Raw genomic sequence first — 71,747 nt, 5'->3', positions numbered from 1 at the left:
TTCCTTGTCCCTCCTTTTGCTATTGATGTATCTGTAGAAAGACTGATATGCAGTTGACATGACATGAAGTTTAAAGAAGTTCAGATGTCTCACACTGTGTATTACCCAATGTGGCATTTCTCCACCCAGCACTGAGCAGTAGTGAGAAATCAGCATGAACTGCAAGGATGGATGCCCAAGGCAGGAGAAACCCTCTTTGCTGGAGCACTCACACTGCAGTCTCACTGCTGTTCCTCTCAGTTCAAGAAACCACGAGTCACAGATAGCAGAAGAGCCCTGCATGCAGCAGCCGCCAGGAACATGCAGCACCCAGGCTGATCCCTGGAGTGGAACCAGAGGAAATATTAATAATATAATAGTTATAAACTTAAACATGCTTAAGGTCCCAGTGTTAGAGAGAGGTTTGGTCCGCTCCAGTTGCTATGCCAGCAGTCAGGCTGCAGCTGAGGAGTGAGAAGTGCTGTGTTAGCGAGCTGGGGACCTACGGGACACTTTTGGAGAGCAGAAAGGGTTCATAACACCTGGCCCCTCTTTGCTTCAGGGAGGGATCCCTAAGAAGTGTTTGTAGCTCAAGTACTTCTCACTAAGAAATCTCAGTATCAAGCAGGTCATCCACATTCTTCCTGTAGCAACTACTTTACCTTTTAGGAAGAGAAACTGCTTTTACCACCTGTATTATAGCACAGAACATTATTCAGTCACCACAAAGGAGGGTAAAATGCAGTTTATTTCTCCACTGTCTTTATTCAACCTTATTTTCTCCATCTCTTACCACATCTGGGATCTCTTCTCTGCTATAGTAGCTCACAAGACACCTACAAGCTTTGAGCACAAGGTGGAGGATTTCCGTTGTGGGGCAGGTGGGTCCTCCAAAGCATGTGGCTGAATGGCATAAAAAACTCACCCAAAACACTGCTTTAACAACCTGCAAAGGCTGTGGTACCCCAGCAATACCATCCTGAGCTGCAGCAGAGACGGGTGTATCCTCTCACCTGCACAATGGCATCCCATCGCTTCTGCCAGGAAAGAGGCTGTTCCCAGGGTAAGTTACAATTATTAGCAGATCAAGGTGTCAGAGCATGAGAGCAACTGGATTGTCTAGCTTGTAGCAAGGTGTGACTGGGAATGCATTTTACTGTGTTAAAAAATTTGTTATTAACAAAAAAAATTATCCTTCAGAGTGTTAACACTACTCAATCCCATGAAAGAAAAATTACGCTCTCCTCATTTGCCCAATGTATCACATTGAAGGTGCTTTTCCCTTCAGAAATGCTGCAGGGATATTTTGAACCCTGTATACAATGATTTTTCTTCACTTTGTTAGCTGTGTTCTCAGCTCAGTTTCCACTAGTGATTTTAACAAAAGCAGCATTTTAGCAGGCAAAGGGGACCTGTGATACCCTGTGAGGAGGCAGAAGAGTTGAGAAGATGGCCTCCTATCCTCCCTCATCCTCTGACAGCTGGCACATAGGCCTGGAAGATGAATCCCATCTTTTCCCTTGGACTGGTCCCTTTTGGGATCTATTTGCCTGAATCAGGCACAGAGGCTCTTCAGGGCAGATTTCCTGCCAGTAGCAGCTGCACCTCTCTGCATGTGATTTCCTATCCCCATCCCAAATACTTGCTTTCCCCAGGCATCAGAGCTGCACAAAGGGAAGCATATGAGTTTGGAGGCTGAGGACAGCCCTGTGTTTGAGCACACAGGAGATTACCCTAGCCACTTGGAGACCTTGCAACAAGGCTGGGCAGGATGTCCCTGTGCTTTATCAGCTCCTGCTGAGCCCAGAGCTGAAAAACAAAATGCAAAAAAACACCTTAGCACCTCTGTTAAAATCAAGCTGCATATCAACAGCAAGGGGTGTTTGAGTTTAGCTTGTGCACTAACATTATACAGAATATTTTTACACTCAAAACAAACTCCTACAGGTGTTGCACAGAAATTTCAGTCACCATAGGTCCTGTGTGAGTAATAAATTACAAGACATGTGAAGGTGGCTCCTATCTTCCCTCTTACCGCCTTGATCATTAGAGAAGGACATCCCCTCATCTTGCTGAGGGCTTCCTGCTTATCTGGGCACCACCACCAATGGATGTCGTGCTAAGCCCAGGCCTCACTTATTCATAGGTAAGAATTTAAAATACACTGGCATCACTGTTGGTATGTTTCATTCTGAGTAGATCACCTCACATCTGGTTTAATAGATAGTCATAATGATTTAACTACAGTGGCATATCTCCTTGACTCATTTTGGGAGCTGAATTTAACCAAATCTTCCGTAACTGGTCAGATTCACACAAATCAAACTCTCTCTCCTTTACTGAAGATTTTCAAGGACTCATGTTAGGAAAACTTTCCTGTCTCACCATTCAGGAGGCATTCTGGAAGTCACACTCCCACCACCAGAGACTTTAACTCCTGTGACTGAAGCCCCTTCACAGCAGGCTGTCCAGTGAGCTGATGGGTCCTCATTTAACTCTCTGCACACCCTACATTCACATAGTCAGACTAGGTTTCCTTACCAGCTTGACCCCAGGTTTCCTATTGCAGAATCTCAGACCTTTGGTTCCTTTAAGTAATTTTATCATGGTGTAGCACCATCTCAAAAACCTTATAATGGTGCCTCTGAGGAGGGACCCTGAACAAAGGAACCCCTGGACTTTTATAATAACTCTGAGTCTGGGATCTTCTAGCTGAGTCCTCGGCTCCTGCTGTGTCTCCAAGTGTCTGGTCACCTGGCTGGTGCCACAGGTGGCTGGGCCTTTTGGAATTCAAAGGATTGGCAGCTCACAGCTTCCGCCCTCAGGCTCAGGCTCCTGCCCCCCATAGCTCAACTTGCAGCTGATGCATGCTGAGCTGAATGTACTCCTAAACCCTCAGTATCTGAGGTCTAGTCTGGGGACTGGTAGGGAAAACTGGGACACCCCAGCCAGAATTGGGATTGGATTCTGCAAAATGCCTTGAAGACAGGGAATGGAGGGGTCAAGCAGTAATTCTAACCTTATTTGTCTTTTCAGAGAGTGAACATAAGAAAAGTAAGGCTGGGCTTCCATGCAGCCCCTTCTGGCCCTGCAGGATCCTGATGGTCTCCAGGGCACCTCCCTGATTAATCTCCCAGCTGTCTCTAAGGTAAATTGGGATTAAACCATGCAGTTTTCCAACTAAACTTGTCATTCCTAAGGAACTTGAATGGATTTCAGATTCCAAACTCCCTTCTGATAATCCTTGCATAAAATGACAGTATTTAAACAATGCAAGGTAAACATATGAAGATAAATGAATTCAGTCTTGGCTCGTGGGGTAATTAACTACTCAGTTGTCCAATGCAGTTTTATCAACTTTTGAATGCAGCTTGATGCCAAAGTTCAAAAATAATGTTTTCCATTTTCTTAGGGATTTTTATGTTCTTGAAAGCCATACAGATATGGCAATTTCGCAGAAGTTTCATGCAGATATGCAAGAGTACTATAGTTTACATTAAAGTAATCCATAAGATAAGAATTACAGCATAATAAGGTCAGAGCCATAGGTGTGTAGACAGAATAGTGTTTAGTTATTTGTTTTTCAACCATCAAATCGGGTGAAACAGCAAGCAAATGTTTCTGTCCATAAGTTGTCACAATGAAATCAGGAGCAACAAACTTTAAACTTTGCAAGTCCAGCTCATATTATTTCTAAGTTTTGGTGAACCACAGTGACAATTTGTCACAGAGTCACAGATTAGAAAGAGACATTAGCTAGAAGCCTAAGGTGGGAAAAGGTTATTACCCTCTGCAGAGTATTGATTCAGTGGTGGTTCATCCTGATGAAAGGAAAACAAGAATATAGTCTACATGTACTACCTCTCCTGAGTTCCTGATGTTTAGTACTCTGCATAGTCACAAATTTTGACTACCAGATTCATCGTTTAAAGGTCTTTCTAAAGTTTCCCTTGAGGATCAGAGCTGAAGCAGTATCAGGTGTTCTGTGGCAGATATGCCCTTGGGAGCCCCAAGTTTTTGTAATTGCTGTATGAAAGCCATCTCTGACCAAGAGAGCTGTCTGGTTTTGCCCATGTACTTGCTACAGAGCCCTGGAGGGATGCTGGCCCAGGCTGCAAACCTGCCTGGGATGCCAGCCTGGCCAGTGGGAAGCACCTGACACAGGGGCTGCAGAGAGCTGCATGTCATAGAGCAGCAGGAGGGAGGTAGGGAGCCCTGCAGGTCTGAAATGCCCTGAAATGGGGAAGCAGGAGAACAGGAGAAGGGAAGAATGCTCCTCATTCATCACTTTGGAGTAACTGCAAATAAACACACTGCGTGAGTGCCCCTGGGGATGGGCTCTCCTCTGCAGAGCTTTTCAGCTCCACCAGACAGACAAGTAGAAAAGACATCTGTCAGAGAGGGGAATTCCACTGGCTTGAAAATTTGTGGCTGCGATTTGGACCCTCGTCATGCCCATGTACTGTGTCACTGCGAGAGGAATTCAGTTACCATGGGTTACCCTATCAGTACGGGGACCAAGTGCCTCCCCTCCCAACAGCTCTATAAAAAGAGTCACTCCAAGACATCCCAGCGGCTCCTGCTTACCAGCTCAGACCGGGAGAAACTTGGCCACGGAGAGAGGGAGGGCCACCAGAGGAGGTGTCAGCATGCCGTCTGCTTTCCAGTTTCAGTGCCACCTCGTTCTCATTTTCCTGGCAGCCTCCAAGGGAGAAACCAGATACCTAGAGGTGAGCAATATCGCTGATGACTAAAACACCTTGCTGTGCTTTTAACTGCTGTCTTCTAACTTGTACTCCCGGCTTTCAAGCATTGTGGTTTTCTCTCTCTCCCCTCCTATTCCCACTTCTCCTGCATTAAACCTACACCTGGGTAACATTTAATGCAACAGTTCCGTGTGTCCTGCACTCCCTCTCCATTTGTTTATAGTCAGCATTTTTGCTGAGGATTTAAGAGACTCACTGTGCACTTAGCTGCTGGGCTCACCTCTAAGGTGCCAGGTTTATTTCTCCTCTGCTGCAGGTTGGCAGCTCTCTGACTGAGCTATTCCACAGCTGCACTGTTTCTGGAGAAGGGATATAATGTGCTGTGCCTGTTCTTCATAGGTGCAGGGAGGGGCTTCATTTCACTTTGCCCCATACTCTTTTTGCCCTCCATCTTTCACCAGGTGAGGGATGCTGGTGAAGATGAGCCCTTCCTACTCCTCAGTGAAGATCTGAAGCGAGAGCTGTCTGCAGGACAGATCTACAGGCGGTCACTCCGTGAGTTTCCTTGGTGCTCTGGTAGGGACCAGTGGGGGGTGGGAGAGTCCTGGAGGGACCTCAGGGCTCAGGGAGGGGAAGGGGGCTAATTGGGAGTGACAGAAGTGTAGGAGCTTTTTGCAAGGCCAGGGAAAAGAAGGACAAAGTGTTAAAACCTCAGAAAACCTGTGGTTGAAGCAGAGGGTTGGGGCTCACAGTTAATGGTCCCAAATAATGGGTGTAGGATGGGGATTCTACATCCATGTCCCTGGGCATCCATGTGACATTGCCAAGGGATGGGGTATAAGTAACAGCTTAATAATAAGCAAAGTGATAAGTGAAAAAACTGAAGGAATAGAGTGTTTGTGCACTTGTGCACATATACACACAGAGCTTTCTGCTCAGAGATGCTTTGAAATGCCACCCCCCCTGCATCCCACTGTCACACACTTGTGTTCACACATGCAAGTTACTATTTATCCTCTGATGCTGGGCAGGCTACTAATTATTTCAGCTGGCTCTCCCTGTCCTCACTGCCAGCTAGGTCTCAGTGTAGGGGGTTCCTGCTATCCCTCTCCTTCCCTGAACTGTGGAAGCTGTCACTGAGTCTCCCTCCGGAGCAGGCAGAGGCAGCAGCCCCGTGTCCCTGCTTCTCCAGGGTGCATTGACATGCTGAGTACAGAGGGGCAGTTCACCTTCACCGCAGACCAACCACAGCTGCACTGTGCAACCTTCTTCATTGGGGAGCCCGAGGAGCTCATCATAGTAGAGTACGACTTTGTGAACATTGACTGCCAAGGGGGTGACTTCCTGAAGGTAAGAATCTGCAAGTCTCACTATGCTTCCCCTTCCCTGCTATCATCTGGCTAGTGAGAGTTTTGCTGTGTGCAATGGGCAGGCAAATATGCATACGTGTCTCTGTGTGTGTTTGTGTGTGCAGAACAGGCTTTCATAAAGGAACCATCTCTGGGATGGCTCTTTCTCCTCCCTGAGCCACTCTGAGTATGTGTCCTCTCATCATCACCCCCTAAAGCCAAGTCAGATGCAGGATGAGGATACCTCTCCAAACTGCAGCACCAGCTCTTCTGAATTTTTCCAGAAGAACCTCTCTGGAGTGTCCATACATGGGGGACTGGCTGAAAAGTTTGATCAGTAGAAGCCAAGCCCACCAGCCCTATTTGGAGGGTTTCTCATTGCACTGTAAATCACAGAAGCCCTGCAGATAATGATGCAGCTCTCTGAACAGCCTTTACTGCTCTGGGACCTCTGCTCACAGGTCACTTAGCACCAGATTATCAGTGAGTGGATCATTGCAGGCTTTCAGTACAATTTCCCTGCTAGAGGTTTTCAGGACGTTTGCTCTGAACAGAAAGAGGCCCGTGACTCAGAGTATCGAAAGACTTTATCAGCACATTTTTTCTGGCATGCAGGAATGTTGTCCAAGATCTGAACTCAGTCTGGGAGAGAAGGAAAGGCTCAATGGTCCCCAGCTGCTTCTCTCACCCTGCACTTGCCCTTTGCTCTGCCGTGGCCAGGTACAGCATAGGCCCCATCTCACCTAGTGGTGAGCTAAGCTCACCCTCCAGCATGGTGAGGAGGAGGAGGAAAGCTGCCCTTAGTCTTTACTTGTCTTCTGCTCTTGGAGAGGTACTGTTGTTCCCCTGCTCGCTTTACCATGGGAAATGCAGCCTATCTCCTCACATGCCTACAGGAAGGCTAACTTCAGCCTCTTGTGGGTCCAAGACTTTTGTACCCAGACCTATGGTCACTCACGGAAGCTAAAAAAATGCCAAGAGATCTTTGACACTTTATTGAGGTTTCCTTTCTTTGGCCATGGTATCCCGAGTTTCTGTGTTTATACAGGTTGCTTCTCTCTGGTGTAATTTGAGCACCTCTACTTCTTTACCTCAGAAATTTATGGTGGTGGCAAATTCAGAGACTGATCCTGATGTTTTTTCATCAGGAAGTCCCACATACTCACATTAGGATTATAATGGCCAGTCTTCGCGAGCGAAGATCTGGGGAAGGTCTTTCCACCTTCCAGCCTGCGCATTGGATTTTTTAGGTGAGACACAGTGTGCGCGGAACTGAGCCCACCCTTTAATCCTAAGGTTCATCTGCCGGGGCCAAGCGAGCTTGGACGGTGGCAGCGAGGTCCTTAGGACGTAGGTGGGTTGCCTTTAAGGGCTAACGAGCCCCACCTGCCCGGGAGTGGCCCTGACCGGGAATCGAACCCGGGTCTCCGCGGTGATAGCGCGGCGCCTTTACCCCCTAGACCACCAGGGGCTCCTACTCACATTAGGATTACTGACTGAAGCAATGGCAGAATCCAGTTCTTAAGTTTTGGAACTGTTGACTGGCACATAGAAGGAGTGCAGCTAGGAGGGAATTGAAACAACAAGACAGGCAACTGTGTAACTACGCTAGAGCTAAGATGTATTTCTATTTCTGACACCTTTCTCTGAGGATGGAGAGGGGAAATTGCTACTGTTTTTGTGAAAGAAAGATTTGTAGAGGTCAGTGGTTAAGGTCCAGCCAAGTATGCAGCATTTGTTGTGCTTTCTAGTGTTAGAAAGACATGAAAGAGCAGATGCAGATAAGAATAATACTTCTGCCAATAATTCCTCTCCAAAGTTCTATTGTACTCTAATACCCCTGGAAGGCCTCTGGGACCATTAATGACAAACTGTCAGACACAGAAATTACAGGTGGAAAATTACAGGCGAGATCAATAGACATAATGTCCAGAGTTTGAGAGGGAGACATATTTCTTGTGGCTTCCAAATCAAGCTCATCAAACACTTTTCATAGTAACAGTGAAATTGCAATTGTAAAAAAAAAAAAAAAATGTAATGACGCTGAAGCAAAAAGAGATAATTCTCTCAAAAAAACCCAAAAAACTCCGAAATTGTCACCTGAAGGAAATTAAGACAGTATTAAAAGTTTTATGTATCCCTTTCCTAAATACCAATTGAAGTATGAACTATTAGTTAAATGCTAGAAAATCAATAAATGCAAAAACTTTTTGTTTTCAAGTGGTGGATTTGAAGAGGCTATCTTCGTGTCAAAATAAAAGTGTCTGTTATACTTAATATTTTTGTTCTCTTCTAACAGAGCAAAAAGCAAAAGCATTGTTTTCAATTATTGAACCCCTGTAGGTATTTGATGGCTGGATTCTCAAAGGAGAGAAATTTCCAAGTTCCTTGGACCATCCCCTCACTACTTCTCAAAGATATGTAGACTTTTGTGAAAGTGGGAACATTCAGCGGAGCATCAGGTCATCACAGAACGTAGCAATGATCTTCTTCAGGATTCATCAGCCAGGCAATGGATTTACTGTCACAATCAAGAAAAACACCAATCTCTTTCGTAAGTCTGCATTTTATACCATCAAAGGGGCTTGCATTTGGTGCTGGAAGCAAAATGAATGTATTGCTTTGCACTGAATTCTCTGTCATTATCTGCACTAACACAGCTCCATTAAGTCCAGCAGAGCCACACCCACCTGCATACCTGCAGACTTGATTCAGGCTCAGTGTGTGTCGCAAGAAAAAGAAAAAAAAGCTTAAGGGATAACACAGGCAAGGCTTCAATATACAGAACCATAAGGCTCTTTCTTTCAAATAAGATCTCTCCCAATCTAATATTGGCATGTTCCAATACATTTGGCTAGAACAAATAGTATTAATTTAGAGAGTTTAGCAATTTCTAGATCTGGGTGTAAAAATATTTGAAAAAGTTCAACAATAAAACCAGTGTATTGAATGTGATATGTGTGATATATGATCACAAGGATTTATTTGCACCTTCCACAAGCCCGTGAGCTGACAAGGCACAAATAATCGTAGAATAATAGAATGGCTTGAGTTGAAAGAGACCTTAAAGATCCTCTTGTTCCAACCATGGCCAGGGATGCCACCCCCTAGACCAGGTTGTCCAGGGCTCCATCCAATCTGGCCCTTAACTCTTTCAGCAGTGCAACACCCACAACTTGTCTGGGCAGCCTATTCCACTGCTTCATTTGCATTGTTTTTGTAAACAGGAGGAGAAAGGACATTTAACAATTACTGCTCAGGCTAGTCTGATTTATTTGCCTCACTATTCAAAGTGCCAAAAAGAAAGAAAGACAAAAGGTGACAGCATGTCTGCCCTGTCCTTAATACAGTTTATTCAGACATGAGCCTGCAAGCTGGGTCCCCAGTCTGGTGGATGTAATTATTGTGAAGTGGCTGGTGTCCTTGACTGTCCTGCTGAAGCAGCTCCAGGCCCCCAGGTCTGTGTCAAGGATCCTTTGGGCTATATATATGGATGATAAGTTACTCCCTTACATGAACTCTTAATTTTGAACCTAAAGACAAAATTACAGTCTCATTTCAATGAGGTATTTTGCAGGGTAAGGAATTCCAGTTAAGAGGAGTAGAACTGGAGTTAAGGGATTGCTGGCAATATCAGGAAATAACCTGTCAAAGCTAAACAAAAGTCCTCCACCTACATGTAGCCCCTACAGGGCAAACTGTATGAGCCCTTGAGAGCATGAGCCCCTGATGTATGGGTATGGGGTGTGAGCTCTCACAATGATTGCTTCACTGTCAAGTTCCACCAGACGGCATGATACAGAGTTAAAAAATGGGAAGTTTTAAGGAACAAATGTTATGCAAGAACCCCAGAAAATGCCATATTCATGTTTTTCGGCATTTGGTTGTAACTCTCAGTAACTAAATCCCCTCTCCTTTTTTGATACTGGAAGTACATAATTTTGCTACACTCAGTGTAACTCTTGTACCTTCTTCTGTGTCCCAGCTTGCAATGTCATTTCTCAGACTCCCTCAGGAAGGTTTACCATGGTCATTCCTCACCAGCACAGAAACTGCAGCTTCTCAATAATCTACCCAGTTGTGATAAAAATATCTGACCTTATCCTGGGACATTTAAATGGTCTAATTTTAAAGGTGAGTTCTTTATTTCCTAAGAAGTTACTACCATGTGCAGTTTTCCTGGGCACAGGAGAGAGAGAGGGGGTGAAGCAGGGATAGCCTGTAGCACTGGCTGCTAAGCATGTGTGCTCCAGACCACCTGCATGCATGCTGAGGGTTCTGGTTTCCCCCAGAGATAACAGTTGGGTCTGTCTCTGTCACTATTGTCTCTGTAATGTTGCAGTGGCAAATTATGCAAAGTACCATTAGTGCATGTAACTATTGCTTGCCTAAAAAAGGGTATGAATTTCATTATAAAGAAAGGAGTGTGTCTGTATTTAAACTAATGAAAGCAGCAACTGCTCTAAAGAGAGAAAGGAGACACAAATTAGAAAGGTATTAGCATGGAGAAAATACAAATGTGCTCAGAACTGACTGTCTGCTCAGCATGCTGAGCATCCTCTGCTCCATCTGCTCTGAACTGGGGTTTGGTCACAGAATTTGGTTCTTGGTGAAGAACAGAGAGGAGAGGACAAGAGCTGTTGGTGATACCCTGTGCCTGGGAGGTCTGAGAATGTGCCAATTCCAAAATATCCAGAAGAATAGAGCAAGACAGTTTCTTTTGCCCTGCCAGTGAGTCTGGCAGCCTAGGTCCTTTATGGGGACTGCCAGTGTATGAGCTGACCAGGCTTTGAGAGATGGCCAAGTGAACTAGTGGAGTTATTCAGGGGAGGACAGAAATGCGACAACTGCAAAGGAAGGTAAAGAAATCAGGCACCTAAATAGCAGCATAGGGGTGACAGCCCAAAGGTGCTCAAGGTGTCCGTGTACTTGTGGGTTCGATATACAGTGAGCTCTTGTTTTTGTGCAAAACTACCCTTTTGGTTAATTCCTACTTTACTTAACCTTTGCCACAGTGGTACATTTTAGAACACTTATTGCTTAGGAATGAGTATGGTATAGTGGAACTGAAGTTCCTGTCTGCGAGCCGAGCATGTGTTCACATGCAGCCCTTAACTGGATTAATTTGATTACATCCAGAATCAGATTGTTTATCTGCACTAAAAGCGGCTGAATTACCACCTTAACTACTTGTCAGTAATTTTGAGAGCCTACTTAGGTCTTTCTTTGGAATTAATAAAGGTTGTCTTACTAATGTCAAATCAAAAGAGTATTGCTCAGGATGAGAAACTGATTTCAAACAGGCTTGAGCAAAGGGGATTTCTAAAACCTACTGCATTCACGTCTAGAGAACTGCAACATTTTGAAGAGAAATGACAAATAACTTTTAACCTTTGCCTTTTTAGAAACCATCAGTAGGCTGTGCAGGAGTGGGAGATTTTGTAGAGCTTCTAGGAGGAGCTGGCTTAGACCCATCCAAGATGTTTCCACTAGCTGACCTCTGTCACTCCTTTCACGGGTCTGGTAAGAACTCCTTCTTCCAATTGCCGCCACATGATAAAAGAATTAACTACAGTAAGACATGCAGACACCTACCCCATCCCAACCCTGCAACCTGGATTTCCTGCTAGACTGGTGAACTTCGCATCTAGCAGAACATGAGAGCTAAAGCTATACAATTCTGTGTTTTGGCTGTGTGTTACCATGACCACTTTGCCCTGCTGTAATGATTATAAGAATGTTAAATTATGCATATTTAAAAAATGCTTCTTCTATGACAAATATGATTGTTAGAATGTCAGCACATAAATAAGTCTGGAAATTTACAACAAAGGAGGGAAGTGTGTTTACATTTAAGGAGCTTTTCTGTCACTTACTCAGCATTTCCAGAGCCTTCTTTTCTGCCACAGGTATAGCACATACCCCAAAAGCCTCAGAGCTCTCATTCTCCACTATGAACCCTGTAGGGACTCTGAACCTGTTTCACTATCATGACAGGTCAGTGACTTCTTTGTCCCCATAAAAATAAGAATTCCCTGTTTCCATGATATTCAATAGCAGACTACAGGTGTGGCAGTGATGTGACAGACCCTGTGGCACACCTGTTGTACCTCAGGAGTATCAGTGGGGGCACCAGGCAAGTGGCATTTCCACAGAGTTGGAGAGCAGGAATGTGCCTGATACTTCACCCCTCTGGTCTCTCTTGCCTTTCATCACATCACAACTCAACAGTCCAGGCACTGTTCAAAGATTGTACTGGAAAGCACTGGTGCTGAGCAAATACTGAGCACTGAGATGAGACTAAAATGTCTTTTGTGAACGAAATGAAATTCCATCTCAAAAGCCCCTGCCTTCTCAATGACACACCAGATTTCTCCAACAATGAAACAGGCTTTGCCAAGCCCCCACTCAAATGGCTTATCTAAAGCAGTGGTTAGTGACACTTGTTTTCACTCAGAGTCCATATGCTGGGCACTGCCATTTGAATTTGTTTTGATGGGATGCTCACATGGCTTTATCACTGTGAAGAACATCCTTATGAACAAACCCACTCAATTCCTCTAACAGGAAACATTTCAATATTGCTAATTTTGGTTATCCCTGGGATAGAGTACTGTTATCTTTACCCATCACTCATGGTGTTTAATAGTAGCACATAGATGTGGAGTGGCATTTGCAGGAGTGAAGGTTACAGTGCTTTATTAAATATCCAAGCATTGTAAAGCAGAACTAAAAAGTACAAAAATTAATCAGCAATATTATGACTGGCAGGTCATTACTACACACAGATTTGTTGTATTTCTAAAACTGCATGCATCAGTGCTTCATAATTCTCAATTTATATATTCTTTTTCCCACGTTCTCTCTCATGTAAGTGTATCTTTATATCTCCCTTATATCTCGCTTCCCTAATTAGCCCAAATGAAGATTGGCTGTGACAACACCGTGCTGCGAATGGTCTCCAGTGGCAAACACATCAACCGTGTGACATTTGAGTATCATCAGCTTGATCTGCAGGAAACAGAAATGAGAAAGGAGAACAGCATTGAGGAATTCTGCTTTCCTAGTATCTGAGAAACCAGGCCACGCATTTTCACATAGCTGATGAAAATAAGGTTCTGGGGAATTAAAATAATGTATTTTTTCCTTTAACCAGCTGGTATGATTGAGCCTTTCTATAAGTATATTTCTTTTTTTCATACAAATCAGTCATTCTCATGACCAAGTAGGAAAAAGCAGCAAATATATTAATCTTTGTTATTATCATTATGTTCTTTCTGCAGTATTTAAGCTCATTAACCGCATTCAAAATCAATAGCAAGAATAGAAGTGTATGTTTCCCATATAAGTATTTTTAGGAAAATAAGCACAAACTGTAGTCTGAGGACATATGAAACCCACAATAAGTATAAACTTCATGCAGCAACTTTATCCTTTTATATCAGATATAAGCAAAAAAAATTAGATGGTGAAATACACTTCCAGTTTTGTAAGAGGAAACCCAGCATTAGTGTGTGTAAAAACTACTGGTTTATTTATGACTATAAATGTACTGTTTATTTCTAATTACATGTTTTTAATAAAGAATTATAGCATGAGACTTCCTTACACAAATCCAAACATAAATAAATACATTCCAAGAGTTGGCAAAGAATTAGTATGTTGTATTTTTTTCTGAAGAGCTCTTTTAACATTCTGATTAAATGACATTCTATGTCATGCACAGTTTTCTGGAAATTAAAATTTTGGACACATGTTGCTGTAAAACCATGGACTATTATAGGCAGAAATTTGGTTTTCCAAGGTTGCTTACACCTCTTCATGGAGAAAATTCCAGCAGTACACTCTTCCATACTTTTTGGTCAGATGTCCTGATGATCCATGGAGGCAGGGATACACAAATATAGATTAATTTTTTCCAGGCCTTTGGTGACCCAGAAGAGGAACGTTAGCCTGATGAGCTCTAGGAAGCACAAGCACAGCAGAGGACCAAAGTTGTCTCAGAGAGAGGCACAAGGAGCAATTGTTATGTTTTCTGGGAGTGATACCTGGCAGTAATGGGAGAAAACTGTTCCTCCTTCAGTGTTCAATTAATGTTCAAACCTAATTAATCCAGCTGCATTCTTGAAACCTCCCACTCTGATTTATGGCTCTTATTCTCACAGTCATTTACCCAACTCGAGCGTCTTGATTATTCAGCAGCTCTGAAGTTGATCCCCCTGACTGAAGTGTGTGAAAACTACAGAATGCTTCAGACTCTCCTTGTCGGTTTTGGGAGCCCAACCTTTTAAAGTGACTTATGAACACAGGGATGTGTTTGGCAGACAGGTCAGACTCAAGTGAGCATATCTACCCTGCTGGGCTGTGTTTATGGAAAAAGTGGGGATTGTGGGAATGTTTCACTTTGTTTCATAGAAATCAGACAAAACTGCTGCTGGCTACCCCAAGACATGGAGCATCCCTGATTCAGGTCTTGAGTGAGGGGTCTTTGGACACTACATCGCTGTTCCAGCCCCATGCAACTCAACTGGGCTTTCTGGGCCCTGCTGGCAGTGCTGGTGTGGCCACCCAGCACCAGAGACACTGAATCTTAGAACCACAGAATCATAGAATGGCTTGAGTTGGTAGAGTCATCTAGTTCTAAACACCCTGCTGTACACAGGGACACCTTTCACTAGACCAGATTTCTCAGAGCTCCACCCTGGATGGAGCTCTTCCATGGATGGGGCATCCACAACTTCTCTGGACAACCTACTCCAGTGCCTCAACACTTAAAGAATTTTTTCCGAACATCTGATGTACGCCTGACCTCTTTCAGTTTGAAGCCGTTCCTCCTTGTCCTGTCACTATATGCTCTTGTAAAGAGTCCTTCTCCACCTTTCTTGTAGGCTTCCTTCAGGTACTAGAAGGGCACAATTAGGTCACCCCTTAGCATTCTCTTCTCCAGGCTGAACAACCACAAATCTCACAGCCTTTTCTCTAACCATTTTGAGGGCCCTCCTCTGAAATCATTCCAACAGGTCAATGTCCTTCCTGTGCTGAGGACTGAGGACCCCAGAGCTGGATGCAGTGCTCCAGGTGGGGTCTCACCAGAGCAGAGTAGAGGGGCAGAATCCGCTCCCTTGCCCTCCTGCCCACACTGCTTTTGATGCAGCCCAGGATACAATTGGCTTTCTGGGCTGTGAGTGCAAATTGCTGGGTCATGTCCAGCCTCTCCTCCACCAGCACCTCCGAGTCCTTCTCAGCAGGGCTGCTCTCCATCTGTTCATCCCCCAGCCTGCACTGATACCAGGACAGCTCTGACCCAGGTGCAGCACCTTTCACTTGGTCTTACTAAACCTCGTAAGATTCCCATGGTCCCTCTCCTAGAGTTTGTCCAGGTCCCTGTGGATGGCATCCCATCCTTCAGGTGTGTCAGCTGCTCCACTCAGGTTGGTGTCATCTGCAAATTTGCGGAGGGTGCACTTGATCCCTTTATCTATGTCAATCAGGTTGGTCAATCAGGGAGAAAAAAAATTAGGGCTCAATTAAATAGTTTTTTTCCAGAGAAAACTTGCAGTGAGAAAGCATCTCTGTCCACAGGTATCTCATTCAGCTCATCCTTTCTGGTGCCTGTCACTGTCAGAGTGGTCCTAACTGCAACTAGCCACCCCAGCCTTTCCTGTGCACCCTTTTGTAAACCAAGGCATGTTTCTGGGTTGCACCATATGGGAACAAGCTCCCATGTCAAAGTGTTCCCATTCACATGCCTACCTTCAAATTGGAAAGAGGTAGAGGTCTTTAAAATGCTACTCCTTGATCATTAAGAAACACAGAGCAGTTGAAACATCAACAACAGATTTCAGGTCCAACAGCTCAGGACTAAGTTGCCAGTGAAGATATACAGAATCTTTTGTTTCATTGTGGGATTTTCCACCTTTCAGCTTTATGTTGTACTTTTTTTTCAATACTAACATGGGTTAAGTACTCCAAAACACCAGGGCCTTACAGAAAAGATTCTTAATGCTCAGAGATTTGAGATTTCACATTCCATAGTATACAGAAGTGAATTCTATTACTAAGAAAGGTTACTGTTATAGACGAAGGAGAATGAAAAACAACACTCTGCATAGCACAGCACTATCTATTGATATGATTCCATGCATAATACTCAAGTACATGGTGGTTTTCTCAGAACTGGGTGTCACTTCATTCCTTTTAATCAACATAAACTTAGGCAGCACCATTCTTCTCTGACGCTTGTCTTGGAAAAAGAAGTGATGTAAAAAGTGTTATGATACCACAACAGTACTACATGGCACAAGAGCACTGCGCTAGATTTACAAAAAAAGCCACAGAACTTGAACTGATGGGTTAGCCAACAGCCAAGTAATGACTAAAAAACTCTTCAGCGTCACAAAAACTACAAAGGATCCTATGATTAACAATTGTTGTTTGCAGTGAAAGGGAGAAATCAACTGTTCTTGCTGCAAAAAAACTCATGGAAGACAGAGGGATACAAGATCAGCTCTTGCATTGTTGTACTGACATGAAATCCAGGGTGGTTGTTCAGAAAAAACAATGTAGTGAGTTGCCCAGAGGAAAGCTGAATTTCCCACTTTAATTAAGAGTTCACAATTAAAAGTCTCCTACTTCAAACCATGCAATAAATCTTCAGCTTATGTTGGGGGAGGGGGTTGCATCTATACCAGGTATAAATGAAATAAAATAATAAAAGCTGCAGAAATTTAATAGAGACTGCTAACTAAGAACTTATTGTTGCAATTATCCAGAAGAGAAGCTAGAAATACTCTGGAGGCAGTGGGGGGAAAAAAAGTAGCTCATCTGTACCGGCAGAAGTGACTCCAGGCATTTGAAACAATTAGTCAGCTGAAAAATGTTTGTCAAGAGTTTTCTGACAATAGAAAGGGAAACACTGTTATGGGACCCACCAACATAGAGCATATGCCTATTGTAAAATAGGACTTGATAGAGTAGCAGATACAGACTTGTTTGAGCTCTTTGGGACTTTTAAGAGAAAAAAAAATACTGCTCAGAAATTAAGGGACATTTTCAGTAAGTAAAGGTGCATTAAAAACCTTTTATAAAAAAGTTGGACCTATGACACTAAATAAGGAGGAGGTAATTCACTCCCCCAAGGGCAGAGAGGCCCTGAGGGACAAATGAGAGAGAGGGGCAATCACCAACTGCATGAAGTGTAACAAAGACAAGTGCTGGATTCTGAACCTGGGACAGGGCAACCCTGGATGTACATACAGACTGGGAAAAGAGAGGCTGGAGAACAGTGCTACAGAAAGGGACCTGGGGACCCTGGTTGACAGCAAGTCAAATCCGAGTCAGCAGTGCCCTGGCAGCCAGGAGGGCCAACCATGTCCTGGGGGGCATCAGGAAAAGCACCACCAGCCAGTCGAGCGAGGTGATTGTGCCGCTCTGCTCTGCACTGGGGCAGCCACACCTTGGATACTGTGCAATTTAAGAAAGATATTGAGCTATTAGAGAGTGTCCAAAGGAGGGCAATGAAAATGGTGAAGGGCCTTAAGGGGAATCTGTATGAGGAGCAGCTGAGGTCACTTGGTCTGTTCAACCTGGAGAAGTAGGGGGAAGACCTCATTGTTGTCTACAGCTTCCTCATGAGGGCAAGTGGAGGGGTAGGCACTGATCTCTTCACTCTGGTGACAAGTGAGAGGATTCAAGGTAACAGCATGAAGCTGAGTCAGCAGAAGCTTAAGTTGGATATCAGAAAAAGTTTCTTCACCCAGAGGGTGGTTGGGCAGTGGAACAGGCTCCCCAGGGAAGTGGTCACGGTACTAAACCTGACAGAGTTCAAGAAGTGTTTGGACAATGCTCTCAGGCACATGATGTGATTATTGGTGTGTCCTGTGCAGAACCAAGACATGGACTTTGATCCTTCTGGGTCCCTTCCAACTCAGAATATTATATAATTCTTTGATTTTATTAATTTCTGTCTTTGGAGGTAAAAACTCAGCAGAACAATTGTAACTGAGAATGGCAGATGATAGTGAGATATTACGATTTCTTGCTTTGTGAAGTGACCATCTGTTCCCAAAATTAGATTCTTCCTTCTTAAACCAGTGACAAAAAAATCATAGATGCATTGGCAGTAATGTGCAACTCTCCATTATAATACACAATAATTTTTTAATTTAGATTTTTTTTCTGCTAAAGTTATATTGATTTTTATCTTTCACAACTGACAATGAAAATAAGCACTCAGAGCAAGACAAGTCTGGTCTTTCTGAATGGCAGCCTAAACAACTTCTAACACATCTTCTAAACATCTGGTTTGCTAGCATTTAGTCTATGAAATCATGCTCTCATTTCTCTGTGGTCAAGTTTTGATCAATATTTAGGAAGGAGTTCCTGGAAGATGAATAGTAAGGAAAGTAGATTTGCAGAACACATCAGGTGCTTAATTTTATAAGCTGCTTCCTACTTACTGGTGCAAATTTTAAGTACATCTCCAGTGCTATCACACTTCCATTCTCTTTACATGCCAAGTAGATTTTATGTTACATATAGGGACTACATTAATTTTTGCTCATAGGATAAAAAAGGTACTGAGCTCCATTATCCAGTGCTGGAATATATGTAGTACCTATTATGTTACAGAAACCAAACTAATTTTTAATGGCTCTAAGAAATTTCACTTGCCATCATGAAAGGCACACTTCTTAGGACCTCCAAGCTGTACTTACTTAGTTCTAAACCCAGCTAAATTATACTTCAAGGAAGTGATTCATTATCATCCTTTTTATTCAGAGACTCATTACTTCTGGTATCTGAGTAACTTTCTTGTTGATAAATTGACACAGTTTTTACTTTTTTTCCCCACTTTGCTTCTTATCTTTAAAGATCAGCAACAACTAATCATAGCAACTATGGATTTTGTACGCACATCATTTCCTATTAAAGGAAATGCAGTGTATTACACGTGAGTCACTACAAAATGAAAAGTTTTCATTATCTGTTCTTTTGAATAAAATTGATATTCATGGTACTGTGCTGCTGCAAATTACCATCAAACCATCAATTACAGTGTTGACTAATAGGGTTTTTTTATAACTTTGCTCCTCAACAGGAAAGCAAGCAGATTTATAACCAAAATTTGCCTTTTATCTATACACTGGTACTCAATGTCCCTCATCAAGATTCATGCAGCATTTTCTAGACCCCAGGTACGTCCTTCAGGTCAAATACATGATGCTTATTTCATGATGTGCATATTGCTCACAGATGGCCCTGGCAGCCAGGAGGGCCAACCGTGTCTTGGGAGGCAACAGGCAGAGCATCCCTGGTCGGACGAGGGAGGGGATTGTCCTGGTCTGCTCTCTACTAGGGCGGCCTCACTTTGAATATCGTGTGTAGTTTTGGGCACCACAGTACAAGAGGGATATAAGGCTGTTTAGAGAGAATTCAGAGGAGGGCCACTGGCATGGTGAAGGGCCTAGAGGGGAAGGCATATGAGTGGCTGATTGCTCCTGCCAGGAGCTGACACTCTGCCAAAGCTGAAGGAGAAACACCTTCTGAATTTTAAGCTCACAGGCACAGTAACCCAGGTCCCATCCTTCCCTCTGGTCCCATCCCTGGTTCTGCCTTGCCTGGGCTCCTGGAGCCCCATAGAAGAGGACCACATCTTTATAGACTCCTGCTTCCCAATGCTCCCAGGAGTCTGAGCAAACTGTTGTCAAGTAAGGATGATCTCAGCTCTTCTCCTGCAGGAGATGTCCAGGTTGAACCTTCTCCTGGAATGTTTCCCACTGCTGGTGATGAGGAGGTGCATGAGGAGGCTCTTCTATGTAGAAGAGAGAAGCAGAAGCTGCTCTACTGTTCCGTCTGGCCATCAGGGCCCACTGGCCACTGCACATACCTTGGATATGTGCAGCTACAGGCAGGCACTGGCATGTATTTAAATAAAACATTACATAAAGCTCAGTTATTTAAACAATCTGAGGCAACAGTAGAGGAGATGACTATCACACAAGAAAAACAAAAATTACAGAATCATCATAATGGCAGATGATGAAAAATCACAATAATTTGTCTGAAGAACAATTATTCTGTCTTCGGAAAACTCAGCTTTAAAATTAACTGACGAATACTGGCAAATACCTACAGTACAGTAAAACTGGCTGAACTCAGACACAAAAGCTTAGTGGTGATGACTCTTGGCATCTTGTTCAGATGTCAGAGCTTCAATTAGGCTGATGGGGGTATTTGCTGAGAGTCTCAGCTGATCCTACCTGGCTACCGCAGTCCAAAACTCCTCCTAGCATTGTGAAGTCACACAAGGTGCCTGGCCCAGACATTCATCTCCCCAGTTTGCAGCTGACCCCTACTGTAAACCAGATTAGGCATCTTCTGATATCAGAAGCAGCTACGTGTGGATTCTGTAGATCCCAAAAAGCCCTTCAGTCTGGATATGGGTGTGTGGGGATGCAATTTAAACTTAGACTGTCTGAAAAGGTTTCAGAAGCTTTTGAATTAGAAAGTCTGTATTTACAAGATACCCTTTTGATGAGTTTTGTGGTCCCAAGAACTACATTGAGCAGATAGCACAAGTGGGTTCAAAGCTACTTTGTTGTAGCTTCTGTGAGGATACTACAAGACATGACAAGATCAGCAATATCTCTAAGTAGCTCTTGGTTTGAATCCCCCTCAAATTTAGGTGCTGTAGTAAACTAAGCATTAAACTGATCACCTTTTGGAGGAGGTCCAAACACAGAGCCAAGTTCCTGGTCTCTCTTAAAAATATTTTGGTATGGAAATCTGGCCTTTTTGCAAGGCAAATGAGATTGATAACATATGCTTCTTACTCTGCAATAATTTAATTTGAGTTACAGTAAACACTCTTTCAGGCCTGATAGACATAACAACTGGAAGCCAAAATTAATTGTTCCAAATGAAGTGATAACCAAATGGGGTCTCTGACTCTTTAATCAGTCAAGCTTCAGCCTCACCTTTGGGAATGTGAAGGCAGTTCCTTATTGTACAGAAGATTCTTTATCTTCATGCTGCTGCATGCTGCAGGGTTGAGCTGAAGCTTTTGGAAGAAGCAATGTTCCTAGTATTACTAGTGAAAGAAAGACTCTTGTTAAAGTACATTGGGTTCCTTTAAGCAGAGGAGGTGATGAAAACCAGAAAAGACCTGCTTAGAGGCAGGAAGAGCTGGATCCTCAAAATAAGAGGCAGAAAAGATGTAAATCTGGGAAGCTTTACAGAGACATCTCTGCATAATAAGGTCCATTCTTAATGCATCTGACACCCACATTTATCATCTCATTACATCAAAATATGTAGCTATCTTTGGAAGGAGATTGGTTTTGGTTGGTACATTTGTCACTGCAGCAGTATCACCCTTACCTTTCCAAATATAATATTTTTAATGTTAGAAATAGATTCTTCACAAAACATGGAAATTGCTGTGTATGTACTATCATAATTTTGTTGGATTGAACACAGATAATGGGGATTACAATAATAAGAAACCTGCTTATAATCAGCCCATCTGAGCTGTCAATCTCTACAGCCAGTGGATGGTACAATTTTCTGGGGAGCTGAGAATGCAGTGGAAGTGCTATCTAGATGAACTAATCTAAAATGAAGAATGAGATAGACTGAATCCTGGGGGGTTTGTCCCAGTGGTTGTGGGTTGTTCTTATACAAAGCCATCTGAATTAAGGAACAGGATCCATCAGAGTTTGTTCCCATCTCTTGGCTGTTTTGGATAGTTGTTCTTGCAGGAGGGAAAAGTTCTGACAAGTGTGTATTTACATACTTTACAGAGGACATATCAAAGTCAAGTAGACTTTAGAGCCTGCATTGCAAAAGGCAAATCAATTGGAAAAGGCCAAGCTGGTTCACCATAACCCAGGGATACGATTATATTACTACACAGATGCAGGAGACCCCATCATTGAAAAGCCATCAGTTCTGCCACTGGCTTTAAAACAACTGTCACAAAAACTGGAGCACGGCTTAACTCTGAATAATTAGATCACACAAATAGATCCCACATATGCTCATGTTTCTTGTAGAATTGATTAATTGCCATGCATAATTAGTTATTGATTACTAGTGGGTTAACTACTAATTCCTATACAACTTACTATTACTACTAATTACTGCTATTCTTCCTATTGGGATATGGTTTCTTTGATGTTTTCTAATTTACACAGTAGTATAGTATGCAATAAGCTTGCAAAACTCAAAACTGGAGTAAAACTAAGTGGGGTCAAATGCCAGTGAGCTGTGTGCTCACTGCTGTCCCCAGCCCCTCAGAACTGTTCTGTCTGAAAAGTAACTCAGTAGATCATCTGAGTGCCTGCTGCATGGTTGCCCCAAGTTGCTCAGGGGCTTAGCAAGTGAAGAGTAGAGTTGCCCATGGACAGAAAGGCCATAAACTGGCTACTCAGAATTATATGGTCCCTCCAATTGTTTTCTAGGTCTAAAACAACCTCTCCATAACAAGAAAATTGGAGAACTGGTGAATAAGGTAGGCACCCTGTCCAACACCATATCCCACTAGACAGCTTCTATTCTGTCATCAGTGAAGCATCAGAGTCTGAAAGCAGGTGGGCACCAGTGGTGTCCTTGGGAGAGGCAATTTGCCCAGCTTCCCTGAAAAGGGAGATGTTGCCTGTCAGAGGGCCTGGAGAAGGTTCTGGTGCACAACTAACAACCATTTCACTGGCTTGTCAACACTGTCATTCTGATGCAGGATGGGAACTGAATGCAGACAGTGATACTGTCACATCATGTGCTGAGCAGCAGCTGTGGGAAGGGGTTTCCCATCTGTAGTGACCACTGGAATAATAATGGGGCTGGGACATGTGCTCTGAGCCAAGACCTTCTCAAGATCAGTCTCATTAAAAGGTCTGCATAACTGGAGTCATCTGCAGTGTCAGGGTTCTCTCGCTGGTCAGAAGAAACAGTGTCTGAGAACTGCAGTTCAAGTGCCTCTGAAGCAAACATCCAAAATGGGTCCGATGACTGACACCAAAAACCTGTTTGTTTGGCTCTGCTGACCAGGGAACCCAAGATTGCCACCTGAGTTACAAGTATCACAGTTTCTCCGTGTGCTCTGGACATAATACTTGATTAATCCACGGAGATGTTTCAAATTCAGGCAGTTGATAAGCATATTTGTGCACAGCCATAATAGATATAACGATTTATTTGTAATGTCTACTATATAAACAGTCACTTTCACTGCTTCAGGGAAAAAGATTTCAGACTGAGATTTTTTGGAAAATACTGCCTGGGTCAAAATCCACAAATGAGTACTGAAATCTTTGAAAAAGGGAGAGGAGATGCTGCCCAACCTGCGTCTGGTATATCATCTACAGGAATGGAGGGTTAATATAGTTTTCTGAGAAGAGAAACTTAAAGAAAGGGCATAGCTTATATGTAGAACAAGAGAACTTGCGTAAATTCAAAACGATGTTCTATTTTTGCCACCGTTAATTAAATGTTATCTTGCGTGCTTCATGCTTACAAATCACTTCAGCGATTGTCAGATCTCAAGTAGCATCCCTTCATTTCTTCTTCTTCAATGAAACCAATTTGAAAGTCTCTTTCAGCAGTTTGCTTTTAATTGGAAAGCACTCCCCAGTGCAAGACTGAACAATATGGTCACTGATGTGCATTGATACTGATAGAGTATTATTTGTAAAGCCTGTGTTTAGAAGGGAACATCTGACTGGAATCTGTAGCATGGTTTATTTTCACCGTTTTGCTTTTTCCCCTGACAGTGGAAAAAGCTCAGGAGAAGTGTGAAGGTAGGTGAGCACCAGGACTCTGCTGGGGAGCACAGAGACCCCAAACTACCCAAAGGGAGATGCTAGGAGCCTTGACAAACACACCAGCAGATGAAGCCAGCAGGTAACGTGTGTTCATTTCATCATCGTCTCCTCATGATGCTGGAGACAGAGAGGAAGGAGGGCATAAAGCTGTTTACTTCTCCTCTAAAAATAAAAGAAGCCAGGAAAAGAGCAGGTTTTGTCTGCTCTGCTGAGATGTCAGAGCATGCTACTGACCGATGCTGGAGTCATGTGGCTCGTGTCCTCCTCTTCCTCTTCTGGCTTTTTCAGTGTGTCTGACCCTCCCCTGTGCCACTCAGCTGGCAAACCTGTCACATCAATCCCTGCCAAGCAAGGGAGACAGTTCAGCTTAGCAAAGGACTCAGTAAGCCACTGCAAGTCAGGGCCCTGCACAAGTAGCTGAGGCTGTGAGAGGGTGGAAACATAATGTCCTTTTTTGTCAGTGAAAAGTTGCTGGAACAGCCTGAACCCTTTCCAGTTTGTTGGAAAGAGCATGGAACAACAGCTAATTAAGGATCTGATAGTGCTTTGGATCAAACCTTTGCTTTCCAGTGATAACCCATGAGACAGAAGGTTGTAAATGGAGTATGTTCAAGGAGATGATTTCCCTTTGCGATCTTCAGAGCACGCTCTGGGCCTTAGCTATCCATTTTGTTTTCTTTGATATTAATACCTAAGGGAAAAGACTCAGAATCAACATCCTTCTCATCCTCTATTTATATGACTTTCTCAGGAAAGCTGGGGAAATGAGGATTAGCTTGACTCTGGAAGCTGCAGATATCATAAGGCAAATGGCTCCCCTGAGAAATAGCATACTAAACTCTGCCGTGATGTTGCACACCTTTAACAAGAGCTATCGAGTGTCACGGTCTTAACCGAGCACTGGAAACATGTCTCTTGTCCTAGATAATGCTATTTCAGGGCTAATATAGCTCTCTTGAACAGGTTTTCTGGCCTTTTTAAAGGAATGGACTGTAACGATATTTCTTTTTGGTTTTTTGCAAGACTGACATGGAGTATTTTTAATGCCAGTAATATATTGCTCAGTGATAATTCTCATTACACAGATAGTTAAAAAGTCAGTTGGCCAGGTTTTGTTAGACATTCAAGCAGTCCTTTCACTTGTCTTCCCCAAATTGTTCTGGTGTACAAAGGACTCTCTGCTCATGAGGGCCTGCCTTGCCCACAGTGACCACTGTCACGGGAGTAGAAATGCGCAGCTCCTCACGGACGCACTCAGCACCTAGTGAAACCTTGCTGTGTCTGACTCAGCTGCTATTACTCACTCCTCTCTGTTAAGGGATTAGTTCCACCTTTGGTTTACCACAGAGTTTTCCCACTGCTACTTACATAAACCATTTTTTATCCCACTGGTATTTGTGTTTTCAACATTGTCTGTTAAATAATGAAAAACAAATTGGTCTTTAATAAGAACCCTGGCAAGGGTCCAAAATCTCCCACCCTTATTCCCTCCACGCTGACTTGAAGAGAATGATTCCAGGGATATGTAGTGAGATCACCTTTTAGCTGTAATGGTATTAGGTTTTTCAGTCCATTTGTTTTTGCTGATGGTTGAATAAAGTGGAAGGAGATAGTACTTTAAGACATATGTAGGAGCTGGAGTTCAACGATACAGGATTTTAATATCAAAGATCCTTCAGGTAGATAATATAAATCAAAGCCTGAGTTTGCATACCCCAAATGAGGTACCTGCAAGATGGGAAAACCTATGGGCCAAAACTGTATGCTGAAATACAGCTATGTTTTGGTGAGTAAAACACAGAGAAGTAATTTCCCATTTTTTTGGCAATTCAGTTAATTGAATAAAGCAGGAGGATATGTGAAAGGAATAGCAAAGACTTCTTACCCTGGATGCTGACTCCTGGGATTCACTAAAAATATCATCTAATAACAGGATGCCAGGGACCACAGGGGTCTGTTCTGGACCAGATCTCTGCAGTACAAAACCTGGGTATGTTTCAGAGAGCAGTTTCTTCTAGGGACCCATCCCCCCCAAGGCAGCATGGACCAGCCTGCATGGGACTAGCTTACTCTGCCAAAAATCAGGCTTGAGCAGGATTTGTACCCTCAGACATTTCTCAGACGCAAGGGACACAGAGCTGTAAAAAATTGTTATGACTGCAGATCAAACTAACACTTCCAGTAGTAAAACAGAAAGGAAACGTGGCTGAAAGGCCTCATCCAGCTGAGGTCATAAGAGGCGCTACCTCTATGCTGTTCCCTTTATACCGACTTTGCTGAGAATGCTGAAGCAGTTGATGTCACATGTTGAGGCAAGTACGTAAAATATGGTGGGGGGTACCTGGTACACTCTGGAGAAGTCACTGAGCCCCAAGATCTGGAGACCCAGGTGGCCTAGGGGTTCCCAGATTGGGGTGGCCTCGGTGACCTTACAAAAGTTCCCAGAACTGGCCACTGTGGTCAGTAAGATGTTGCCAGCTCTTGTAGAGACACCTGCGTCCTCAGTGGGGTGGGAGATCTGTCCCCTCCTCAGGTCTTTATCATGTGAGTTGGTTTTCTTCTGCATTAGTCTGTATCTTGCCAGTGAGCTGGGAGCCTGTGACCCAGAAACCCATAAGATGAGTGACCTTAAAAGCTCCATATGACCTTGCAACACCATAGAAAGTCCAACAGATTAAAGTGTTTTATACCTGAATTTTACTTGCAGTGAAGCTGAGAACAAGAGACTCGTCACCAGAAATGGAGCTGGGGTTTTTGTCTTTGCTGTTATTTCTTCTCATGCTCTCTGCATGTTTTTCTTGTCTCAGATTTCACAAAAGGATGCATCAGCTACCTCCCTCACCTTTCCTCTAGAGACAACTCCTTGCTAAATCTCTCAACTGACGAATAAATATTAATGTTGATTAAATGAAACCCATCCTTGACAATTTAGATGCCTTTTACTGCATTGGTAGAATAGGCAATGGGAATGAAAAGTGCTTTGTGTGTTTCATAAGAAAGCTGTTTGTGACTGGTGATTGTTTTCCAACTACTAAGCTGGTAAAGGTCTCCACTCAACCCCCTAAGTCTTACTTAACTTTCAAAGGAGGAGATCATATCAGGTTAGTTTATCTTACTGAAAGACTTGGTCATGTCTTTGTCCATCATGTGCCAAAGATCAGGACTGAGATTCAAGAAGAGAGAGAGCTGATGGCAACATCAACAGTTTGAGTTTCTGAATGCAATTACTACTACTCCTTTATGATTAGAGCTATGACCAAAGTGGCTTTTTACTAGCTGTGAATGTGTTTTACTTTAAGGAGCAAGCAAATCTCAGGTTGGTACCTAAACACTCCATATTTATCACTGCTTGTGAGTCATGGAAATAACTGTTATTTATTTTCTTGATTGAGGTGGATGAGCTCCAAGACTGTACAATGAGAAGGATAAACAATTAAGAACATTTAAAACTCATATTTACTTCTAAACATCCCTCCATGAGTTTCTTAACAAATGTGTTTGAAAGGCACATTCATGACATTTTGATCTTTAAAAGAAACAAACACTTTTTGTGCTTGGGAGAAGGAAGGGGGCTGGTATTCAGCACATCTGAACTGTTACTTCAAATTGCTTAAAACATGTCATGTTCAATTAGCTCTAATTTTTTTTTCAATTTAAAATACTTTACTTCTAAATTGGCTATTCATGATATATTTCAATGCCCATTTATTGTATTAATTATTTGAGTCAGAGGTAAAGTTAAAAAGTCAACACAATTCAGGTCTCAAAACATTTTCAATTAGATAATAGTATAGCACCACTGTACTTAAAAGTCTCATTTTAAAAACACTGAGTCACTAATCAAGTAACAGAAATCAGAGCTGACATAGAAAAGAAACAGAACATGAATAAGCCATAGTCCTGGAAAAGGAAATGTTAACTATGACCTTGTCATTAGTGATGGGAAAGTAGCCATTTTATCCTCTTTCTGACCCGCACCTCATCTTCCTGTGTTGCAAACCAAACTTTGTATGTAGCAAGAAGCCCTTGGTGATGGAGAGAAACTAGCTTTTCTGTGTCAGAATTGTGCTTCTCCAGGTAAGGCAACTCTTGGGACCTGCTACCTTCTGCACATGAAGCAAATCTTAATATTAGTTACATTTTAAGGCTAAATAAAATTCGTTTAATGAACAGAGAGACTGTCAAGGCTTAAGAAGTTAGAGATGATATTTGGAGGCAGTTGCTGAGAGCTGAGAACCATTGGACTTCCCAGCTTCTTCCCAGCCTCACCAGGTTTAAAGGAGTTCTCTGCCTACCCTTGGTAAGCAAGGCAGGCCTCTGGCTCCAGTCCCATCACAATCAGCATGGCCCCCTGAGCTAAAAGCCATTGCACCTGCCCCTGCATTCTACTTGACTATGGATGTAAGTCCAAATCCCCTCCTGGGGAACACAGGTATATGCTGGGACTTTCTGTAACCCCTGTCCCTGGTCCAGACACCTATCTAAGCTCCTGCCTGGCTGCATCACAGCAGCAGCAGCTGTCAGGGAAAAACATTTTGAAATCCATTTTTAATGCTGAAGGAGGGCTTCACTGAGTTTATCCCCTGTGATGGGGTACTGGAGATCTCATCTGGTTACTTCCCACCACCCAGATGCACTGACACAAGTTTTCATGGGGTGACACTGTACAGCAGAACAAGAAAACGGGGCAGAATAAAAGCAACCTTTTTTTTCCCCTGTAGCCAGAAAATGTTGGACAGACTCAAACAGGAGATTCGTAATGTTATGGTAATGTGTAGCTGCATGTAGAAAGTAGAAATGCTTTATGCTGGCATTGAAGAAGAGGTGTCATTGGAACTTATGAGTCAACCAGAAAGTCCTTCCAAAATTCAAATTAATCACTTAGCTATAGGTATGACAAAGCCCTCAGATCCCAGCTGATGCATTCTCTGAAGAGTCAAGAAAAGACAAGGATTGAAGGGAAATAACATCCTGCAAACACAATATAGGCCCACTTCTCCAATGTCCTCTCTTGAAGGCACCCAGATGTTCATGAGTTCATAGTGTGTGGGTTTTTTATATGTATGCCTCTTTTCTCAGGTGTTAAGACAAAGAAATAAATCAGAACAGTATTTACTGATATTCATGCATTATCAGTCATCAAGGTATCCTTGAAATTGGTCTATTCAGTCTTAGTTCCCCAAAAAGCCAAACACAAACAAATGTGTTCAGGCAGCACAAGTGATCCTTTCCCCAAGAGAAATCAGGGGAAGTGTTCTGGTTAGATATATGTAAGTCTCCCTTGAAAAGATCATTCAAAAGGAAAAATGCAAATTCCAAATAGTCATTTTTATTCTCTTGGTGAACATTTTCTAAAGACTTTTATTAATAGGCAACTAAAGAAATAAGGAACAAACCTCCTCGGTTCCATGAAAAAATCCAGATGAAAGGCCTTAAAAATCGTATTTTTGTCTACTAATTAGCTAAGGCTGTAACTTCACATAATTAAATATATCGCATCAGTTCTACTGCTGAAGACATATTTTACTTATCTATTGCCTTGTGAAGCCTTTTGGTTTAACAACTTGTACCTTAAGAGGAAAGATCATGTAGAAAGTATGAAATTTGATCAGTGAGAATCCAAAGAAAATGGCCCAGAGCTCACATTAGGAATGCAGGGATTATCCCTCATTTGCACTTTTTTGCCCTCACACCAGCTTCTCCCAAGAGCTACTGAATACATCTTTCATGCTTGCTCTTTTATACCAAAGCCTTACCATTACACAGAAAAAATTGGAAAACTACTACAATACACTCATCAGCTAGTCTGGAAATCAAGCCTGCTTTCATCAGGTTTAGATAGAATCTTGCACAGAAACTTTCAACTTCCACATTAAAAAATCTTTGAGAAAAATGTACTGTATTTCTTGGAATGTAGCTGTCACTTCAATATGAACGTCTCAAAAGAAATCTTTAATATGAGTGTCTCCAGCATAATTACATTTTTTTCAAAGTACCTGCTTCCCAATTCCTTGCACATATTTTCTGCAGTGCTACCTCCTCTGCTGCCTAGGTGATAACTTTGTGATGGCATTGGTGAAGCAGATAACAGGGAGAAATGAGTCTCTGCAATTTACAGGTTTTAAAAATGATTAGTTATGTTTCTCTTATCATATATTTTATGTATGGGCTTCTTCTGGAAACAACTGTCTTAAGAGAATGAGATTTCAGCACAAATCCTTTATGATTTATATTTCTCTTTTTAGCCCACTGTATGGAATAATGCAGATTGTTTTCATTTTAATTAGTTATTTTTATAATTTATTTGTAACTATATTTAATAGTTATTTAGAATCATAGAATTGTTTATGTTGAAAAAGACTCTTAAAATGATGAAATCTTAAGCACTGCCAAGCCCTCCACTAAACCACATTGCAAGCATCACATCTACATGTCGTTTTAAATAGTTTCAGGGCTGGTGACTACCCCACTTCCCCGGGAAGCTTATTTCAATATTTGACAACACTTTCCATGAAGAAATTTTACCTTATATCCAGTTAAACTGCCTGTGGTGCAACTTGAGACCATTTCCTTTCATCCTAGTGCTTGCTATTTGGGAGAAGAGGCCAACCCCCACCTTGCTGCAACCTTCTTTTGGGTAGTTCTAGGGAGTGATAATGCCTCCTCTGAGTCTCCTTTTCTCCAGGGTAAACAACCCTTTTTTACAATTCTGTACTTAGAAGCTGGATTTTTTGTAAGGATTTCTATTATGACTACTTAGTTTCTTAGGTACCTGTAAAAACGTGGAGTTCTGAGGTTTTTGTTTGCTTTTGGTTTTGTTTTTATTTCGTTTTGTTCTGTTGTGTGTGGTGGGGTTTTTTTTTTTTATTTCTCACTAACAAATAAAGACAAAAGCCTCTTCTCTAACTCCAGTTAGAGAAAAACTTTATTCCCTTGTTACTCTGTTGTTGAATGCAGTTCCTACAGATCAATTGTTTCAGCAATTGTTCCCTTTTTCTTGGATGGTGTTTCTACATTTCCCAACTTTAGGAAATGATGACAATAGGGAATGATGACAAATGCAGTCTTCATTTGCTCAGTGACAAACCTATCACACCTCTCCATACCAGCCTGAACCAAGATGGAGCAAAGTTATGTAAAAATCAACAACACAGCTCAGCTCAGCTTTGGTTTTCCAAATTGGTTTTGTTGGGCCTGTAGACAGATAATAAAGGTAATTGCATGATTTAAAGACATTCCTCATAGGCACAGAGGCGAAGGGATTGGTTATTAAAGTTACTGTGCAAAAGGGTGGCAATAACAGCTCTGAATGCTGGCCTGCAGAACAGTAATTGTTTCATAGAAGTTGTCTTACTGTCACTTTTTCTTTCTGTGCTAACTCATTCAAGGTACATTTTGGTCTTGTCCACACCATATTTTAATTAGCTCCGAGCAGATGGATAAGAACTGGAGTTTTGCCTCTGAAAAACTTTGAGAGCTCCCTGACATCTGCTGGAAGATAACAATTAAGACTCATGAGCTTCTTGAAATATTTCCACACATAGGTCTGAGTCATACTTCCAGCCCAAGAGGAGAAGTGTGCTCGGTATACAGAAACTGAAGAACAGGCAAACAAAGTTGTGGGACTGCTTTCTCATAACTTCCAGCACTGGTAACTTCCAACATTACCACTACCATCTGCAGGCAGCTGGAAGCCAAGTGTGAGTAAAGGGCATCCGGTTTGGAGCTCCTTTCCCATTTTGTTCAAAGATCAGCTCCCACACAGGAGGGATTGGTGTTGATTTGGAAATGTTTCTGCTGGTATTACATTAAATATATACCATTCATAGATTAATAAATGGAGATATCTCTCTGAGGTGCCTAAAAGTGTAAGAACATCTGTTTAAGATCTTTCCAAGGAAAATTAATAATGTCGTGAAACAGGGTAGCAAGTTCATACAATCTTGTAATCAACTGGCAAGCTGGACTGTGGTATCAACAACAGACATCTCTGATCACACAGAAAAAAAAGGAAAGCTATATTTGACAACATAAAAAACATATATGTGAAAGAGCTGTCAAGACAATTGATACAGACCTTCTGCTAGTGTGCAGCTCAGAAATATAATTCCTTTGAGGCATTCATATTATAGTGACAACTACATGCCAAAAAATACAGCACATTTTTCTAAACACTTTTTAAGGCAGAAATTGAAAATTATTCTGTGAGATCCTGTTTAAGGCTTAAGAAAGTCAGTGAGGCAAGACTCAAAACTAAGTATGAACTGAACTAAACTAGGTATGAATGAACACAGAGGCATTTTGGGTTCTGTTTTCCAGTATTTTGCTAACATGTATATTAAAAAAAAAATAGTGCAAACTTAGGAGACTGTCTTAGAATCATGGAATCATTAAGATTAGAAAAGACCTCTGAGATAAAGTCTAACTATCTTGCCGAATGTGACACCTGTATATGATCCCCAGACTGTGCAGCAGGAAAGGAGGTGAGGGCAAGGATTAAAACTGAGGATGAGCTGCACAAAACTCTTGCAGAAACTGATGCACATTGAAGTAACATGACAAGTTCTGTGTAACCTGCTTTGACCTCATAGCTGATTCTGCTTCAGGCAGGAGGTTGCACTAATAACCTCTGAAGACCTTATGACTTGAATCATCCTTCAATCCCATAATCAGACATAGACTATATAAGTATCATTGCTGAAAAGTGGAGACGACCACATTTTTCTGTAATCAGTCACCATGATTGGCTTTATTCTAGTCACACAATTCACTTTCCTTATAATTTTGATCTCTATATTTAACTACACTTCTAAGAGTGATGACTCCAGAGATGGCTACCTCAAAAGACAGTATCTTTCAAATGTTAGAGCCGGAGTCAGATTTTGCATTCAAATACTGCATAACCCATTGGTACCTGTCACAGCATGACAGAAAAGTATCACCACATCACAGAGTATTAGGCATGTGACTGCTTTTTAAGGATTATTTTAAGAAAGGAAGACACCTATATTTGGAACCTTCTTTGTGCAATATCCTAATTTAACTTGCAATTAAAGTATGCAGATGGGGATTTAACTAGAGTCATTATAAACTACACTGGTGACCTACCTGTCACCATAGCCTTGAATTCACTTGTGATGGGAAGAAAGTCTCCCCTGCTGATCTTTGATTCAAATAGACACAGCACAAATTATTTCCTTTGGTCTTCCTAAGAGAAAGCAGTTCTAAGCCTGAGCAGCTGGGGTTGGCTGGGATGGATTTAGGGACAGAGTAATAAAATGACTAATCGAAACAGCAGCACCTAACCCTCTCAATAGTCACATGCTGTGCTGACATTTTTGGGCAGGTCAGATCCAGATGGCCCACTTACTCTGTGGCATTCAAATCAAATCTTACAATGTGGCCCTATTAGGCACAATCATTAATACCCATTTTTGCCAGTGCTAAAACACTTAGACGAGACTCCAGGTGACTCTGGAAGAACTTGAGACAAGAACCAGTAATGAATGTATGACCTGCTGAGTAATGAGGCCATTTCTAGGTAGAGATGAATGTTTACTTGGGAGCAATCTTACGGTTCACTTCACCTGAAAACCTTCTCAGAAAAATGCAGATGCTGCCTTACTGGATTCCAAAGGGAAACATCATATAAAGAACATTCCAAGGTTCTAAATTTTTTTAAAAATTATTTCAAAAGATTTCACAGAGAGATCACTGGAAGAAAAGGCTTTGTAGATGTCTAGCTGATCAGGATTTTCCAGGATGTCTCTGAAGCGTTTTATCAGCAAAGTTACTGACATCCTTTTCTCAACTATAGCAAAGAATACATAACTCGTCAGACATTACCTTGACCCATTACCATGGTGGTTGAAAAAATGAGTTACAGGCACTGATAACACCTGCATAGAGCACTGAACATTAAAGATTTGCAGGATCCTACAGTTAAGACTAATTTCAAGTTGCCCTGCATTTTTATTTTGAAAAAAACTCCACAATCTGGAGCTGAAATCTTACATAATAGAGACAAATATTTTCAGTGAACTTGGTGCACACAGAACTGTTTGCATTGGTTCATGTCATCTTGTACAAAGTGTGCAGTGACTGGTCATGCCCTACATGTGTAGACCATGCCTTCTCTCAGCTAGTGACACCTTTGCCCAGCACTAATGTGTTCTTCTACACAGTGCTGTGTTGGGTTTTTGCTAATCTCCTGCATCTGGGGGGACATTTCAGAGGAAATGTTCTTTCTGATTTCTTGTGAAGAAATCCTGGAAGATCTTTGTACACCAAAGGCCACTGATCTTACAAACAGAAAACTTCTTTTCCCTCCAAACCCTGTCCCAGCTTCCTCTTTTCCTCTCTCAATCAGTAACTGCCAGATTTTCTGGCTAGGATAGAAAATGCAAGCCTGACTACCAAATGACTCACCCTGTTGTGAATCCATTACAACTGCTGCAGTCCTACTTGGGCTCACAGGCAGGGGCTAGCGTTCATCCAGAGCAGCTAAGTAAACTCACATCACCTTGGAAAATCATACTGTCAGCAGCACATGCTTGGATTGCAGTCTACCAGCACCTAACAGAACTGAACCTTTTTGAACAGACTGTAAAAACCATATTTTCAGCCACCGTAGTCAGATATCTCTGAGGCATCTTAAGAATTACCATGTATTTACATACTAAAGAAGTTTCTATTTTATTTACAGGACAACTCTGAATGCCCATTCTTTGTGAATATCACCACCTTTGCATATCAATTCTGTGTAGAGATTACTTAAAGAGATAAGGTCCATGTATGTAACTTCATACTTCATCTGCTGTTTTGAAAAGAAGTATGCAGAATTTTCCATGATGTGATTAAACTAGCAGGCAAAGGCAGAGGACAGACACAACCTGTCACATGTCTTCAATACTTTAGAGAGGGCCTTCTAATCTGTTTAGGGGAGCAACTGAAGAGGTAGTGCAGCTGTTTCCTGTGGGTGTTGGATGCTCTATAAGATCTGCATCTAAAGCTTTATCTGTGTGTGCAGTGTGACTTGCATTGGCAATTTATAGAGTAGCTGCTTGCACTGTGATACTTGCCCAAGCGAAATTACATTTCTGTGCATGGACCAGATCCAAGCATATTGAAGGCAGCAAGACCTAGCTCTACCTTAAATCTGTCACTAAAGAATTTGAAGTCTAGCTAAAGGTAATTTATTGGGTTTGTCTGATGAAGACCTGCAATATCTGTATACAAGAACAAGCACATTATTTAAAGCAAGTTAGTCCCTGTTTTTTCTGTAATGTTTTGAGGTTAAATAGTTAGGGAGAACTATAGTTCTTCACTTAAAAGTTGGTGGTTGGTAACAGATGAAAGATGAAGCAGAGAGACAAGATACTTCCTGAGTCCAAACACACAACCTTACTGTGCTCACACCTTAGCTGTGATCCTTCATCGCTACCAGATCCTACACACCACCCTAATGGTAAGATTTTGCAGCTTTAAGGAGCTTTCCTCTGAGAAACAGAGCATCTCAGCAGCCCATGTGAGTATTCAAAAAAATGAAAAAAACCTCATAAATCTCAAAATTTTACCACATCTCGAGACAATGGGTCTCAAGAAGGGAGAGTTACAAGGGTCTTGAAGAGTCTCTTCATTTATCTTCAGTATTTGCATACGGTTATGCAAGGGAAGGAAGAGGTCGGCTTGCTTGTATAACTTCAGAAGCTGAGGAGAAGCTGTGAGGAGCTGAAGGGTGATACAGGACAGCTGCATCAACAGTAATTAATTCAAGCACATCTGGTGGACAGTCCTGTGCACAATTCCCCAGGACAGCAGCCCCGCACATCACACTGACAATACCTGTGGCCCCACTGCTCCTGTGCAGAAGGCAAGAACCCTACTGGCCACCCTCCTCCTGGGGTGGTGGGCAGATGGCAAAGGACCTGGTACCTCTTGCCTCTGGTCATGGGAGAGGTGCACGAGTGTCATAGAACCACCGAGGACCTGCTTTTCATTTCCCCATTTAATTTCTACGTATGCAAGAGGCAGTCACAGAACTGCACAGAGACTAAGGGCTGGGTCCATGCAGAGTGTGGCCAGGTGAGGCCACAGCTGTGGCCTTCGCATCCTCTGTCAGTTCTCCATTCCTGCTGCAAGAGGGACTGACCATGTTCAGTTTTTATTCACCAAATCCTGGTTTGAGGGCCTGGATTGCTAATTCCTGATAATGACTTTTGAAAGAGCTAGCCCCTGGTCTCAGCTGTCAGCCCTGAGCATTTCAGAGATCTTTTCCATTAGTTGTAACCACCCACAGTCAGGTCTGGTAGTCCACCTCCCTTCTCCTTCACATAACCCTGTTGGGTATCAGAAAGACTGAAGAGAAAGAAAGTATCAAAGTGGTGAGGGGAAATTTCACTACCTCATGGCACAAAGTGGTCTGAAATGCTTGATAATAAGGATGAATTTTTGTGTTGCAAAATTTTCCAGTTTTCTACGAAGAGCCATTAAACAAGGATACCTATATCAAAGTTGCAGACTTTAGTCAGTGGTAGTCATCCAGGCCCTCCGGGAATTTTAATGGCTTGAGAATATATTAATTTCTCGGTACACTATAGTTGTTAAGTTCCCAATTCTTGCCCAATTTCACATTCAAATTTACCCAGGTTTAAGCAGTATTTTTATATCTCTGTCCCTCCTGGCTACGCTGGTAAAAGTTAAATTATTTGCTAATAAAATATCTTGAAAAATCTAGCCAGCACAGGGCAGATTTTTTTCCTCTTATCTGGAAAGCTATTAGTATGTTCCTCAGGTAGAGGTGATTAGTTTACACTGGTAATGTAGTAAAAAAATTCTGTCCTTAACCCTCTCATTATGCACAGGAAAAACCTAGATGTTTGTCCCAGAATTATGATGCTGGGCCTAATTAATACCAAGAAGTCATCTGAACAGAGGCATGAGAGTAAGTAGCATTATACTTTCATACTACAGCATTCCTGACATGACTAGCTGGGTTCTGAACATCATTATGGGCACAACCAGAAACTTTCAGAAATGTTTGTGCTCCATCTGCAGTGAAAAAAAGGTCTGCTGAATGACTCGGCACAGGCAACACCAGCAGCAGGTAACAGAGAGAGAGACAGCATCGGATATAATTTAGGCCTTCATTCTGTTTTGCTACTACTTCAAAGTTGTTTTGTCATCACTAATTCAGTAACTGGATCAGGTATCAAAAACTGCAGTAACAGTGAGAAGTTTGGTTTCTGTTGGTTTCACTTTTAGCCAGTCTCATGCTCTTTAAAAAACTTTGTGTGCAAACCAGCACTCTGGAGTTGGAACACAAAGTTCAAATAATGAGGTTTGGCGCGGTTAATAACAAGTGGCAGCTGTAATGCTCTGCAGCTGATAGGGATCTAAACAGAAATTTTGTGGTGACTTGTGTGTGTATATGCACATCTAAATAGCAACAGAGATTTAAGAGAATAATACAGTAGTAAATAAGAAGTATAGGCTATTCAATATCAAAATAATTCTAAGAAAGGAATTTAGTGTATCTTGTTGGAACAGAGACCAAAGTGGCCATTACCACCTGAGGAACATTTCTCCTACGTGTTCTTTTTCACACTCACCCTGAGTGGCCAGCTAAAGAGAAGGGCCTGGTTAATCCAAAGGTTTTAAAGCAGCTGGTTTGCAAGAAGGATCTCCATGTAGAAAGAAACTACTGTAATAGCTTCTGATGAAGAAAAAACATTTGAGTTGAGAACTGCTTTGAGACCGTGGTCTTGGTGGAATTTTCACTACTAACCTTCCTGCTTTCGAAACACAAGTGCATTCCTGCTTACTTGCTGCACTTTTCTAACACACAGCAAAAAAAGAACTTTCTCAGGGCTCTGCTCATATTAAAGAAACACTGATTTTTGTGATTTATTGATATTTGGGAAGCCAACTAAGCAGAATGGTGAGAAAAGGAAGACACCACAAATTTCAGTACAGTGCAGAATGAACCCTCTGAAATACCTGCTACCCCTCCCTTCTCCATCTCTTCAGCAGCATTTCTGGAATTGAGCTGAACTTTAGGTATTGACCCAAAGTACAGCATGTCCCCTCAAGAGCACAGCCTTCCTACTCATGTTGTGTGACCTCCTTACAATAAATATTCTTCCTGATCTGTTTTAGAACTTGATGGAATACATTAGAAAGAAGATACAGGTATTTCTAATGATGATTAGGCGGGGGAAATAAAGTATGTCCCTTTAAATACAGTGACTCCAAAAAATTGCATTTTGCATAATAAAAGTTCTAAACTCTCTTCAATTCAAATGCGTGTGTGTAACATGAAAATACAAGTTAAATGCAGATACAAACTCCTATACTATATCCACAAATACCCTTTTAAAGTTTATACTGAAAGACATGTTTCAGACAGAAAACTGAAAATACTACAGCCTGAATGTTCTCTTCCAGGACACACCAGCCCCCAGAAGCAGAAACCACAGGAAAATCGTAGGGGCATAATTGGGAACAGGATATCATGTTGAATATTGCTTATCTGACACAACTTTTGTTCCACTCCAAAGAGATGGAGGCTCTTCTGGATGTGAGGAATGAATCAGACTCAAGAGGTTGCTGAGAATGAAAAAAGAGCTAAACCACCACAATTTTAAATGTTATTTTCTTACAGGATAGAAAAGGCAGTATTTTTTTCAGAAAAAAAAAAGTATATACTACATAAAAATCAGATTTATTGCCTATGTCTCAGCATTTACAAAGAAATGTAAAAATTAAAAATTCGGCTTCATATCAAAACCACTGATAGCCTGGACATTGAATTGCATTTGGTTCTCATTTGATTATCTAATAATTGATATTAGAACTTGAAAAAAATTTTGGTTCAACTAGATTAAATTCCATTTGGCTCTGATTCAGATAATAAAGCTACTGAGAGCATTTTAACTCATCAGGTTTCCAGTGGAATGTTGGGTAATTCATATGGCATACCTATTAAAACAGGTCACACCTGATTTGCTCTTAATTAGAGTCTCAGGGTAATGCATTGCAATATGAAAAGTTACATGCGTCTGTCCATGACTACAGCAGTTTTGTGATCACTACTCCAGCTATTTTTTAGCAGGTAATACACCTATAGAATTTCTCATGAAACATGAGTCAGGTGAACAAAGTTGCCAGTTTAATTAAGCTGGTGATGAGGTTGCTTTCTTTGCTTCCCATTTTCCCTCACAAAGCCACACTTTTGCTTTTTCTTTTTTTTTCCTCCCCTCACAGTGACCCAGCTAGAAAAGAACTGCATTTGCAAGAAAAATTCTTTTAAAGAGAGCCTTGTAACTGCCAGCAGTTTGTTTACATGTTGCAAATTCACACCTGCGCATAATCCAATATTTCTGTGTTCCATTTGATTCTTTATTAAAACCAGAACTTAAAAATTATGCAACCTGTAGCATGACCATGATGAGAGGAAGTGGGAAGATTACAACTTGCACAACTATTTATAACAAGTAATATTATAAATAATATTTATTACTTGTAATTACTAATATTTAAGTATTGCAGATCAAATAGGTGTAAAAGCCACATGGTTTTGCTCTGTGACTGATCACGGAAAAGTGGTCACACTTTCCTCCCCTGCTATCACATAACTAAGCCACTGGCAATTTTCTTACTTTTGAGCCATCTGCTTCTCTGGGGCCTGAGTGACTTTGACTTCCTGTAGCAGCCAGTCATCTTTGATTTCTGGGGCATGTTACAGACAGGGAAAGGCTCTGTACACAGTGTGCAGGCAAACCACACACATCTGTGTCATTGCCTGGCTGTTGTGAGCTTAAAGTTTGCCAGAGGCCAGGATGAGGAGCAGGAGGAATGTCAGCAGGATTGGTGCAAAAGTGTAGATGGAGAGGATGAAGTGGCATTGCACACAGGTACCTGTAAAGAGCAGAGTGGGAAGGCACGCTACTTGGGTGCAAGTATATGAGGCAGTGGATACCATAACAGCTTACCCCAAGAAAGGAAAGAACTACCTCTCCTGCTCCTGCACTGACATTGGGGCATGCATGACACAAGCTAACAAATCCACCCTCAGTGTTACATCAGTGGGATCCTTGTGGGAGTAGAATGTAGCCTTGCAGAGAGGGTTAGCTGCAAATATTTTGGCATTATTAGCATCAGATGTTGTTCTTTTTGGGATCTTTAGCCTGAACCCCAGATACTGAGCACTGCTGTCTTCAGAGAACACCCTTTATTTACTACTTTGACTCTTACTTGCATTAATCTGTTCTTGCCTTTGCAACTAAGCAAAGTTGTCAAGAGTTTATTTGCAATCACTAAACAAAGATGCCAGATGTTTGGCAGCTTTATGCCACCCAAAAAAAAAAAAAGGAGCTGAATAGGCTTTACAAAATATGGAAACAAAGTTAGTACCAGAACTGAAGAGTTTAGGTTGATGCTGTCTCCATGACCAGTCCCTGCTGGCAGGTAGGTGGATGGTAACCCACAGCAACAAGTCTGTAGGAGCACGTGCTGTTGGAGACGAGCTGCTCAGGGGGTAATGATAAAAAGCAGGCAATGCTATCTCTTGTACAGCTAGAAAGGGACAGCCATGTTTATTCTACTGCATCAATAACAAGTTAAGAGAAGAACATTCCAACTTTGGAGCAACTTGGGTCTCTGTGTTAAGGCATCTGTTCACTCTGCATCACCAAGGACACAGTATCTCTCAGCAGCTGTGATTCATAAGAAGAAGGGTAGAAAGAAGCTGCCTATCTCTTAGAAGCAGGTGACTCCCTCTGGGGTACCAATTACTATAGATGCAACAGGCAAGCCTTGCTCTTTTACTGTGCTGGCAGCCCTTAGATCAGATCATCCCAAGAAACAGCCACAAGCCATTTTCAGTGTCTGTCTACAACAGCAGGAGAGAGAAAGAAAATTAGGTTAGCCATCCATTTTGCCAACTTAGGCAATTTTCAGTACTGTGTTTCAAGATATTTGAAAAAAAAAACCACAAACAACCATACCCACAATCCTTAAATGCCATCTAGTGGTAAAAGCTAGTTTCTTTTAACACTTTTGCTTTATAGAGAAACACAAGTGGAAAATGGACACTGTGTAAAGTCATAGTTAGACCTACTTGGATTTTCTGAGTTCACATTCTTACGCTTGAGTATCTCAAGGCCAGAAGCTTTAGAATATTGGAAATACGTTCACAGGGCTCAAACTCTGCAGTGCTGTGTGCTATGATGTCTCACTTTCAAATACCTCAACATGGGAGCAAGATCCCTAGCTGCAAATTGCTGAACCTATCCTTGCAGTAGGACAGTAGGCAAGTCTATTACATGCAGTTGGTCTCTGAGTGATCCCAGAAGCCTTGGGATGCTGGGAAGAGAGATGGCTACCCGTGCCGTGGTGCAGGAACAAAAGGACTCTCACATGCCAAAACTGTAAAGCCATCTTAATAATGGTACCTTAAAACTGGTTCCAAGTTGCTGCAGCAGGATTGTAGCAAGCAAAGCACTCAGATGTACTTGACTGATTCTATATAAAGCATACAGGATTATGACCATCAAGCTTACAAATCACAAGGAATCTGAAATCACTATGTTTAAGCTCACTTTTACACACATGTAATCACACTTGCAGAAGTCTTTAACAACTCAGAGGTGGGACAAAGCAATTTTCACAAGGCCATGAAGACTGTGATGGCAAAGATGGCTTCAAGGACCCCTCCATCTCTTTGCACTGTCTCTCAGGAGAAGGAGGAACCTGGAAAAAGCCACATCATCTCTGGGGTAGAGGAATGAGGCAGGGAGAGCCAGACAGTCTGTGTTTCAGCAGCCTTGTGGTCCACACTTCCTACAAGCCATTTCATTTTCCTTCCATGATCCTCTGTCCTTTGGCAGCAAATGCTCCTGCAATCAAAGTCCTCCCCTCCTTTTAGTACAGAAGGTGCAGGACCTAGGTTTATGGTTTTGTCTAGCTGGATTGCAATGCCACCTATACTTGCAAGTGTAACTACCCGACCCCAGAGGATCAAGGAGAAACACGTACAGGGTAGTGCAACAGCAGCTCATCAGTCAATGTCGAGGGCCCACCAAGAACACGGGCAGGAAAGGGGCATATTCAGGGGCACCATCAGATTGGTGGCAGGGATACCCATCACCTCCATCCTCTCCATTTTCATCTGCTGCCAACCTTTAGGAACATGCAGTGTTTGAAGTGCTGGCATCCTTTTTCACTCTCTTTTCCCTGCTTAAGCTCTAAAATCCATTACTTTTACAATTGAATATTAAACTTGAGGTCAAAGGCCTGACATTAGGCCACTCTTTTAAAAAGAGTGTGATACCCTGAACTTAATACAACTTAATACAAGGCAGTGGATGAAATCTTCACTCTTTCAAGAAGTATCTTCCTCCAACTTAGGTCCTTGGTTACTTATACATATTAAGTAAAACCATCTTTATACAAACAGAAGCACGACCCAAAATTAAACACTTTTTGATACAGATGCTACACTGTCCCAACTGATGAGACTGTATTATTTGTTGTAATATCTCTTAGGACCCCCAGTCCACAGCTTTACTCTCTTTCACAAAATGCTTAAAGAAGACAAACGGCTTGTATTTTTTTACTATTTCCTTTCAGTAAGACAGCAATAGATAAAGATTTGCCTCTTGCCTGCTCATGTAGGCCCCCCTCCAGAGTTCAGGCATTTGATTCTAGCAGTTTCCAGTCAGAACTGTAATTAATGAGTGGCACATGAGTGTATGACCTGATTGTCTTTGCAGTGAACAACAGCATTCCTGCTAAATTAACACTGCAACTTACTGTGACTTTCAAATTTGCTTGTCTTTGGATTTACTAGTTACTGGAAGTGGGTCATTATTTCAGTGGCTAAAAGGAAAATAAAGATAGCACTACCCCAGATTTTAATTCCCAGACTGAAAGTGGTGTATTATCAGTTCTGTTTAACAGCAACACAAGGTTCAAACTTGTGCTGACTGAGGTCTAACCCAAAACCTATTGGTGCTCCCATGTTGCTACCACGCTTTAGTAAATAACAGCATGAGGCTGTTACTTAAAACATTCTGAAGAACCTAAACAGATTGCAGTGACAAAAACAGTCACTAATCTGAGACTGAGACTAAAGTCTGACAGGCAATGAGCCAACCCCTTGTATATGGCAGCCAAAACCCAGGCCACTGAAGTACAGGTACAACTTTGTCTGCACCATGACATACTGCACATTTTAAAGCCTCATGCCTTCGGAGACTCTTTCAGCATAGCAAGCAACAGCAATCACAGAAAAGTTAAAATAATAATTAAAAAGCTGTATTTTATATATATATATATATGTGAAATATGTTCAAAATACGTACATGTATATGAAATGATTACATCACTTCAAGCAATCAGGTGAGCACCTTCTCTAAAGGTGGTGCACCACTAGGACATACCTGCTAGCAGACAAAGATGCCCATGTGTGCAATATATTCACTATTGTCAGATCTAAAAACTATTATCTAAAAACTACAACCTTCTCTGATGTACTTCTTGTTTCTGGAGCCAGGCACAAAAGTGACAAAGCACATCACACAGTTTATTAGCAACTGAAAAGCACTGTGGGCATCAGAGACCAAAGAGACACACTTCAGAAAGAGAAGACGAGGGGTTGAAAATTATGATAGTGAGATGGGGCCATGGGGGAAAACCCAAAAAACTTCTGCAGCTGCCTCTAGAAATCTCAGCAACAGATATTTACACAGGGATACAGCGCTACAGTTCTCAGCACCGACAGGAGCCTCGAATGCTGCCTAAATGGTTCCAACTGCAATGCCCACGGCCATTTCCAGCTAGGACATGATGTACTTTGACACAGGTCAGACTGACAATTCCCAAAAAGCTTCTTGCCCGTCCTCCTCCGCCTCCCCAAAAATAAGCATCAAAAAAAACAAACAAAAACGTGAGTTTTGCATAAAAATAGATGCTACCGTTACTTTTCACTCTGTTATACGCTACAGGTGAGACTGGAGCTCTTCGGGCCCCGAGCTCACAGCCCGCCTCTCTCTGGGGGCTGCTGCTCCCCTGTCAGCTCCCCTGTCAGCTCCCCTCCCAGCTCCCTCAGCTCCTCCCAGCTCCTCCCCGCTCCCTCCCCGCTCCCCCCGCTCCCCCAGCTCCTCCCCGCTCCCTCCCAGCTCCCCCAGCTCCCTCCCAGCTCCCTGTCAGCTCCCTGTCAGCTCCTGTCAGCTCCCTCCCAGCTCCCCCAGCTCCCCCAGCTCCCTCCCCGCTCCTCCTCCCAGCTCCCCTCCCAGCTCCTCCCAGCTCCCCTGTCAGCTCCCTCCCAGCTCCTCCAGCTCCTCCCAGCTCCTGTCAGCTCCTCCAGCTCCTCCCAGCTCCCTGTCAGCTCCCCTCCCAGCTCCCCTGTCAGCTCCCTGTCAGCTCCTCAGCTCCTCAGCTCCTCCCAGCTCCTCTCAGCTCCTCCCAGCTCCCTCAGCTCCTCAGCTCCTCAGCTCCCTCCAGCTCCCTCCCAGCTCCCTCCCAGCTCCCTGTCAGCTCCCTCCCAGCTCCCCTCAGCTCCCCTCAGCTCCCTCCCAGCTCCTCCCAGCTCCTCAGCTCCTCCCAGCTCCTGTCAGCTCCCTCCCAGCTCCCCTCCCAGCTCCTCCCAGCTCCCCTCCCGTCACGGCCGACCCCGGCCCGGGCCCACCCGCCTATGCCGCACGCACACGCACTTCCGCCGCGCGCGCGCCGCTTCCGGCCGTCCCGGGCCCCTTCCGGGTCTCGCAGGCCGGTCCGTCGCGCGCCCGGCGGGACTGCGCTCCGTGCGCGTGCGGCGCGCGACCCCCGCCGCTTCCGCCCCGCCCGGAAGGGCCATGGCCGGGGCCGGCGGGACGGGCCGGCACCACCACCTACACCGCCACTGCCGCTGCCGCTGCCACCGCCACAGCGCCCCGGCACGGGCGGCGGGCCGGCCCTGAGCGGCGGACGCCGAGCGGCGGGCGGGCGATCGGTCATGGCCTCCCCGGCGGGCGGCGAGCGGCAGGCGGACTCAGGCGAGCGGGCGGCGGCGCTGCTGGCGGAAGCTGGGCGAGTGCCGGGCACAGCTGGAGCGGGCGCGGCGGCGGCTGCGCCGCACCCAGCGCCTGTACCGCCGGGCGCGGGAGTGCGGCGAGGCCCTGCGGAGACAGGTAGGGCCCCCACGCCCCGAACCGCGGCCCCGGCCCTGCCGGCCCCTGCCACCCCTCGGCCCCCGTTCCGCCTGCCCCCTCCGCCCTTCCCGCGCTGCCCCGAGCCCGCCGGGTTCTCCCGGCTTGCGGGCGACCACAACCACGAAGGATTCTTATGGCAAAATAGGCAAGTTTGGGAGAGACTCACATCGCAGTCTACAGCTTCCCTCTGAAGAGGACAGGCAGGCACTGATCTCTTCTCTGTGGTGACCAGTGACAGGACCCGAGGGAATGGCCTGAAGTTGTGTCAGGGGAGGTTTAGGTTGGATATCAGGAAAAGGTTTTTCACCCAGAGGGTGGTTGGGCACTGGAACAGGCTCCCCAGGGAAGTGGTCACAGCACCAAGCCTGACAGAGTTCCAGAAGCATTTGGACAATACTCTCAGGTACATGGTGTGACTCTTGGGGATGGTTCTGTACAGGATCAGGAGTGGGACTCAGTGATCCTTGTGGATCCCTTCCAGGCCAGAATATTCTGCAAGTCTGGGGTTTGTAAATTCCACAGTGCATCAACACAGAACAGTGGCTATTGCTTGAAATCTGACTCTACAGGGTGGGCATCATAGGAGTAACTTTGGTTAAGTTTCCCTGCTTCCTCTGTGAGCAGAAACTAAGTTTTCCATTATGCCAACCATCCAAGTACAAAATTGTTCCCTGCCAAACAAAATCAGTTGAAATGCCTGTGATACCGTTATGTTTTGTTTGAATGATGGAATGCAAAATAGACTGGCACTCTTTTCTGGTGCACTAAAATGAAGTATTGGATTCTGTAACATGCTATTTTTCTTTCAGGTAGAAGAACTCACTGAGGAAATCCATAATAGGAAGGAGAAAGATACGTCTAGTGTAGAAGTACAGACAGAGGACTATGCTGCGTGGTCACAAGCAGGTAGGGAGGCTGGTGACTATTTAAAGAGGGGTCTAGAACAGCATCTTAATACATTTTAAGTCTGTATCTTCTGCTGAATTACACTCAATAACCTGGCATTATTTTTCAGACCAGTTCCTGTTTTATCAGGCTGTTAGTTCAGGATAAAATGTAGCATGGACTAGCAGAATTCATGCCATAATAATAATTTGTTACGTAGTAGTCTTTCTTATATGTTACAAACATAGGTGTTTTGCCAATTTTTAGAGTATATTAAAATAAGACATAATTTGTGTACTAGGACTAGAATAAATTCAAAGCAGAAGCACTACCTAATATTTAATCTTCATTAGACTACTTACTTGCATAAATTTCCAGTTTAAGATTTAGCATCCTCAAGCTGCATTAGTAAAATATTGCTTTGCTAGTTTATGCAACTTCAGCTTTTATTTCTCCCTCCCTCCCCAGATTATTACTACTATGAAAATTATTACAATCACACCAATACTCAAGATTGTGCATCTGAAATACCAGTGCAGCACAATCATGGGACTGAAGGCACTGAGCATAATTCCACAGAGGAATCGGATACAGGTGTTAATATTCCTCTAACAGTGGATAGCACCAAAGTTGCTGAAGATGGAGAAGAGGCAAATTTCATCCAGAATTTACAGGTTTTTGAGCTGTCTGGGGTTTTACCGGTTTTGAAGTCACTATTCTGTTAATATTTCATCTAAAAGATACACTCTTGATCCTGATGTCTTTATATGAAACAATTTTTCGTGATAATCTGGTGCGGATGTTAGCATGCTAACATACTTGTACTTCAAAACTAGTTCCTTTTTGTAGTATATTCCAAGTGTAGCATACTCCTAGAGATGGGGTTTGGTATTTGGTCTATTTTTTAAAAAGGGTACATATATCCTATATAACCTGGAAGCAGAACCCTTTTTATCAGCAGAGTATGTTCAATATGGCCTGCTGACTTTCTTAAATAGTACTTTTTTTTTTTTTCTTCCATTGGCATAAGGAGGCAACATTTAAGGAGAAGAAAGTTGTTGGTGGGGTTTATTTATTTATTTTGTTGTGGGTTGGTTTTCTTCCCTGCTATCCAGCCTTCTCTTAGGTCACTCAACTGAGTTTGTGCCTTAGCATCTAGCAACAGAAAGTGGGACAGAGAGCAGAAATTTGTTTAGGAATGCACTGAAAGATACTCACTGTGTGTATTTTTGATGTGAACCACCCTGAATAAAGATGGGGGAACACAAAAGACACTGGAACAAGTCTTGGCCCTGTTGGAATCAGTAGGAGCTTAGCAATAAACCGCAGCCAAATTTTTGCCTTCTGAAAGAGTCCAAGTTCATAGAGCACTTTCCTTCTAGAAGAAAATTTAATTTCTTACTTTCTGGTATCAGGAGGCAGAAGATACTTCAGTACCAGAGGGTTCTTTGGCAGAGAGCTTGAGAGCTGCTGCAGAGGCGGCTGTTTCACAAACTGGATTTGTTTACGATGAAAATACAGGATTGTATTATGACCACAGCACTGGATTCTATTATAATTCGGTAAGGATCATTTCCAAAATCCTTAGCATTTTTTCTGTATGCAGAAGTTTTACTAGTAAAAGTTGATGTGAGCAAAAAGGTAAGATCCAAGGTTATGTTATGGTTTGAAAAACACGTTATTGAAGATGAATAGTATTGGTGGTTTGTTAGCTTGTTTTTTAATTATTTCAGTTAAAGATAGCAGGCTAGGATATAAATTTGGATTCTAATTCAGTGGGGTTTGATGTCTCCTTAGATCTTTAAGTTACTTAGCATTGTGGAAATTTACTGTAAAGCTGATCTGTAACTTTCTCAAACTTAAAAGCTTCAGCTAAAAAATAACTTGTTTAGAAAAAAACAGGTTGCTGAACTAAGTGGCTCCTCCACAGTGAAAAGGGTCTTGAGAGAAAATACACCAAATCCTTGTAGTTTTACTTGTATAGTGTTACCAACTAGTTTGATGTTATAGGAAAGAAGATACTTCTTAAAAAAAATTGATAGATTTTTGGATCAGAATTTCTTAATGGTTACTTTCTACTATATGTTTTTCATAAAAGCTTTTGAGGATGTTTTCTTTCTGTCCTATAAGGTATATGTATTCACATGTAGATAGATACATATACTGTTACAAATTCCAGGGAGCTGCTGTGCTGAAAACAGAGGATTTGTTTGCAGCATTGCATTCAACTCAGTTTTAAAAAATGCATGTGATACACAACTGCTTGTTTTTAGGGACTCTTCTGGATTTAATTTTTAAGGTTTTAAATTATACCATTGCTTTTGAATTTTGGATTTTTAATTTTGGATTTAGTTAGATACATAATTGTTTGGGGCTTTAGATTACAGTTTATGGTACAATTACGCAAAGTAATTCTTGTTCAGTAACTGTTTTGAATTACAGGAAATGTTCTTGTATTGGGTTTGCTGGCAAGGTTTTGATAGTGAGGCCTGGGACTGCAGAGGCAGCCTCTGTGAGAAGGGGCCAAGGACTGTGTGGACATGGCTGGTTGCACTGCAGGGCACAGCTGAACCCTTAGAGGACCTGGTGGTGCCTCTCTGAAACCATGTGTAAGAAAGGGCAAAACACAATGGGGTGTGTATGGAGAGGATGAGTGTGAAAAACAATCCTGCAAACACCAAGGTCAAAGAATAAGGATCGGGAGGAGGTTCTCCAAGCACCAGAACAGGCAATTTTCTGCAGTCTGTAGAAGAGGACCACACTGGAGCAGATACTCACACTGCAAGCCATGGAGAACCCCAGACAGAAATAGCTCCTAAAGGGACTGTGGCCTGTGGAGAGCCCATGCCAGAGCCCAGAGTAGGTTCTCCTGGCAGGAGCTGTGGGCTGTGGAGGACACATGCTTGAAGGAGGAAGTAGCAGCAGAGAGGGACTTTTTGGAACTGATCTGAGCCCCTTACTCCTCATTTTCCAGTACCACTCGTGGTGGAAGAGAGGTAGAGGACCTGGGAACGAAAGGGCTTAGTAGAGGTAGTGTAAAAAGAGACAGGGAGAACTGTTCTTTGTTCCTCATCTTCCAGTTCTGTTTTAACTGGCAGTAAATAATCTGTTTTCACCAAGTTGCTTCATCTGGCTTGCCCATGATAGTGATCTCTGTCTTGACTCGTGAGCTTTTCGTCTTATTTTCTTTCCCAGTGTTGTTGAGAAGAGGGATTGACCGAGTGGTTGGAGGGGCACCTGGTAGCTATCCAAAATCAAGCCACTACGGTTCTTTAGTACATTTGAGTACATTTTATGAAACTGCAGTTGTGGTTCTTTATTAACAAGGTGTTTCTTTGAACAATATTTCTTGAAGCAATGATAACGTTGTTCTTCATTTTCTATAAAGGAAAATCAACTGTACTATGACCCAGCAACTGGAATTTATTACTATTGTGATGTGGAAAGCGGCCGATACCAGTTTCATTCACGAGTGGATCTGCAGTCTTACCAGGCCTCTGGTACTAAGCACACCAAGGATAAAAAAGGGAAAAAGAAGAGAAAAGAACCGGAGAGGATTGCTGCAGATGAATATAAGGTAACTTCAGAATTGACAGACAGAAAATGCAGAACTTGTTGGGTTTTTTTCCATTATGTAATTTATATGTTGAGGGGCTTGGTTTTATGCAGAGGTTGTGTGCTTATTTTCAAACTCTTTAAACATCTTTAAACTGCATATAGCAGGTTGCTAACATGCAGTTAGTGTTCAAATAACTTTCCCCTTGAGTGATTAGGGATCAAACTTTTAACTTGGATCCTCTCACTTTTTCAAGACTATTTTATTGCAATGCAACTGTAAAGAAGTCTCATATCAAGTGTCAGTGAAGTTTTCTGATAAGCAAGCACACTAGAATGAGTTCAGGGTGCTGGATGGGCTGGATTTACATCAAAAATTCAGTGTTAACCTCAGGGTCTTGGTTTTGGGGTCTTGACTTGTAGTTTGTTCCTTTTTGTTTGGTTGCATTTTTTTTCAGGTTTACATGATGAATCAAAAAATGTAAATTTTGAAAATACACTGACATAAACAACCCTTTTTTTGTGACTGTATTCCAAAGCTCATTCCATTGGCATATTATTGTATCTCTGCAATCATTTGGGATTGAGGAAATGTCTTTGAATTTTTAATTTGTTGCATATTATGCTTTGCTATTGATACTTTGCTTGGTCAATACATTTTCGTTGTCCTTAGGGTGGATAAGCTTAATAAATGCCCATTGTAATTAATTTGTATTTTAAGTTATAAAAAGCATGACTTCCTTTCTGTTGTTTTTCTGAGTGCTAAGAAGGCATACCATATAGTATGTATGCAGTGACTGCCTTGGAAAACTTTACTCACTCCTAGACATCAGGAAGTTCTATTATAACGCAGGTATAACACTTCAAGAAGTATTTCCTTGATGAACACTCTTACTCATGTTGAGTCCTATTCTGCAAATTTGTTTTATTATTTAAGATCTAATTAAATATATTTCTCTAGTTCACAGTGCTCCTTGGTTTACGTTTTTTAAAGCTATTGCTTAAATCATTGCATAGTTTCATTGCGTAGGCCTCAGACAAGCATACTGGTTGAAATCTGAAATAACTGCATTATTGTACAGGTACTCTTACATAATAGTTATGCAGCGTCTGTGCACAGATGTTAATTGTAATCAGGATTGAGGTCTTCTGAAATATTTGAAAATGGAAACTATTTACATTAAGAACAAGTGCAGTTATGTTAAATGGATAGCGCTTGTTGATGGATTACACCTTTTATAAACAGATTGTGGCTAATGCAGGAATTTCTACTCTTTGAGAGAACTTTGAGAGAACTGAAAACTTGAGCTGGACACTTTAGCAACACTAAGTATAAGGATCCTTTAGAATTAAGAGAAGGGAGCTAATGCAGCAGAAGTACAGTTTTACACCATCCAGGTTCTGGGCATGCTGCTTGCAAATATTCTACCACACTCCAAAGGCATTGTTAAGACAGAACTTTATTCATCATGTCTCAGGAAAGGATCATGAAACGCTTGTAGGAGTAAGTCTTCATCATAAACTAATTAATAAGTCTCCTAAATTTAGTTCTGTGATGAGTGTTACATATTGACTTTTACATATTGACAAGTGTATTTATAAGAGTTTTGAGGCATCTATAGCTCTGACCTAGCAAGTAATGTTGACTACTTTTTGGGATCCCATCACAATCTGCTTCTGTGCTCTGATTTGCCTTTAGCTTATTTTTTATCAATAAAATATTTTTATTTAGATGGTGTTGTTAACAAATCTTTTGTGTGAGAGCTTCACAGTCACAAGGTAGAAGGTAAACATCCTTTTTTTCTCATGTGTTTTATTGATGGTGAACTGAGTACTTTATTATTGAACTAATTTGTTTGACAAACAAGATAATAGGAAAAACATTTAAAGTCTTCTGTAGTGTACAAATCTTTGCATCTGTGAACAGGATATGAAGGTTAATGTCATAGAAGGAAACAAAGCCTTTTTTATTTTTTAAACAAATGCAGAATACAAAGAGAAAATTTAAACACTCTCCATTTCAGACTTCAAAAATAAAAGAATGCCTTTTGTCAATCCACTTATTTGTAAATACACTCTTAGATTTAGAAAAACCAAAGTACCTTACAGCATATTTTACATAGCTGAGTTAAAAAACTTTATTCTTGTAGTGTGGTTATTAATCACATAAAGAATTCCTTGATTATTTAAAAAAAAAATAAATCTATGTTACATTAGTATAAAAGATTTAAATTTACTAGAATAAAATATTTTTCTCCTATAAAACTGAAAAATTAGTTTATAAGGTGCACAGTCACATACGTAGGTGCATGATATTTTTTTGGCAGTATAGTTGTTCAGTTTAGTCTGATATAGACAAAAGCTCTAATTAGTTCATGCTAGAGCAAAATTAAAAATGTCTGGGTTTAAGTAGCACTTCATAGCTGAAACGTTGTCTCTTGAAATGCATTTTCTCCACACTTGTATCCAGCCTCTCTCTTTTCTTTCCCTGAATACCATCTAAATTATTAACGTTGTGACAGTTCTTTTGAAGACTAGTACTTCATTATTACTTTTCTCAGTCGGTTATTAAATTGTGCTGCTAGTGTGAGAAATGCCTCCAAACATTGCCTCATTTCTTGACCAAAGTAGGTTTTACTCAACTTTATTTTTCTATAGATGGTACAGCTAGGAGAAGATTTGGTTTAATGCCTGGTCTATGGACCACTGGTAGTGTTAAAAAAGCAATACCAGGGTCTGATTCTGGGAATATGTCATACACCCACTGAACTTTATTATTCTTGGATGCAGATGAGGTGGTTTATAAGAGTATGAATGTGAAGCAGGGAAAGACAGTGAGCAGTAGTTACACACTCTCAAGTACATGAAATGCTTTTCTTCCTTTTTCAGTGAAAGGATTAAATATTAACCCGTATTGATAGATATTTATATTTATTATATTGCCAAGTACAAGAAATAAGGAAATCTAACAGCTGTGTATGTAGATCATCACAGCATATATTTCTGTGTTGATGGTACTGATTGCAATCAAATTGCATCTGATTTTTGAATGACTTAATTTATACCAGAGTTAATACCTTTTGAATTTAAAAAAGATTGTTGCAGTTTCAGTCTGTTAACTTTCTGTTTCTGTAGGGGATTTTATTTGTGGTTTAGTGTCTAGCTATTGGGAAGAATTTTATGTTCTCAACTATCTTACATATAGTATATATTTATAAGTAGTAAGTTGGGATGCTTAACACTACAGAAATGGCAGGTGAATTGTCCACAAATATTGCAGCATTCTTGAAAAAAAAACAATATAATTGTGAGAATGTAAATGATAAAATTAATATGTTAAAATGCTATTGTATTTTTAACAGGCTGAATTACCAAACAAGCAAATAGTCATAAGCATAAAAGTGGAGGGGAATTCATGGGCTTACTATCATGTGGGGAAAGTTCCTAATCTATACAAGAACTTTCTTTAAAGAGATCCTTTCTTCTCAGTCACCAAACTTCTGTATTACAAATAGTTTTCTTCTGACTTGTGAAACAAAGTATTCTGTCTGCTTCCTTGCTTTCAGTAGACAATCAGGAATTTTTCTGCCAGGATGAATTATTGCATAGCCTCTGTGCAGCTCACATAAAAGCACTGGTGGAATACTTTGAAACTTTCAGGCATATAGTTCAGTTCTGATATCTTTTTGAAGCAGTAGACCAAAAAAAAGCTGGAGCAAGAAACACTGTATTTTCTTCTGTATGAAGAAAACCTTTAAATAAGTAAATTTTGAAAAGTTAAAAAAGTGGCATAAATGATAATATTCTCTGGCCCAATATCTGTATCCAGGGCTTCCATACAAGTTGGAGAATAGACTTTATGCAATAGTGATCATGCAGTTCTACTTGCTGCAATGGGGCTATTAGAAATATATAGCAAAATTTAGAAGCAGGGTCTGACATATGCTATTTTTTCCATAAATTGTTTTTAAATTTAAAAATGGTTTGTTTTTAAACTACCACCAAGTACATTTTATTTCAGTGTGGTGCTCAAAATTAACTTTATAGCTGCTTCAGTAGGAGAGGGAAAGCTTTTTAAGTAGTATTTCCCGTAGAACTCTTGAAGGAGTGGTTTTTACTTTTCTTTTTATCACATATAGTTTATTTTTTGCTGATATTCATCCCGTCTTTAGGTACGTCAATTGGCAGAAACCACGGCTAATCTGAAGATTTCTTCTTTTGGATTGGCAGCTTCTGGTAAAGGTAGAGTTGAGACAACAAACACATTAGTCCATGGATGTTTACCTTTAACCTTGGTATTTTTATTAAAGGAAAAATTAGTATTAGAAATTGATGGTTAGATACCTTTTTTCCTAAAGGAATTAATAAATTTTTGAAGCTATTTGATCAAAATCCACTCACCTGAAAACTAACTTTGAAATATATTTGAAATTCTGTGTAAGACAAACATCTAAAGAAAACTTTGATGGCGTTCTAGAATATTTTGGAAGAGAAGTATTTAGCATCACTGTGTAACATAAAGCTTCTGGACTAAATAAACTACACATTCTTTAGGTAAGGCAGATTTCTGTTTTCTGTATTTCAGAGCAGTCCACCAGTGTATAAAGTGGCTTCTATATGATGTAGGAAGAGCTTTACAGGGATTTTTTTGGCATTTAATTGGATTTTTTGCGTTGGAAAATCGAGTATTGTGTAGGGTGGAAGAGAGTAACTGAAGTACTACTGAAATGGTGTTAGCAAGTGAAAGCTTAATCATTTGAGTGGAAGAGCTATTTTTAACTGTTTGAGAATGTTTCTTTAGTGAAATACTGAATGTCAGATTAATATTTCAAATTCAGAGAGTCAGTGCTAAACATCTACTATCAATCCCTGTAAATGAGTGTTGAGTACCGATGATTCTTACAGCAAACCAAACTTATAGCAAACCAAAAAACAACAATAAACAAATTTAGAAAACAATGCAGTTCTTAGAATTGAGCTAATTATGTTCACAGTAATAAGTTCTAATTTGTAGACATGCTGAAGAATTGCACGAATGTGGATGTTGATCAGGCATAATACAGAAAAACTGAAGTTTTAAGAGACAAACTGTCTTGCCCTCTCACAGTAAAGCAAAAAGTATAGTTTAAGGGCTTAAAATATTTTGAATTTTTTGTTAAAAACACTTCAATGACACTGACATTATATTATAAGTAGGACAGTCTGTGTTTCGGAAGGTCATTGCAATCAGTAGTTTGTGGCCTATTCTTTATAAAGCAAAACCATCAAGTCCACTTACACAAGCATGATTTGTTATTTTTGTAAGATCATGACTAACTATGTAGTTAAAAAATAGTTTATTATCAAGCAGATTGATTGCACTGCTCAACTTTACTAAAGCTTAGTGATAAAAATCCCAGAGATCGTGGGGTAATACCCAACAGATAGAAAGTTTTTCAAACATGGATCATGTACAGTCAGTCCATGTCCAACTTGTGACTATTGATGTCAGTCTAGTATTTAGATAAATTAGGCAAAGCAACATGCAAAGGAATGTATATGCCTAATATCGTGGTGTAACAAACATGGTTGCAACGAGCACATACTTGCATCCTTTGTGTCTTGTATCATGAGTTTTTGGATGAAGAGTTAAAGTAATTGAGAAATGAAATGCATTGCTAGAATGTATTGGGTCATTCCATATTTACTGCCAGTTCCTGGTTTTTAGGCAGTGACTATATGGAGGCAAGAAGAAGGTGCTGTTTGCATAGTTACACTTTAATACAGGCTGCATGTGTTCCGTGCTAGTACTAGTACTCTGTCGTGGTTTGACCCAGGTAGCTGCTCGCTCATTCCACCAGCAGCAGGATTGTAGAGAGAATTGGAAGGGTAGAAGTAAGAAAATTTATGGGTTGAGGTACAGCAAAAGCCATGCACACAAGCAAAGGAAAATAGGAAATTAACTTTTACTGCTTCTCTTGGGCAGGCAGCTGTTCAGCTATCCCAGGAAAGCTGGGCTCCAGCACAGGTAATGATTACTGGGGAGGACAAAGGCTTTAATTCCTAACATCCTCCCACTTCCTTCTTCTTCCAGCTTTTATTGCTGAGCATGATGCCAAATGGCATGGAATATCCCTATGGATAGGTGGTGGGGTCAGCTATACCAACTCTGTCGCCTCCCAGCTCCTTGTGCACTCCCAGCCTCCTTGCTGGTGGGGTGGAGCAATAACAAAAACACCTCTATATTATCAGTGTTGTTTCCAGCACAAATTCAAAACACAGCCCCACAGTGAAAAAAATTAGTTCTACCCCAGCCAAAACTAGTACAGAGTCATACATAATTGAAAAGGATTTCTTCACAAGACTCTCTCAAGTGCTTTAAGATGCATTCAGTATCAGTTTATAAACTTCATCAAGATGTGTATTGTAATGCAGATCTACGAAATAATGAAGTTTTCAAAATCCATATTCGATTCAAAATCCAATTTTAAAATCCTCAATTTTGTACAAGAATTTCTAAATGTGAAGATTGCATTTTTATCACTACTTATAGAGCTATTTAATTTATTTGTTTTCTTAACAGTTGAATATAGCAATTGTGGAAAAATACAGGAACTGCTGAGAATAGGCTTAATGGTCATATTGGCAAAATCATAGCATGAATGTTTGTATGGAATTAGTGGTCTGTTTATTACAGTGTTTTTAAAAATTACTGCTTTCAACACAGAACTGAGAGTCTTCTCTTTAGTAGCCAGACTTTGAAACCGCACCGTTTTACTTTTTAATTTAAAATATCTGAAATGATGCCTAAAATGAGTATCACCGGATTCACTATGGAGAAGGAGCTAAGTGGTTGGAGCATTGTACTTGGGCATTAGTGCATTACAGTCATTTGTTATTTTGCCTTGGTTGTGATTTAAGCAGACCATTTAGTTTCTTTGTTTTCATATTAGATTAGATTAGAATACTATAAAATACTTAGTTAGTTTACATTTAGTATTGCAGAACACCTTGGTATGTTTGGTATCAATCCAATATCCCTACCAAACATAGACAAAAATATTTCTAATGGAATTAATGTGTTTGACATGAATGAACTGTGTAGTCTTACTTTTGGCAGGACTACTACATCTTTTGTATAAAATAAACAACCTTACACAGTGGCATCGTAATCCTATTCCTTCCCATTCCAGGACTTAGAGAATTCAGGGAAAAGGGTCACTGCGTTATGGAGAAATCCTAAACAAATAGTCTCTCACTTAAAACATGAAATATTTTTAAAATTGCTGATTTTTCCTGAGAATCTGCTGTCTTACTGAACATGTTTCCAAAGCACACTGTCCTATCCAACAGTTGAGGAGAATTCTTGTCTTTGTCTTACATCTGTGCCACTGATGTGTTTTTACAGTTCTGAAACTGAAAGTGCTTTAAGTTCCATGATATTTGCATTCACATTATTTCTTGTATCTTGAAATGAAAACTGCTGTTTGGTGGAAACACAGGAAAAGATCGAGTATGTGGTTTTTTAACTGCTGTGTTGCAATATTTGATACAATTCATGGTAATTGACTGCATTCATTCTGAACTCAAAATGTCACATAACTTAAAATCTGAGATTTTATTTACCTTTTAAAGCCACTTGTGTTCTTTCTTTCTTTTATTTCGTTTTTTCTTTTTTTTTTTTTTTTTTGAAGTGGTTGTCAGGCTACTTTCTTTCTGCTGGTGAAATAAGTGGCAATGGAAGAACCTACAATGATCCAATCTGTCTCATATTCAGTAAAGAAATTGAGCATTTTTTTTGCAGTAGAAAATGGATTTTCGGTAGAACTGTTCCACATAGAATAAATTAAGCTTATAGTCTCTTTCTCCTATCTTGTTTAAAGGTTTTGTTAAAGATGCAGTTTTGAAAGGAGAAAGAACAAGTCATTAGGCAAGCATAAGTGGGCATTCCAGATATTCTGGACCATGGTAGAAAAAAAATTAGAAGACAAAAACAGGAGGAAGATACGATGAAGATCAACTAAAGAACTTCTAAGCAGGTTGCAAGAATTGAGTTAGAGAGGGACAGAAGTGAGTGTCATAAAAGCAAAATATAAAAATATTCAAGATGATGTTGCACAAGTTTGAAGTGAATACAAGTTTCTTAAGGTTTGTGTGAGAAAAGAGGAAGGGATAAGTGAAGTTTAGAAGAGGAGGGCAGTCACATTTTCCCAAGTAGACGATGGTCATGTTTTTTAGAATGTGAAAATGGTTTCACTCAAATGTTCTGTTGACTGTATGTGGAAAAGTTTTGGAAATTTAACCAATTCTTAATAGTTGTAAAAATTCTTCCTAATGAAGAATTTACTTCCATGATGGTAGCATTCTTCACAAAAACTCAATCTGTAAATACTGTAACATTATATAACTCCTCTCCAGGATTTGGACACAGAAGAGCAGAAATCATCTAACAATCTGAATTGCTTTTCCACTACTGAGCAAGTAAGTTCTACTGAAGAAGATGAGTCTCCAAATATAAGAAAGAAGACTAAAATGGACACAAAACCACGAAACAGTCTAACAGCCAAAGAATCGGTTTCTACAGACAGTATAAATTCACATTCATGCAAAAGTACACCAGACACTGCAGTGTATACAGATGACAGTAGAACAGCAGACACGGAGAGTGAGCCAGAAGAAGGTGAAATTACAGATTCTGAGTGTGAAACCTACAGTGAGGAGGAATTAACAAGTGAAGAAACTGATGATTCAGAAGACTCAGAAAATGAAGGTGAATTACTGTGGATTATATGTGGTATTATTGTATTTTTCCAGGAGCCTGTTAAGAACAAATGACAGTTTGGATAATTTTAAACAATATATAAAAGCATGTGACTTGAGATACTTTCAATTAATAAGTGCTATATGTTACCAGTATTTCTTTCCTTCTCATCATTTGCACAGTAGTCAGAGGCAAGTAGTAGTGTTTTTATAAAAGCTGTTTCCCAGTATAACATCCTGTGCTTCTGTGGAAACCTCAGTGACTGAATAAAATTTGGTTAGATTAGGACAGTCAGTGAAGGGAGAAAAGAAAGTCTGTTGCTAAAATAAAGGTTGTAGAACAGAACTCAAAATAATTATGTGTATTAACTTTCCCAAATTAATATATAGTATTTGGGATACTGTTCATAAACCATCATGTATAATTCAATTCAAGATGAGTCCACTGTGATGAAAAGGAATGTGGAGTAGTCAGTACTAGTATTCCAGTGACAACTTGTAAGAAATGGGTATAAAGAGGAAACCTGCATACTGTTTTATACCAAAGAAAGTGTTCTTCTAGGTCCTTAAGGTCCTTAAGAACTCCTCAAGAACTGAATGGTCTCTTGCCAATAAAAAAAGTAAAGGTAACCTATGAAAAGCTTAATGCAACCAATCAGAACTATATATATATATGCAAAGGATATTCCAAATCCCAGAAAGAAATACACCCTGAATGAAGACTAACTGTAGCCTGGGCCCTGCTCACAGTTAAATAGTTTGTTTCGTATGTTTTCATTAATTTACTTAACTACTCAGATCCTAAGTGATTAATGCCAATCAAAATGTCCTTGCTACCATCAGGCTTTCAGATTAAATTTCCTTCTTTTACTATTCAATTCTGTAGTAATGATGGTGTAATAAAAACTGGAGACAGTTTCTTTTCCCCTAGTACCCTTTTAAGGTATTGTCTTCTCATCTTATTATGTCTATTCCTAGCTAAGATTATCGGAGATGTTTCTGCAAACGTACAGCTGAGTACAGAATTCATACATCTGTTAGAATATAATAAAATATAATGAGATAAAAAAGCATATGCATCTGTAGGCTCTGTCTATTATTTTTTCTTATCTGTGTTGATGCATAGTGCTAATAAGAGCTAAAAACATATTTGACAAATTGTCAAATATAAAGTTCTTTATGCACTAGGTCTGCGATGTGAACAGAAAGGTGTTTCTTTTTCACAAAGTAAAATTGTATTCTAATATATTACGATTAATAATCCATGAATTTATAATTACTAGTAAATTCTGTGAATGTATTTATATTTTATTGCTATAAAGAGTAGTGCACATGTAAATAAGCAGAATGAGGAAAGTATTTGTAATACTTTGGTGTGCAGTCAGAAAGCCTTTGAAACAGTAATGTCATCAGAGTTTTCTCTCTTATGCAATTATGCATTTCTTTTTATGAAAGTTGCATATTATTCAGCCAACTAATGGCTGAATGTATATCGGTTTTTTGAAAACTATGGACTATGGGGGTAAAACTGTAATTTGTTGGTAATAATGGTGGTGATTTTTTTCTATATAATTATAGATGAAGAAAAGATATGGCCTCCTTGTATCAGAGTAATTGTAATAAGATCACCAGTTCTACAGACTGGATCACTTTATATTATCACGGCTGTGAAACCTGCTACAATTGGAAGGTAAAACCAAATGAAATATTTTATATGTATCTAAAACTACGTGCTTTGAAAGCTGTGGAAAGCACTTTGGATTGCTTGTCCCTACTCTTCATGCTTATCGTCCTAGCCTGCAGCAGTTTTGAGGTACTCTGAGTTAGGTTAGTCCATGATAAGAAGTTCAAGTCAGGTCATGTAACACCGTATAGCTGTGATACACAGTTAATGCAGCCCTCAAAATTTGTTAGTGATAACTTGATTTTTTTGTCTGAGCCCTAATGGCAGCATAGCTGCAAATCCTTCTTTGAAAACTTGTTTTTTAGAAAGTAAGTAAACTTTGTTCTTGGCAACTAAAGTAACTTTTTCAGAAACTGAAGAACACCCTTCAGAAACTTAGGATCACGGGGAAGCATATCCCAGACTTCCTCACACATTCACATTTCAATAGGGTTTGTTCATTGTTTTTAGATAATAAGTTGGGGGTTGTGCTAGACTGTATGCAGTCTTACAGTTGTAAATCTGATTGGTTCATTGGAGAGGATGAATTTAATGATGACTTAATGTTTTCGTCCAAGCTTACTGAAAACCTCACCCCTGAAAAGCTGCTTCTGTTTAATGCTGATAGATGTCTTTTGATTTGCTCTTAGAGGTGCGCTTTTGTACATACATTTATGTGAAGGTCAGGACAGTTCTACTTGGAATTAGCATGTAGGTCCTTTGCTAGTTGTATTGCTTCTTCATCCCTTAAGTATAAGAATGTAATACACAAATCCCTTCGTCTGACTGTAATGTTTTTAACAAAAAACAAAACAAAACAAAACAAAAGACGCCCTGTACAGATTACTCTTTCTTTGCTTGTATTACCTGCCTAACGCTGTCAAGAATTCAGCATTGAAGACTGATGCCAAGACGCACTGAAGAGCCTGAAGGATGCAGAGTTCAGACTGTTACTTACAGGCATTGCATGAGTATAAAAGTTCATGTAGAAATGTCAGGTTATAGATAAAAATTTAATGGTACTGTTTTATCATTTATGTGTTGTCTACTTTGTATAGTGTATAAAAATGAAAGAAGTGGCCTGAAGCAAGTTTTTATATTATGTCTGTAGCAACAAAATGTCTTGTATTTGCAAAGATTCCTAATAGCTTACAAGAGAAACACGATATTAAGGTTTCATCTGAAATATACCTTTTGTAAGTCACTTATTAGACCTATTTCTACTTTGTTGTGATTTACATATTAACTTGCTTTTACAGAGAAAAAGATGTTGGACATACACTTCAGATTCCTGAAGTTGGAGTCAGTAAGGTAACTCTTGTTTATGTCTGCTAAAAGGTAGCTCAGCAGACATAAATGTATGAAGGAAGCGTTAGTTTTTACAGCTTTAAATTTGAAAAATTGTGTTAATTTTTTGAAAGAACTTTTAGAATAAGGTGTGGGTTTACCCACATTTGAATTTACAAAAAGGAAAAAGCCAGGTTTTTATGAATGGGAACTTAAACAACAGTGTGTTTTCAAAGTCTAGAAAAGCTCAGTACTTTTTTTAAAAGGGAGTTTTACTAATCTACAGTGTAATGCACAGTAAAAAAACTGTATTTTGAATCTTGAATTTCATAATTATTGAACTTGAGGAAACTTACTACTTTGTTAAGTACTTAATGGTATATAAAATCCTGATGTCAGCTAGTAAGAATCTTGTCACAAGTAATGCAATCTTCACTGTTATGCTCAGAGCGAAAGGGTTTATTTTATTTTTCTTCAAGGCAACTGTATAAATGCGATGTCCAGGGAGTTTGAAAAATTAACAGAATGCCTTTCAATGGTAGATTGAATGTAACTTTTTGTTCTGGTTTAGAAAGGTTACAGATAAATTCTATGCTCTGTTTTGCTAAGTACTTTAATGTGACCCTAAATGCAGCACTGTTTATAAAAGGAAAATGTAGATTGACAAAGACATGTCATCCAAACAAAAAGTTTGCTAAAAACATCTGTAAATGCAAGTGTTTCATGAAACATGCTTTACTATGTCTGTTTCAGATTATAGTTCTGATTAATCAGCCATGTACCATATTTCATACTGAATAATTTCCAGAGTAATTTCCTGCTAATAATGACTTTTTCAGACATATATTTGAAACTGGGTGAATAAAGAAGTCAAAAGGCTTTTATTTTTCTGTAATATTACCATTTTAGTACTTGATGGGTACTGACAGTTTATATAAGAAGTTACTTCACTTTTTAGATAAGGAGTGAAAGGCAGAAACATAAATGACGTATCTGCAGAAACAAAGTTATGCACCACTTTGTTTTCCTAACTATTTATAGTTTATACCTGTGGACAAATTTGGCATTTGTTTTTCTTGAGTGGAAAGTGAGATTTAAAAAAATGCTACACCCTGCAGATTTAGCCTCTTTAGAAGAAGTCTGGGTTAGTTCTATTCAATAGAACAGAGGTAGAAATTAAATTATCTATTGAATTAACAGTTGGTCTCCATCACTGTGGGAGTGTTCCTGTTGGAAATGCTAGTTAGTCTTCAAAATATTTTTTTTTTAAACTGAATGTAGCAACTGCTGTTGCTCAAAGAAGAGAATATATTTGGTTTTAAATTAATACTTTTCTTCTCAGATTGACTCTTGTGACTTTTTTATTCCACTATTGCAAAAGGGATCTTTGCTTGTCAAATTTCAAACAGTCACCTTTTTAGACTTACTGCTTTTACTGGAAGCCTTAGAAGGCTGGAGAATTTGGTACTTTGGTTTGTTCAGTGGCCTTTTTTGGAGGGAGTGTATATCCTTGTGAATTTGGCCGGGAGTTGTGTCATCTGTGTTCTGTATAGGCTTGGGAGCAGTACCTGTAAAGAACTGCCACAACAGCACAAAGAAACCCATAAAGAGATTGTTAGTCTCAATATCAGAAGGGAAATAAATGAAATAGCAAGTGATGGCTAGTCATTATGTCCTGGGTATTAATGTGCAGGTGAAGGTGAATTATATGAATGCTACCAAAGCATGGCATTTAGGGAGGTATATCAAATATGAAAGACCAAGAAACCTGAAGCAGAAGAACAAGATCAGACTTTTTTTTTTTGAGAGTGCTGTAACTTACCTTAAAAGCAAAAAGCCTGTTATGTATATAAAGTTGAAAATCCTGCATTACTGAATCTCACAGTTCTTTAAGGAAAACATACTTACCACATTGGAAGTATATAGTTTTCCTGTATTGAATCAGTTTATGGTCAAAAGGTTACATTATTAATAGTATACTTTAGCTCCTGTTGTTGTGGCCCCTTCAGTTACATTTCACTTGGATGAAATCATAAGGTATGGAATACTGTATTAACTTAGAGTACCAAAGGCACTCATTTTAAAGGTCTCAAAATATATTCCGAAATTTTACCTTTAAGTAGCCTTTAAATTGTGAAGTATTTGCTTAACAAGAACATTTGACCTAGGCTTCTTTTTATCAGTTTCATGCAGAAGTATATTTTGACCATGATTTGCAAAATTATGTTCTTGTGGATCAAGGCAGTCAGAATGGAACAGTTGTTAATGGAAATCAAATCCTCCAGGTGAGTACCTATTGTTTTAAGGCTCTGTACACTGCAGAAAACTGTAGTCTTGTCATTTTAAGTGTTTTATGGCAAATGACTAACAATGACACTGTATGGTTTCTTTCATTCAATAATGTCTGCCTTGGCTCCTTTCTGATTTTAGGGCCACTTACAGTACATAGTGTTTGGTTATACTAAGAAAAATCCACTATGTTTGCAGTTGCTAGAGTGAAATACCTCCTTAAATACTTGCCTACATTTGTGAGACCAAGCTGAATTACTGAACTGTAAGCAGCATGCATGAAATTGAGTTTTTGTCCTTCGTGAGTAACTAACATGGCTGCCAAAACTTTCTTTTGCTGTAGCCTAAAACTAAATGTGATCCCTACATCCTGGAGCATGGAGACGAAGTGAAGATTGGTGAAACTGTGCTTTCTTTTCATATACATCCTGGCAGTGATACTTGTGATGGATGTGAACCAGGACAAGTCAGAGCACATCTTCGCCTGGACAGGAAAAAGGAATCCTCTGGTTAGTCAGGTTATCACAGGAGATGTTTATTATTATGGCTTTATTAGTATAGTTGTTTATAATATAAACATAGGAATTACTTTAGTTTTCTTACAGTTTTCTTGTCAACTGGAAATAGTTATACATGATGTATTTTCTTCTTGGTATATGTGTCTATAAGGGAGCCCCTGGTGGTCTAGGGGTAAAGGCGCCGCGCTATCACCGCGGAGACCCGGGTTCGATTCCCGGTCAGGGCCACTCCCGGGCAGGTGGGGCTCGTTAGCCCTTAAAGGCAACCCACCTACGTCCTGAGGACCTCGCTGCCACCGTCCAAGCTCGCTTGGCCCCGGCAGATGAACCTTAGGATTAAAGGGTGGGCTCAGTTCCGCGCACACTGTGTCTCACCTAAAAAATCCAATGCGCAGGCTGGAAGGTGGAAAGACCTTCCCCGGATCTTCGCTCGCGAAGACTGGCCATTATATGTGTCTATAATAATGTTAGAACAAAAATTCTCACACTTACCATGTTTCAAAACATTGTTACATTAGTAATAAGAAATTCAATCCTGTGTTCTTCCTTTTAGTTTGCCCAGCACTTAGCAAAGAAGAGAGAGAGTTAGTCAGAAGAAAAGCATTAAAACAAATACGGGTAAAGTATGGTTTACAGGTGAGTTTACAGTAGGAACATCATTAAGTTTTGTAATCTGGTTCGTATTTTTTTAATGCTTTGTGATTCCTATTTTAAGCATTAAGAATAAGGGAAGTTTTCAAATGCACTCAAACTTGAGCCTGGTAGTTTAAGTCAAGCTGGTCTTTTGTTCCCTAAATTATAATTCTTAATAAACCTGTACTGAGAGAGATGATTTTAAGGGGGCATGAAAGTCCTGTTTGAAGTTTAGGAAAATAAGATCTTTCCAATGGGTACAAGATTCCTAATCCTTTTGAGGTTAGGATTTGCAAGGCATTTCTATTTTTATTTCTGCAGATTAGGTTTTCACTGAATTGCAGTGCTATCTTTTATTTGGAAAGGAAAAATAATGAGCAACTGAAAAAAATGGTGAAAGGAATTTTTTCAAGTTTTTTAAGTCCATAGAATGCCAACGTGAACATACAGGCAATATAGTATATATGTATTTAAGTTACTTCTGGTTTAGGTATAACTTTAACTATGGGATTACATCCAGCATTTGTAGTTAAGTATTCATGTACAAAACATAATGCCATCGTTTCTTTCAAATTCTTCAGCTACCAAAAGAATATGTATAGAGAATCTGTAGACATGCTTAGTTCTGTCATCTATTCTGAAAAAAAATAGTTGCTGAGGAACAGGCAAAATATTTATACAAAAAGCCAGTGCTATGGCCACTTGGTTTTCTGCTTAATAGGAAGAGATTGATTCTTCATACCAATAAAAGATTCAAGAGAACCTGTTATTTCATTTACAGCTTCTGTGAAATTATTGAAATTGGCAATATTACATCATTATGTGATGATGGCAATAATATGCTTTACAAGGTATGGCCGTAAGCTAAGTGAGGACTGTAGTTTTTTGTTATAAGGTTTAGAATTAATGAAGTAGGCTGAAGCTGCCTTACTTTGAAGGGAAGAAGTGCAGTTATCAAAAATAAAGAATTCATTGTCTTGATGGAATTTAATCTGCTTGTAAAGAACACAGAGTATGAAGACAACAAAGCAGTGAAGAATCCAAAGTACAAAGACAGAGCAGGAAAGCGCAGAGAGACCGTTGGAAGTGAAGGAACCTTCCAGAGAGACGACAGTTCAGCTTCTGTTCATATGTAAGTTGGAGAGACCAGGGGAGGTATCCTCCATGTCCTTTTCTTGTGAATCTTAAAAAAAAATATATAAATTACCAATTTGTTACTAGCATACAGTTTTTTAGATTACAAATTACCTGTATATAAAGTTTTAGGAGAGCTAGAAAATTGTAAATTTCATGCATTCCATTTCACATAGTCTTTTTCTTAACTTATCACTTTCCATGCAGAATTCAACTTGGCAGTAAGGATGCTTAGATCACTTCCTTACCAACTCAAAAAAATCAAAGTCTTATCCAGCTGCACTATTGACATCTTCTGTAGTGTCTGTTTTTCAGGAGGCTCAATTTTTATTTTTCCTATTCAGTCCCAGTAATAGTACACATGCAGATTTTTCACCTGCAATTTCTTTCACTGTCAATATCCAGCCTGTCATAGAACATGTATTTACATACATCTTAACTAATACTTAATATAATGTTCTTCTTCAATTATTCCTTTGCTTCTGTAGTTGTAGTTGTGGTGGTTTTCTTAAGAAACATGAACTTCTAGGTGCTGGTAAAAGGAAGTGTGAGACAGTGAAATAAATGCATTAGGATGCACAGATACTGCCTTTTCCCTAGTGCAGTGCATTCCCACCCACCCATGATGTAGCTTTTAGCTCCTAAAGCAAGCAAATAGTTCAGAAGCAGTTTTAAGAAAGTTGATAGTCACCAGATTGTTAACCAAACATACTCATGGAGGAACTTGTAAAAGGTAGCTTTGGGGGTCTTCTGGATATCTCTTGATGGAAGTAGGAGCAGCACAGTAATTGATTCCTGGTTTCCAGAGCAGCAGCATATGCACGCCCATTTCTGTTGTTCAGTATTTGGGAGCATACTCTTTATATGAACTCTGCTTATCAGTTATCTCAAACTTTCTTCAAAGTGAAATCAGCAACAGCAACAAAGGACATAAAATGTTGGAGAAGATGGGATGGAAGAAGGGGGAAGGCCTAGGAAAGGATGGTGGTGGTATGAAGAATCCGGTAGGTTTTTCTTGTTTTCACTTGAAATAAAAATAATAATGTATTTGCAGTGAAAAATATCTAATTGTATGCCACTATTCACTTCAAACATTTCAAACTCCTGGTTAGGAAGAAATAATCTCAGTCAGACTAATCTCAAATTTTTTCTTGACTAATGAGGTATTTTGAAATTTTTTAATAGCATTGTCCCTTCAGTGAGAATGCCAGAACTGTCTGTGTTTATTAGGAAACTATGCAAAGGAGGACAGACAGCTTCTACCCATTGAATTAATAATAACCTCATATTTGAATACAGTAGCCTGGAGGAAGATTGAAATCATTTAAGTGATTGAATTCAGATGAGCTTAGGGTAGAATTCTTCACTTTCTCTGAGATTGCTCTTTCTCTGAAATTGCTGTAGCACAAAAATCAGGTGATAGGCCAGAAGAGAGGAAAAGCTAGCTGACGTCGCTGTAGCCACCAAGTTGTAGGCCTCTGTGGTGGGCATGTTAGCCCCATTTTGGCACCAGATGTGTTGTCTTTTGGTGCTGCTCAGAGCCACACCATGTCCTGTACTGTCAAATTAGCCAGCACAGGGATCATACGCTGCTCACTCAGGTGTATTTCACGTTAATGTTAGGAGCAGGTAACATCTATCAGCACTCTTGATCGTGGTTCTAGAGGTGGTGATTTGACACATCATTTCTGTGGTACTGTTGATGTTTGATCCAGGTGTATTAGAACCTGAAAGAGAAGTGCTTGGGAGTGGGGGTGGAATTTGTATTAGAAAAATATAATTTAGAATACCTAACTTGCAGTTACAACATTTAATGTATTTGACAGATCCAACTTGAGTTACATCAGAAGCATGCAGGTTTGGGTACTAGGAGACCAGTCTCAATTGAAGACGTTCAACTCATCCAGAGCAAGAATAAAAAGAACTGGGACAAAGCAAGAGAAAGGTTTGCTGAAAACTTCCAAGACCGGAAATCACAAGGGGATACACCTAAGAATACATCTTGGGTTAGAGGGACTGTAGAGTAAAGTATTTAGTCCCTCAGCAAGGTAATTCCTGAGTGTAAATAGTTGGAAGAGAATTTATTTTTATTCTTTTTGCTTTTGCTAAAGCAGGAGTTTGGTTATATGTAAAATACAGTTGTGGAAAAATTTATTCAAGATTAACTCTGTTATGTTAATTGGTTTTCTGTAGTCTTCATGTTTTTATAAAAACACATTTTTAATAAGAAAAGGAGTTTAGTGGGATATTAAAATTTAAGTACTTGAAAGTGATTCTCATCACAAGCAGGAATCTTCCATCATGTTTTTAAACACAGAAATTTACACAAAACACCTGTTAAATTTAAATATGATACTTTAAGCATTTGAACAGTGGTTTAAAAGCAAGCTGAAACAAATGAAAAAAATCCCCCAGGCCCATACTAACAAAGTCTCATATTGCTGTTTCTTCATGACTGTCATGAAATGCTCAGGAAGAGGTACAGCAATCTTAAATTCATACAGTTCAGTACTAGTTACATGTCTCAGCTTATCTTAAGCTGAGGAAAAGGGGGGAAAAGCTTTGTTTTAAATGATTCAGCAGTACTGTTCAAAAATATCGTACTCAATGAAATAAACTACCAGCACTAGTGAAGAAAACAATGTTCAGAGACAGCTTGTAGCAAAATTTTCTTCTGTGAAGAACTTGACGTTTCTTTAGTAAATCTGTATCATGCCTTTAAACTACGAGGTATGTTTAGAGAACTGCTGTCTGTATTTATTAACTTCTTTTTCTGATACGTCCATTGCTGGCAATGGAGTTTATGCCAGAAAAAAAACCAATACAACGGAATTTTGGTGGGGAAGGATTGCCAAACTGAAGCCAAAAGACTGGTATTTATTGAATGTTCCGAAACACAATAAACCAGTGTCGATTTAAACAGTGTGCTTCTTGATAGTTTCTTGTGCATGTATTGGACGGGAGTGCTCTTCTAACATGAGTAAAACTTAATCCCACTTTGGTCAAAAGTTCTGATACTTGTTCAAGTAAAGGAAACTTGGTAGTCCACCATCCTATTGGATCACGCAGGCAACTCTCAAGTAAACCCAGGACAAGTTACCAACCATTTATCTTTAATCTAGACACAAACAATATAAAGCAAAAGGTCCAATCTGTTATTTAAATCATTAAAGCACACAAGTTTACAACCCGAACTTCTGCACTACAAAGCCGAAAATACAGTTATCAATGCCTGCAGCAGTATTGATTAATTAATATTAGATCACCACTTGCATTTGTAAGCAGTTACTTTTCTACTGATTTAGTGATAGTATTTAGTGACAGTATTATTGCTGTTGCAATAATAGAAAAATATTGCTCTATTATGTACTTTGCTGTTGTATTCCTTCTTACTGACATCACATTCTCAGGCTACCTTTTTCTGTGAAAAAATATTGTTCTGTATGTTTTGTTCTATACTTGTTAAGTTTTAGTTTACCATGTATCTAAATAGGCACTCCTGTAGTAGGAGGAAGAAATATCCTGTATGCTAAAAGAAAAGGTTTTCCCTTTTTTTTTTTTTTTTTTAATTTGACCTCTGTAGTCTTCAGAGCCAATTAAACTACAAATCTTCATTTGAAGTGAGTAGGAACCTTAACCTTCCGCAGTTATTCAAGTGTAACAGCTCTAAGAAAAGTGAATCAATGAGTTTGCATTTCATAAAGTTTTTGAAGTAAGACATCATTTGCCTTCTGTGAGAGGCATGGTCTCATGCAGTCAAGGGCTGACTGCTTTCAGTTCTGCAGCTTCCTCTGTCAGCAGTTCCATATAAAGGACTGAAGCATAGTCTTGGTTCAGTGTTGCTATGATAAATCCCTTTCTCTCCTGCTGCTGCCTAGGAAAGCAAAAAAGCAGTGCCGTTAATACACAGATGGTTACAAAACAACTGAAAATTTTACTAACCCTCATCAAGCACTTGAGTGCCTTTACTGAGTAGGAAAACATGTATTGAGCTGCACAGGGCTTTTCATCCCTTACCTTAGTGACCCCTTAGAAAGTTTTAAGTACAAACGAGTGAGGTGAAAACCACCCGTGTTGTGCAAGCCTTATGTGCAAATGCAGTACTGCTTTCCCTCATGTCAGGAGGGGAACATGAATTGCCATTGCACTATTATAATTTTGGAGGCTATAACCAGTAAAATACAGCATGAAGTTTAGCTGTCCTACCTTCTCAGTCCTCCAACCATCCTGTTGTTTTTTTCTATCTTATGATACCTAGAGTTGCTTTTTGATATATCCAAAGTCAAAAGTTTTAGCAGTTTGCCTTATATATAAATATTGCTAATGAATATAAAGTTACGTTTATATATAAAGTTTCCTGTAGTCCTAGCAGTGAATTTTACCAACTTACCAAACATAGTTTTCTGAAATATAAAATAAACTAAGAAGAGTAGGTATATTCTTATCTTAAGTGCTGAACAATCCAGCTGGCACATAAAAACAGGAAGTGCAGTCGTTGTATGACAGTCATTGGACTAAACATATGCCAGTGGGGGCCCTGAACTTTATACAAGTGAACTACGTCTACAAAACATACCATGCGTGAAACCGCAGTTTGTCTGAGCAAGAACAGGCCCTTTGCTGCTGTAGCTGGTTGTAAGAAGGGTACTAGACTGGGGCTTTCTGCCAGCTAGTAACAGATCCACAGCAGCAGGAAGAGATGACAAAAACAAAACCCTGTTACAAACAGGAGTATCTGAAAGATGGCGTACCACAGGACTTTCTTCTGTGTACTTCTAAGTGCCCTGACCACTGAATGTGGGATTTTCTTCTCATCAGGTTTCTGCGTTATAAACGAGTTTCATCCGCCTCTTTAATCCAGCAGTGTCTCTCTGTTGATGCACATACCTGCGTGCGGGTTTCTGTGGCAGTGATCCTGGTACAGCCCTTTAGCGCATCAGGGCACCATACCCTCCCCCCCGGCCGAGTTCAAGTGTCTCGGTGTCATTTCAGGGCTGCAAACAGGGCGCACGCTGCCTCTTCTGCTCCTCGAGCTCCGTAGTTAATAAAGCAGGGGAGACAGGCGGGTTGCGGCCCAGCGGCCCGGCCCCACCGCCCGGCCCGGCCCCACCGCCCGGCCCGGCCCCACCGCCCGGCGGCCCCACCGCCCGGCCAGCCCCCTGCCGCCCGGCCCGGCCCCACCGCCCGGCCGGCCCCACCGCCCGGCCCGGCCCCACCGCCCGGCCCGGCCCCACCGCCCGGCCCGGCCCCACCGCCCGGCCCGGCCCCACCGCCGCCATCTTGTCTCGTCTGAGGGTGCGGGGCCGACGAGGGAGGAGCGGGAGCCGCCCAGGCCGGCACCGCCTCCCCCGACAGCCCGGCCGTTCCCGCAGCTCAGGGGCCGCGGAAAAGGCACCGAGTGGGCGTGTGACCCGGAGATGGTCGCGGATGTAGTTCCGCAGCAGCTCAGGAGGAGCGGAAGAAGTAGGCAGTCCATCAGTGACCAGAGGCCCAGCAGACACAAAAGAAAACGAGAGCTATAGATACTAGATTAAAAATACACCTACGTGACTTTTTAACGTTTAGGATCAGAAATGATCCTAAGAATGAACGAGTGGAGTCTTGGGTGTGACGCTGAGAAGGGCATGCCAGGAGGAGCTGGCGCACCAGTAGCCTCAGAGCTCCTCATCCCACGAAGAGCTGACTCCTACTAATCTGTTGGAAATGCCTTACAGCCCCTACTCCTCAATCTCCCCCTGCTCTCCCTTCCTCTGCACTCCCTTTTCTATCCAAGGGCAACGGTGGACTGACCTTGTCTTGGCAGTCTTCCGTCACGCCTGCTTCATAGTGAAGATGCTGTGGTTTGGCCAACCCTCAACTGCTGGACTTAGTGAGGCTAAAAAGTTCGCACAGGCTGTCAACCTAGATTTTGTAGCACCTTGAGTCTTGCACTGACACCTGTAGATCTTCAATATTTTCCCCCGCAGTTCTTCACCTTATTTGTCCTTTTTTGTTTCC

At 40.8% G+C, this 71,747-nt stretch overlaps 2 protein-coding genes, 2 long non-coding RNA genes and 1 other non-coding gene across 5 annotated transcripts; 2 read left to right on the top strand and 3 right to left on the bottom strand.

Moving 5' to 3' along the window:
- Positions 1-4,540: 4,540 nt before the first annotated feature.
- CRHBP (corticotropin releasing hormone binding protein) lies at positions 4,541-13,688 on the top strand. Its single transcript, XM_050328765.1, has 7 exons — positions 4,541-4,709; positions 5,147-5,240; positions 5,878-6,035; positions 8,378-8,588; positions 10,020-10,168; positions 11,440-11,557; positions 12,951-13,688. The coding sequence occupies exons 1-7, from the start codon at positions 4,629-4,631 to the stop codon at positions 13,106-13,108; spliced, it is 969 nt and encodes a 322-aa protein (XP_050184722.1). The 5' UTR covers positions 4,541-4,628; the 3' UTR covers positions 13,109-13,688.
- Positions 13,689-39,018: 25,330 nt separating this feature from the next.
- On the bottom strand, positions 39,019-43,923 carry LOC126646971 (uncharacterized). The gene is made up of 3 exons (XR_007630482.1): positions 41,467-43,923; positions 41,310-41,379; positions 39,019-40,747 (listed from the first exon to the last, which is right to left on the bottom strand). It is a non-coding gene; the product is annotated as an uncharacterized LOC126646971 (long non-coding RNA).
- Positions 43,924-44,836: 913 nt separating this feature from the next.
- Positions 44,837-68,670, top strand: AGGF1 (angiogenic factor with G-patch and FHA domains 1). Its single transcript, XM_050328759.1, is given in 15 exon segments — positions 44,837-44,920; positions 44,922-45,026; positions 45,857-45,953; positions 46,401-46,606; positions 47,348-47,494; positions 49,321-49,509; positions 57,885-58,236; positions 59,805-59,916; positions 61,149-61,200; positions 63,360-63,461; positions 63,809-63,974; positions 64,537-64,619; positions 65,621-65,748; positions 66,655-66,754; positions 67,577-68,670. Coding segments are annotated over 15 exon segments (2,109 nt in total). The 5' UTR covers positions 44,837-44,851; the 3' UTR covers positions 67,778-68,670.
- Positions 65,585-66,661, bottom strand: LOC126646969 (uncharacterized). Its single transcript, XR_007630480.1, has 2 exons — positions 66,463-66,661; positions 65,585-65,799 (listed from the first exon to the last, which is right to left on the bottom strand). It is a non-coding gene; the product is annotated as an uncharacterized LOC126646969 (long non-coding RNA).
- Positions 68,671-69,842: 1,172 nt separating the features above from the next.
- Positions 69,843-69,971, bottom strand: LOC126647704 (small nucleolar RNA SNORA47). The gene has a single exon (XR_007630652.1). It is a non-coding gene; the product is annotated as a small nucleolar RNA SNORA47 (small nucleolar RNA).
- Between the last annotated feature and the right edge of the window lie 1,776 nt (positions 69,972-71,747).

This window comes from Myiozetetes cayanensis, unplaced genomic scaffold (genome assembly GCF_022539395.1).
Source record: "Myiozetetes cayanensis isolate MyiCay16 unplaced genomic scaffold, myiCay2020 scf4, whole genome shotgun sequence".
In the NCBI taxonomy this organism is placed as follows: domain Eukaryota; kingdom Metazoa; phylum Chordata; class Aves; order Passeriformes; family Tyrannidae; genus Myiozetetes; species Myiozetetes cayanensis.
This window is presented reverse-complemented; position numbering and strand designations above follow the sequence as displayed.

What these genes read in the sequence shown, in the direction of transcription:
- CRHBP (XM_050328765.1), top strand. Translation starts at nt 4,629, where the DNA reads ATGCCGTCTGCTTTCCAGTTTCAGTGCCACCTCGTTCTCATTTTCCTG. An exon ending in GATCTACAGGCGGTCACTCC is followed by an intron (nt 5,241 to 5,877) that starts GTGAGTTTCCTT and finishes CTGCTTCTCCAG; the next exon opens with GGTGCATTGACATGCTGAGT. An exon ending in TAAATGGTCTAATTTTAAAG is followed by an intron (nt 10,169 to 11,439) that starts GTGAGTTCTTTA and finishes TTGCCTTTTTAG; the next exon opens with AAACCATCAGTAGGCTGTGC.